Below are 72,089 nucleotides of genomic sequence, written 5' to 3'. Positions count from 1 at the left end.
AAGCACTCTATATGCTAGAATATACCACTGTCAAGCTGCTGAACAATGATGAAGCCTTATTTAGAAATTCAAGAAATCAAGAAAAGGTATGTCGGGAAAATTAACATGATTGTCTTTCATTGTCGTTTTAATTGTTTGCTGAACGTCCAGTGACAAAGTGACGATACTTCGTTATATTATTGTTGTGTATATTCTTACTAATTTGATTCGTTTAAAAAGATTCACATGTTCAAATCTGTTTTCAAAGGTAGACTGAAAACAGCAGTTAGCAGATAGAAATGTTTTTTTAAGAATATTTGACAATCGAAACAACCAATCAAATGAATTGGTGCTCTACTTCTTACTTTTTGAAAATAATAATAGAACAATTAATTGTAGCCTTTGTATCCTTTCTTCCTTCGATATACATTTTTGTAATTCTTCCAAGTCGATATATGCTCGTAAAACAACTACACAAAGCCTGTAATTGTATAATATACCCCATTCAATCCTTTAATATTTTCAGGGTTATTGGAATTTCGTGTCAAGGAGAAACTGACGATCATTAAGGATTATCTATGTCACAGATGACAACGGATAAGTTTAATATGTTTTATTTGTCGTCTAAAATCCACAATTCCGTTCTCCTTACCTTCTTCGTGTCTTAGACACAATCGTGATTTACTGAATATTCATTTATCGTGAGCGATACGAAGAATGGCATTGTATTAGCAAAGAAGACCAAAGAACAGTAATGATAATACACATTTAATTTTGATCAACAAAAGTATGACGAAAAAAAACCCGGTTATCTCTCTTAGAACAGAAAGTGACGCAAGTTTTGTTCTTGCTGCTGTAAAATACTATATAAAGTTTGAACAATCATAAAGCTGATTTCAAGAGAAAACAAAATCCATATACTCCAGGCCCAATACTGTGTAAGTATAACAGTGTATGTTTTTAACCTTAAAAATTGTTAATTTAAAAAACTACAAAACACAGAATATACAGTTGTTGAAGACAGTACAGTGCAACATCGTTGTAGAGAATTTTGTCCTTTGGTTTCTTGTCAAGTGGATAGTTGTCTCATTCACAAGTATATCACCTTTAAAAAAATCTCAACCAAAATAATATGGAAACTACCGTGTTTTTGACGAATTACAAAGAGCAATCTAACCATTTTATCATCGAATTGATTAGTCGTATGAAATAACGATATCAACCAAGACACAATTAGACGCATAGTTCTTCTTTCTTTGGTTTCAATACGTCCACTTTATTACTTTCGGTATGTCTTGGACATAGGTCCAACAAAACTATTCCTAGAAAAATAACAATAAGTATAACAGCTCCAAGTTGTCCTATTGATTTAGCAGATTTTCTGTCGTCCAATGTTGATATTTTCGTCCTCCGATACGAAGATAGTTTCGTTTTATCGACTGTCATAACTTGCTCCATTCGCCGAATGTTTTCCATCATCATACTTTTTGTGAGGTTGACAAAATGTGGAGTATTGTCTGAACATGGGCACGAACATTTATCTGAAATTATAAAAAAATATATAGAAGTTTGACCTAACAAGTCTTCCTTTGTCGAGTACATTAAATGCCTGATGAGGGTAATAGCAAGTTTGTTGTCCCTGAAATACCAACTATTGCTCGAGGCGAATCAAAGGGACACCAAACTTGCTATTACCCTCATAACCAGTCATTAAGTGTTTTATTATATATACCGAACAAATCAACTTTCTTAAAAGTCTACGTAAACCATCTGAAAGAAAAGAATAATGTTACATAAACATGCACATGATGAAATATATTTTTTTTTATAGTTTTGGTTGTATTTATAAATATTTCATTTACTGTAATCAAGAGTCAAGACTAGGAAAAATTCCCGTGAATAAAATAAATTCTACTAGATTAGCTTAAGTACTGTACAAAAGTCATAGACCCATATAGTACATTTTTTTTTATATTTTAGATCTTTTAAAAATGCGTCGCGAAGATTTTCTTATTCTTTTTTATTTGCTTCTGGTAAGTGATATGTTAATTTAAAACTAGGACAGACATAAACAGATTAAAACAATTACGATATCAAAGTTTGTCGTTGCCAACAAGCGCAAAAATTCAATCAGAAAAGTTTATGACGTCATTATTGTCCAATGAAAAATAAATATGAAAAAGTACGGGAAATATGTTGATGGAACTATTAACCGGGGTTATAGTCTTTGAAACTATTGACTGGCAAATAGTATGTAGAATGAAATAGCACAACTATTTCATTACTTTTTGTTTAAAAAAAAAAACATACTGAGGTATAATAAATATATAGCAGTTATTGCTGTATTAGCTTTATCGGTCTTTTGAAATTTGTCTAACAAACATGTCTTTCTTTTTGAAACAAAAACTAGATTATAATATTTACGGGTACTCTGAGATATGTAATATGTGTCTTTTGTGATTTTGTACTTTTATCGATCTGAGTAATTTTGATAGTTTGTTCTTATGTAATACTGTTAAACATCTGTGTCTGTGGAAGGGATTGGCACCTGCAAAAATGTTTCAAACCGCCGCATTCTGTATTTGTCTACCCCAAGTACGGAGCCTGTAGTTCAATGGTTATGTCATTTGGACTCAAGTGAAGAGTTATCTTATTAAGAATCATAACACATCTTTTTATCTTTTATATAAAATGTTTATCGACAAAGTGAGCCAAAATCCGTCTTAATCCCATTTAAAACACTTAGTTAATTGCGATGCAAATCATACTACATCTCCAATATGAAGAACAACAAAGATTTATACTTTGTTGGGTTCTGGCTATTCATCTGCTGGAGCGTAAAGAACATGTTTCAGAATATTTACATCTACACAACTATTTGAGGGCTTAAAAGTTTTAACTCCCTCAGGCAAAATTGACCTCAGATGGATTAAGCTATTACTTGTATGTCCCTTTAGGTCATGCCTCTCTCCATATTTCTGCTCTTGTACATCCTTGGCTTTCAAATATTTGGTTTTGAGCATTCATGATTAAGGTAAATCCAGAAAGCGGTTCGGACGCATACAATATTTCAAGGGTTATTTCCTTTTTTTTTTTACAAATTCAAGCCAAAATCTTTGCATCAGACATAGATAAAAAGATATTAATCTTGCTAGATCAATCATGAAATATAACTACACATGAAATATAGATCTACATATAATTCAAAATTTCTTTCCTGGGCTTCTTGTCTTTAGCTTCCAATGATTTACCGGAATAAAAAAATATTCGCTGCAAACATTACATGCATACATCTTTATATTTTCATCATAAATCAAACAAGAAGAGTCACGTTCTGACTTTTGAAATTCAGGCTTAACTAGTGTTGTAAAATAAGAAAATTGATGCAATATAATTCTTTTTTTGGGATGGAAAAAAACCGGAAAACTTTGGTATCTTTCTATTTCCTTTTACTGATATAACCTCAGTTCCAGTTTATTTTGTGAAGATTTTGATATGTTATTTAAAAGCACTAACAGTAAGCCAATTGTACATTATAATTTCATAAGGTTCTACATACCACTGCATACACCGCAAGATTTCTGACATTTTTGGCTAAAGTTGGTACTACTACTACACATGGTCATATCGAGTGACATCGTTTTGTGACACCCGGGCCAACTATCTTTACAAATCTCAATAGTGTAAGAGCCTGTACATATTCAAAAAATATATTGTTGTCGTCATAATAAAACGCTAATGCATAAAAGTATGAAACTGTTGAAAACTAATGGCCCCTACCCCAAATCACAGACCCACAATAAATATCTCGTATATCAGATATCCTTCATCAAAATGATGATAAATAGAATATTATTGATATATAAGCAGGTTTTCATAACGAATCGTGAACGACATTTAATACGCCATGATAATATATTGCTCAGTCAGACTTCAGTTTTAATGGTTTGTTAGTTTTTTTCGTCGTCCTTCATGTTTTGCAATAGCAATGACAGTTTTTGTTCGACTTGAAAAGAGTTGTGTATGCCCTCCGCTCATATCTTCTGACTTCGATTTTTTTTACAAAAGATCGGCAAATGATAATTTCAATTACCAAAAAAAAAAAAAAAAAAAAAGAAACAAGGACAATATGTAAAAAAAAACCCCAAAAAACAAGCAAGAATTGTTTTCTACATATATTTTGAATTTGAGGTAACACTCACAATTATTATATATAAATTTAAGTACTTGTATTACAAAAATGTATTGTGAGAACATTAACTAATAAATAAATTTGGTGTATTTACTGTCTTCTGATTGGTTAAAATTATTAGTTTTATTTTCAATGTTGTCAATTTTGATGGCGACACGCCCACTCTGACGTTGTGTATTCATACGCCAACATGTGTGTACGTTGCTATTGTTAATATATATAATATAAAAAGTTCTTTGAGCCTTATTTTTGATAGAAATTAATTTATAATGAATGGCAATAATTTATTTTGATTTTATTGAACCATAAAACTAATTTTTGACTCTTCACATTTTACATAATCCGCTTCGCGGATTATTCAATGTGAAGAGTCAAAAATTAGTTTTATGGTTAAATAAATTCAAAATAAATAATAGCCATTCATTAAATAAAATACGTACCCGTTATGAGAATTAGAGCCATGCTGAAATATAACGTGATGTCAATACGACGCATCATATTCTTAAACCATCACTGGTTTCACTTTGCATAAAAAATGCTTTCCCAACATGATCGGTAAAAAAGTACACGATAACGTATTATATAATATGTTTCTGGTCAATATTCGACCAATTTTAAACAAAGGTATTTTGTTGATTCAATGATAAAGTGGTTTCCGATTTAAAGCTGATCATCTACGGCTCGACATATGATTTACACGTATACTTTAACTACAAATGTATTTTAATTATTGAAAGCGAGTGTAGAGCAAACATATGAACGGAAAAGAAAGTCGGAATATTTTTTTTTATGAACATAAACCAAAATATACTGAGACGAGCTTTTAACTTGGTAATTGAAATATTTAAACTGAAATGCCATATTGCTACTTAAGAATACTCAGTAAATTTAAATACATTAAATTTTGGGTTCAAACTGGTAACACATGTCCAGATGGACCAACGGAAGAAAAGATTGTTAAACGTTAAAGTATTTATATAGATAATATTTGAAATTCTTTTACTATCAAACACGACTTTATACTAAAATCCTATTCTGTGTTTGCCCTGAGCTGCCTAATACGAGTTATGCATTGCATAATCTAGTGTTCTTGTTGCATATTAGTGACTCTGAGTTGGTGAACATGAATTTCTTACCTAACAAATACCTGATATATGCTTGTGACTTGGTACCTTTTTAAATGCATATTCAAATAAAAGACAGAATGGCTCCCAGTATATAGTCATGACATTAATTATAAAAGTAAGAAGATGTTAAATAACTGTTAATGGCAAAAATATTCATCTGTGTTTTTAACATGCGGAACTGTATTTTAGATCGGAAAGAAAAAATGTTATTTGAAACTAAGAAAATTCCAATTGAAAATCATGCAGATAGAATTCGACTTAACATCGCCAAAACTAATGATCAATTTTACATGGTCTTTTTTTTATATAAATTTGCTGGTATAGAAAACTTTGAATTTTTCGAAAAAATAAGGAACTTCCTATCCCAGACATAGATTACCTTAGCCGTATTTGGCATTACTTTTTGGAACTCTGGGTCCTCAATGCTCTCCAACTTTGTACTTATTTGGCTTTATAACAATTTTGACCTGAACGTCACTGATAATGTATCTACGAAACGCGCGTCTAGCGTATTAAATTGTAATCCTGATACCTTTGGTAACTAATTTCTTGAGAGTAAAGCGGGCGTCTTTTTTCGGTTGGGCTAAACATATTTTACCAAGAATCAATCCATATACAATAGAAACATCTACAACTTTCAAATAATAATATTGAATTTGGAAGGAAAGTTTATGTTGTTTTTTTTATAAAGAAAATCAGGCCCATGACCTCTTTTTTATTTTCTTTTGGAAGTATGGAAATAACTTCTTTCATTGAATTTTAACCAGTTCTATTGTTTAATAATTTAATTTTGGATGTAACACGTCTTCTGATTGGCTGACGTTATTTTGTTATCAGCCCATAGACATAATTTAGTCATGTGACCTTGACGTCATCAACGTTTTTCCATGGTTTTCTATACGGTTTCAAATAGAATTTAGAATTAAATTATAAGAAATGACTGTAATATTTGTTCTGTCTATTCGAAATAACATAAAAAAATGTGGTGCACACTGTTAAATAACCCGCTACGCGCGTTATTCAGTGTGCACCAATTTTTTAATGTTATTTCTTCATAGACAGAAAAAATATTACAGTCATTCCTTAAATGTTTTCTTAACCCTTTCCCTTTCATGCATTTTAGACCTTTACTTATCGAAAATACATTATCGAAGTTTAAATGAATACAGAATTCGTATCAATGGTCATACACATGCCATGTTGGGCTCAAATGAAAGATAATTTGTAAAATATTTCAAAAAATAAAGTTTGAAGTTAATTCGTCATTTTTTGGTCACGTAGTATATTTCCAAAAGTCACGTGACCGTTGGAGAAAAAGTGAAAAAATACGAAATCCTTGGGCAAAAAGTCGTGCAGAGACATATTGGTGGGCTAATAGGGTCAGGTTTTGATGGAAACACAATGCCTCGAGTCTGTTGAAGCCATATAAGTTATCATAGTGGTATAAATAGACGCATAACGTGCTATAGGCCTTGAAATATCGATGTCCGTAACATTCAAAATAATTGATTTTAGACGCTCTTTTTGTCCGATTTCAAACTTGGACCCTAGTCATTTGTCTAATTCGTTTTCAATCAATCAGCAACCTAAACTTTGATTTTACAAGGGAAAATTCATTGAATTACCAATACTAGCTTGATCTGGGACACCCTTGACCGAGCCCGATGGAGCAAAGGGGGTAAAAAAAAGGGGGGTGCAATTTTGCACACACACATTCTTTAAAAAAAAAATCGTAGGTTAAGTTACATTTAATATAGGAAATTATTTTTCCAACTCCGGCAGTGAGATATGAACTCTCAATCTTAGCGCCTTGGGATAGATCAGCGTACCCCTGCGCCACTGGCATTGTAGTCAATTTATCGAAATTTAAGTACTTAAGTCTACTACTACGGAAGAAATTCAAAAAAAATAATAATATAAAGATTCTCACCCAGTTTGTTTTCTTTTTGGAATTATGTGTTCAGATGATAATTTTTTGTTGCCAAATGCATGATTTTTACGCAAATCTAGGAGGAATCCACTCTTTTAACTGTCATTTTTTCATTGAAATATACATGTTCCTTTATTCAAACAAAAGTGTTTTCAACTTTAGTATACCGCAACACTTACGAAACCATGTTTTGTTACATCTATTTCAACTTTGCAAAAAAAAATTCAGAATATTTTAGCGGTTTTTGTCTCTTTTCTCATAATATCTTTAAGAAATGACTTCAGATTTTTAGCGTAATTCAAGTTTGTGATTGCGCTGCTACACTAAAAATTACATTTGCAACTAGTGTACAAGTTAGAACTATTAGTTTAATACTATTCTTCAAAAACTCACTGCACAGTTATTGAAAAAAGACATAAATCCTCTTAAAAGATCAGTTTTCTTTGCACTTCTTTTTGAGAATATCCCTCAAAATTCGAAGAAAAATAAATGTTTTTTACAGAAAAATTACACATCAGTAAGGGGCGACTTGTTTATTAACTAATAATGATAAAGGTTTGATGCACATTAAATCGCATTGCTGGTTATCTGAGGATTAATTTGAGCCCTCAACCACATCTGTACGCCAGAAAATGGCGATTAAACAAGTTTTATTACATTAAATACCTCACCTTCATAAATTTAGATATCAGTCCACTCGCTGCATTATTCAACCGGAAACCAGCCAGAAAAAGAAACCATGACCCCGTGACAACCTCTCCCACCTGACACCTGTGTGTCCTAAACCTTCATCATTTTTTCCGGTTCTACAACGCATGCTGCACGTTTTTTTGTGGAGGAGGAAAAAGTTTATTTTTTCACAAACAGTTTAACAAGTTGATAATTTATATATTTAGTAATTTATATTGATATTTTTGTTTATAATTATAGTATATTTGGATAATTTTATATTAATTTTATCTGAATATTATGGATAAAATTCCAGCTTCAGGTACCCAAGAGGTAAGTGACAGTCAAATTCACACATCCAATGGTAATTTGTTGTCCCCTTGGCGTTCGGCCACCCATTCAGATGAATTTTGGGATAGAAGTTTGGAGTTTATTCCAGGTGTTTCTGGTGTCGGTCTGGAACAGGACTCGGAACCTGTTCCTGTCAGGACTTTGCCTTTCACTCCTGGTGCTAGTCAGTTGAGGTTATCTAGGCCTAGCAGGGTATCACATACCGTAACTAGGCCTGCAGAGATACCAACGTCTCCTGTGGCTTGCACGACAAGCAGGCAGGAGACACTACCAGCTGGCATCAGGAGTGACCCCTTTTCTCGGACTAGGTGGCCCATGAATTTTGCATACCCTCCCATGCCTGTGATGGAATGCCCAACTTGCCGCCTTATCCCCAGCCTTTTGATCCTTATTCGGCTCAATCAGTTTGGTCTGGTCAGGGGTTTGGTGGTAGATCCTCTTCAGAGTCATCCTCCTTTAAGGATGAGATGAGGAGTCTTACCACCTCCATTCACAAGATACAAGCTACTGTTAATGCTAAGTTTTTGGAATTTGGTAACAGGCTTGATCTTATGGAGTCTAGGGGTCTGTCTCAGGATCCTGCACAGGATCCTCCCAGACCTCCTAGACAGTTGTTGGAAGACGACTCAGTTTCTTTGGCCCCTAGAAGTCAGGAAGGTAACTTTTTGGAGGACCAAGATGGTATTTCTGATGTTGATAGTGTAGTAAGCACAGAGGGAGATGCTTTCGCTCCTAAGGATCCTGCTTCAGGCAACCCAGAATGCCTTAGGAGTCTGGTCTATTCTATTCGTAGGAATATGTCGGATATGCCCATGTCGTCTCCACCTAGGGTTTCTTCTACTCCTTCAGATTTCATGGCTTGCTTAGGTATAGTCAAGCCAGAGTCTAAGGGGTATTATTCTTTTCCAGAGTCTGGGCACTTTACAACTGCTTTGTCTTTTGTAAACTCTTCTCTGGCTGAGAATCTTGCTAACACTAGCAAAACTGGTGGTAGTAAGTTCTCTGGTTTCGGACCTGCCTCTTACCCAGGGAGATGTAGATCTAAGGACTTTGAGATCCATGGATCTTCCTTGGGTATGTCGGCTCCTGCTTGTGACCGGGCTTTTTCTAGTTTGCTTGGTTCGAAACCTTTGGATGGCCTCAGACTTTCTCAAGCTTCTTATGTCAAGTCAGAGAATAATCTGAGGTGTTTGACTTTTGTTCTTGAGACAGCTGAGCACTTTTTGTCAGCTGCTGGGTCTCTGTTAAAGGACAAAGGGGAGGAATTTTCAGATTTGAGGTCTATGCTGCTTCAGGTAGACAAGAGTCTTGGAATGTCTCAATTCCTTCTTCTTGGTACTGTGGCCAACTTTACTCTTGCTAAGAGACAGGAGATTCTTGAAAAATCAACTGTCTCTGAAGCTCTTCAGCAGAGACTTGTCAGTTCTCCTTTGTCTAAGGACAAGTTGTTCTCTGTTTCCTTAGAGCAGTTACAGGAGGAGGTGAATAAGGCCCCTCCTGTAGTCAAGGTGGATGTGAAGGTCACTGATGGGAAAAGATTTGTCAAAACTACTCAGATGAATAATCCTTCTTCTTCTTCGTCTTCTCATCAACCCAAGGCTTCTACCTCTTCTTCTTCTTCACAGTCTACGAAGAGGCCAGCTTTTTCTCGTCCCAACTATTCAAGTGGGAAGAAAGCTAAAGTGGTTAAGGGAAAGAAGCAGGGTAAGTGATGTGTTGTCCCCTCCGTTGAATCGTTCCCCACTGGAAAAGGAAAATTATACTTCTCCTCTTCCTCATCTTCCAGTGGGGGGCAGGCTGTCCCACTTTCTAGATCAATGGGCTCTGATAACTTCAGACAAGTGGGTACTTTCGATTTTACGGAGGGGATTGGAACTTCAGTTTCTGGAACAGCCTCCTCTTTCTCCTGTTCCAATCAATCTGTCAGTGACAAAGGATTCTCACAAGAATCAGTTGTTACAAAACGAAGTGAACATTCTGATTCAGAAGGGTGTTTTGGAGGAGATAAATCCTCCTTTTCATCTAGGGTTTTATTCCCGGCTGTTCTTGGTACCCAAGAAGAACGGGAAAATGAGACCGGTTCTAGATCTTTCTGTTCTCAATCAGTATCTGGTGGTCCCACATTTCAAAATGGAGACCAACAGGTCTATCAGGTCGACAATTCATTTAGGAACTTGGACAACCTCTCTAGATTTGATGGACGCCTATTTTCACATCCCTATTTCTCACAAGTTTCGTCTTTTCCTGAGACTGGTGTGGGCAGACAAGGTTTACAGTTTCAAGGCTATGCCTTTTGGCCTGGCTATTGCACCCCTAGTTTTTACCAGGATTTTTCAGACGGTGGTGTCGTATCTTCATACTCGGGCAGTTCTCATTCATTCCTACCTAGACGATTCTCTCATCAAGAATCATTGCCGTTCTCTTTTGGAGGAACACACCAATTTGTCTATCCTTTTACTCCTGAGACTGGGTTTTTTGATTTCATGGGAAAAATCACAGATAATTCCCAGTCAGAGTTTCAATTTCCTGGGAGAACATTTTCGGACAGATTTGGGTCTAGTGCTTCCTCCAGAAGAGAAGGTAGTCAAGGTATGTCAGTTAGTCAATGCTCTGACTCAGTTTTCATCTGTCCCAGCTCGTCAATTGCTTCAGCTGGTGGGTTTCTTGATTTCGATCATGGACGTCATTCCACTAGGACGTCTACACATTCGTCCAATCCAGTGGTATCTGATGGAGTTTTGGCATCCAATTTCTCAGTTGTGGGAGGCACCTGTTCCCATCCTTCCTCGGTTGTTACCTCATCTTCAATGGTGGCTTCAGGAAAAACATCTTCGGAAGGGAGTTTTGTTGGATCCTCCAGACCCCAGCCTTACTTTGTTCACAGATGCGAGTCTCATGGGTTGGGGAGCTTATCTGGAGGGCAGGACAGCATCAGGCCTTTGGTCAGGTGCTCAGTTGGAGGAACACATCAATCTTCTAGAGATGAGAGCTGTGTTTCTTTCTCTCCGTCAGTTTCAGGCTGTGATTCAGGGTCAGTCACTACTGGTTGCCACGGACAACTCAACAGTAGTGGCTTATCTTCAGAATCAAGGAGGGACCCATTCCTTTTCTCTGTATCATCTGAGCAAGGAAATTCTTCTTCTGTGTCACAGTCTCAATATTTTTCTGTCAGTGAGACATGTTCCAGGCAGTCAAAATCTTCTGGTGGATGCTCTCTCCCGTTCCCGTGTTCCAGTGAACACAGAATGGGAAATTCATCCATCAGTGTTTCAGGAGATCATTCTTCGTTGGGATCGTCCTCATATAGATCTTTTTGCCACCAGTCTGAATCACAAATTGGAGACTTACGTTTCTCCCATTCCAGACGAGAAAGCTTGGGCAGTAGATGCTATGACCCTATCTTGGAAGGGAATGTTCAGTTACATGTTCCCTCCTTTTCGTCTTCTTCCAAAGATCTTGCACAAGATTCAGAGGGATCTTTGCAAGACCATTCTTATTGCTCCGGCTTGGTCAAGACAGTCTTGGTTCCCAGAACTACTACTTCTGTGTTGTGCGAAGCCCCTTTGTTTGCCTCTAAGAGAGGATCTACTGTCTCAATTCAAAGGAAGAAAACTGCATCAAGGTCTGGAGAATCTCCATCTGCACGCTTGGTTGTTGTCAGGGATTCCCTCAGAAAGGGAGGCTTTTCTGAGGGAGCAACCAAGCGTATCTCAGGATCAGTCAGACAATCTACAGGAGCAGTTTATGACTCCAAATGGTCTATCTTCTGTACTTGGTGTCTGTCGAAGCAGATTAATCCACTCTCTGTCACTGTACAACAGTTAGCGGATTTCTTCCTTCACCTTTTTGAGGAGAAAGGTTATTCTCCTTCTACTATAAAGGGATATAGATCTGCCATAGCCAGAACAATATCACTTTCAGGAGGCTCTGATTTTGGGGATAATGAGTTTTTGTCATTATTGATAAAAAACTTTTGCCTTAATAGACCACGTCAAAGGCGTTTGGTTCCTTCTTGGGACTTAGGTTTAGTTTTGAAGGTTCTTCAGTTTTCACCTTTTGAACCTTTACATTCAGCCTCCTTCAAATTTTTATCTTATAAATGTTGTTTTCTGATAGCTTTGGCTACTGGTCGCAGAAGGAGTGAGATTCATGCTCTGTCGATTTCTGAGTCTTGTCTCCGCTTTGCATCTGATAAGTCTTCAGTTACTCTTCTCACTGATCCATCTTTTTTAGCAAAGAACCAGTTACCTGATAAAGGTTCTGGTATTATTACTATTCCTGCTTTACCTCCCACATCGGATAATCAGGTTTTGTGTCCAGTGAGAGCCTTGCTTGTTTACCTAGCTTCTTCAGCGAAATTAAGATCTGCTGGTTCTTCTAGGTTGTTTATTCCTATTAAAAAAGGAATTTCTGACATTTCTGCCAAAACCATTTCTACTTGGATTTGCAATACTGTCATTTTGGCCTATAAATCTGCTTCTTCTGAAGTTTTAGTTAAACATCAAGTTAAAGCACATGAAGTAAGAGCCTTAGCCTCTTCTTGGAACATTTTTAATTCCTCCTCTATGTCGGAAATCATGTCAGCTGGTTTTTGGAGGTCTGATAGTGCCTTTTATAACCATTATTTACGGTCCATGCCTCTTCATTGTGACAACCTCTATTCTTTAGGGCCTTTGGTTGCTGCTCAACAGGTTGTTTTTCCTCCTCCTAGTGATGGGGATTCAGCCCTTCGTTAAATTCTGTTATCTAAATTTATGAAGGTGAGGTATTTAATGTAATAAAAATTAAATTTTTAGAATTAAAATTTAATTTTGTAAATTAAATACTCACCTTCATAAATCAGAGGTCCCTCCCTCCTCCCCTTCATCCCCCTTTTAGTGCCTAGCATTTTAAGGAATAAATGATGAAGGTTTAGGACACACAGGTGTCAGGTGGGAGAGGTTGTCACGGGGTCATGGTTTCTTTTTCTGGCTGGTTTCCGGTTGAATAATGCAGCGAGTGGACTGATATCTAAATTTATGAAGGTGAGTATTTAATTTACAAAACTAAATTTTAATTCTAAAAATTTAATTTTAAATGTCCCAAAAAAATCTTGAAATTGGTTTCACCGGTAAGCTGTACCGGTGTGAAAGGGAGAGGGTTAATAAGGAAAATAAGTTTTCCCAATAACCCATATGAAAAAATGTGATTTTGTTAAATTCAGTGAATTTCATTGCGAAAAAAAAAGGTCCGTGACCCCTAATTTTGATATTCAAATTTGAAAGACTTTAATCCAGAAATCTTTAAGAAAATTTTAAGTAGAATCTTTTGTTGGATATTTAGGCACCCTAGATTCCTTAAATTGCTTTTTTGAAAACAATGATTCGTTTTTGCTGTATCAACTATGATGATTCAAGTGTATGCGTCATATCTATTATAAATTTAAGATTTAAAAGCACACTATTGTGTTTTGTTTATTGTTTTTTCTTTAAATTTTAAAAGAGACCGGCATTTGTTGAAGCCGATATATATGGCTATTTGTTGATCCGAAATATTTGCCAATACAATTTATTGCATCACCTCGTAATGATCTGTACTTGGCAAAACCTTGCAGAAATTTGGGTCCGCAATGCTCCTCACTTTCGTTATTTATTTGGTTTTTTAAACTTTTTTCTCTCGAGTGATGATACACCGATAAGTATTTTATAGACGAAACGCGCGTTTTGCACGGTACACAATTTTAAGCCAAGTATCTATGATGAGTTTATTTACTATCTGATACAAGTACAAATCTTAATGCTTTCCCAAATCTAAATGCATTTATGGATTGGGAGATACTTAGCAGGTATCTTTATGAGAATGAGAAGGGACAAACAATAGCATTAAACACAAAGTATACCATATCGGTGCCTCTTTCGTACAATTAGCATGTTATTTTATTGAAACTATTCTAATGTAATAGTATAATTCTGCTTTTCTATCAATGTAGCATTATGATAAATGTTTGTCATTTCGGGTCACAGTTTTTGAGGTCTTCCTAAGCATATTCCTTTGGCAGTAGCAGTGTGACGTTTGATTGACATCAAATCCATTCCTAGAATAGCTGCAGCCATCAAACAAAGGCAGACAATACCTCCGATTCCCAATGACCGCGACGATTGCCTATCATCCGATGCAGACACATGTTTACTGACATACGACGATAACAGTTTTTTGTCAACTTTTAGTTCCTTTTCCAATTTCTTAAGCGATGACGAAAGAAGGACTTGCAATTCCTCTGCTGTGTAACTTGATCCATTCTTGACTTGAGAACATGGACACTGACAAAGACTGGTATCTAGAAAAGTATATCTAGATAAATAAATTACACTACAATTATGATTTAATCCACAATTTTTTAACCAAAGAAAACACATGTACCAAGTCAGGAATATGACTGTATTTTAAACATTTTTTCCCCGTTCCTGAGGGAGATATGAAGATTTGTTCACCCAAGAATATTCATATTTCACGAGGGCTCTGCCCGAGGGAAATGTGATTTTTCGAGGATGAACAAATCTTCATATCTCTCGAAGCTAAGGGAAATGAATGTTTTATTCCACTTACTATGCTTCGTTTACTTACTGAATATAAGATATTAATTTGTGTACGTTTGTTTTCTTATCTGCTTGTTTAAATAGCTAAACACGGCAAAAACAGTACGGATTAAAAGTAAATTAAAAACCAATTCTTCAGAGAACAATTGAAGGTCTTTCCACCTTGATAATAACAATGAAATTTAAAAAACGATGTTAGAAAATGTAACTCCGTGTTAATGTAATGTGGTAAATCAAACTGATATAAAAAAAAATAAGATTACTAGGTTTATGCAGACGACTTAATTGTTTTATAATGAATCAGAAAGAATTTTTAACAAAGGTCAAAATCTAGAACGTCAAATTGACCTTTCAATTTTGAGGTCATAAGTCAGTGATCTCAAATCAAAAGACCCCAGGTCAATCACTTGTATGGTTGTGGGAAATAATGATTTCAAATACATAATGGGAGAAAACTCCTTTAAGGGTTAACCAAAACACTTCGACTGAAATAGGTTGAAGTTGCGCCTTATTGTAAACAGTAATTTGGCAAACACATCATATCATTAACAGTTTCTTTTGAATAACAATAACAAGCAAAATTCAAAATTTAAATTTTTCAAACATGACCTTGACCTTTGAACTTGACCTCAATTTCCTTCAAATGGACCAAGGACTTCATATCAAAAGACTGTAGGCCTCTACAACTTATAACGTATGAGTTTATCCAATAAATCGCCTATCTTAAATTTTCAAAGGGAAATAACTCTATAAGATGTCTTCCTATCACTCAAGTCAAAATTAACCAAATCATTCTTAAGAGTAGATGAACAATTTGGTGAAAACAGTTTGCTAGAATCTTTTACGATTTTAGAGATATAGCGATAACAAGAAAAAGGGGACGCGGGGAGATAACTCCTAAAAGAATAAGTGTTCGGTCACACAGGGTGAGTTTTGAAACCCCCATCACTGTACAACATCATTGGCCAACAATCCATTCGATATGTTGTAAGACAAAAAAGCATCTCAGACGGCAGAAGAAGGAAAAAAAAAAATAATCAGAAGAAAAACAAAAGGTCTTAAAGTGGAAAGACCTAATTAATAGTCTTTTTATTTAAACGCTTGAATAAATTTAAACACGGTAATGACGTAGTTAACACTAATTTAATTAAACGACTTTTAAACGGTATGCACATTACATGTAACCGCGCGTAACGTCATACTACGAGGTCCCGACCTACAGAGGGGAATATGATGTTCAGAGGGGAATATGATACTCTGAGGGGAATATGAAGTTTTATTATACTTCAAGAGTTTTTTTCCTATATAAAATAAATGAAATAGTTGTGCTATTTCATTCTAAAGACAATTTGCCAGTTAATAGTTTCAAAGACTATTGCCCCGGTTAATAGTTTCATAATCATCTTTCCCGTACTTTTCCATGCTTATTTTTCATTGGACGATAATGATGTCATTGACTACTCTGCTTGGTTACGTATGCTTTGCAACGTCAAACTCACTCTTATATTGTAAACGGTGGAATCTGTTTGTTTTGATTGTAATTTCACTTACAAGAAGCAATTATAAAAGAGAAAGAAAATCTTCATGGAAATTTTTTAAAAGATCTAAAATATAGTACCTTATTCATAATATGGGTTCGCTCTCCGTATATTAAAAGTGAATTTGCGTTTGGTGTACTTTAACTAGGATTTATAATAAGCACGGAAAGTTTAACACAAGTATTTGTAGTCTTGATTGAAATTAATGAAATATTTATAAATACAAAACGAATTATAAAAAAAGTAAAGTTCATCATGTGCATGTAAAGTTATGTCACATTTTTTCTTTCTTTCAGATAAGGTATATACACTTTTAGAAAATTAGTTATTTGGTATATAAAAACACTTAATGGCTGTGTTGTTCAGTATAATAAAACACCTAATGACTGGTTGTGCGGGTAATAGCAAGTTTGTTGTCCCTTCGCATACCAACTATTGCTCTCGGCTTTGCCTCGAGCAATAGTTGGTACCTCAGGGACAACAAACTTGCTATTACCCTCACACCCAGTCAATAGGTGTATATTGTTCGACGTCACGTGTGATAGTTTCAACCAATCAAATGTTGATTTCACCATCAAAATCAACATGCAGTGGAATTAATCCATTTGTTTTACGTGTTTTAGCTTTTGATTTTGCCATGTGATTAGGGACTGTCTGTTTTATATATTTCTTAGAGTTCGGTATTTTTTGTTATTTTACTTTTTATTAGGAAGTCTGTTAATAAAGACATTCACTGAATTCTACTCGATAAAGTTGGAAATTTGAATCATATAAAAAAGGAAGATAACTTGTGGTATGATTGAAACCATGAGACAACTCTCAACCAGGAAACACAATGACAGAAGCTAACAACTATAGGTCACTGTATGACTTTCGACTGTGAGAAAAAACCCATACGGCATAGTCAGCAATTTAAGACTCAGAAATGACAAATATAAAACGACCAAAACGAGAAAACTGTACAATACAGTGGACAGCCTATTTCAAAGTTATTCAATATAGTTTTCGGTTTCAAATTTCATCCTAAATAGATTTTGGTATTATTTTAACTGAGTCCAATCTGGTCATATAACCTTTCTACTGTTTCGGTTTTATAAATCATTGACATTCAAATAATCCTCTTTAATCGTTCCGGATGAATGATGATCCAGAAAAGTACTACAGACGCATGCACATTATAAAGTGTTGTTTTCAGCTTTACAGAACTGGGTCGATACTGCTACTGGTAGACTATCAGTACGCGAGGGTATTATCATCCTTTCAGTCAGAACATCGGTATTGAAATAATTTATAATAAACTTTTCTGAAATGTTATACCGATGATTTGGCAATTGTTTAACCGAATTCATATTTATCTATACATTCTGCCATTTAGCATTGTTTAACTTGGACATCAAACACACACTTCGCCCTCTAGTTTAAGAGAGATTCTTTTTAAAATCTTACATAGGAGTTTTAATTTGCATAATTGAACTAGAAACAACAGCAGATGGGATGCACCCGATTCTTTCAGTTTTCGTTTTTACTTTGATTTTCTGTTTCATCCAAGGATTTAGTCTCCATTAATTACGAGTTTCATTTTTCTTTAGAAATATTGAAATGAAAGATACGATTAATGAATAGAATATGGCTAACTGATCAATCAACATAATTATGAAAGACCGATTAAGAGGTGCGTGGAGACAATATTCAAGATTGATGGACACAAGATTGAAATGTATAAATGCTTTTGTACTTTGAAGTTTTTGGTGTTTATTGCATATTTTATGTTTTGTATATATCTTTTATTGAGAGGAATGTTAACGAAATGTCTTGTACGTGTTTTTTAATGATAGGTTGCTATCTCAAAAACCTGTACCTAAACGTTTAAGAAAAAAATAAAAAAATATTCAATACCCGTTAACATATTTATCTGAATACCACTTCCCTCTGCCCATCCATATCGGTTTTTCATAGAACAGGTGTAGTTCCCCTGGTCAGACAATTCTGCAGCATGGATAGTTAATGAAGGTACTTGGGTTGATGAACCACTGTATTTTGTATGATCTATGTCATTGGTTATAATTACACGGACGCCATTTTCAGAAGAATCGAAGTTCCAGCGCACATCGAGTACTGGATAATATGAAAGGTATGAACAAACGAGAGTAACATTGTCACGGCTGGTAAACAATACTGATGTCTGTGGAGTTTGTATGATTGGAGGGACCTTTCCTAAAAATAAATGAAAACTAATGTATCAATTTCATATGGAAGTTGTTTTTTTTTTAGGTAAATTACAGAATAATTTTAAGAACAAACAGGTATTCCAACGAACAAGAATATGTTTTCTTTACTGATATCAATTGAGATTGCATTAAAACTCATCTGTAGATCTTACCTGGACATTCATTTAAATGTTGGTTAACACTTGAAATATTACAGCTATCTACAATAGATGGAACATTTGTAGAAATAAATAATTAAGTGTCAGTGTGTGCTTGCAAATAAAATTGAACAAGTAGAGTTATGAAGAAAAAAACTACACAAGTTGAACAGCATACGTCTGATCTGTTTGATGAACTGGTCGTATTCTAATCTTCATATTTTGATTTATATTGCATGCACACTGCGGTATATGCATGTAAAGCATCAGAAGCTTCCCACTTTAGTACAAAACTGAAGAAATATAGGCCATTGTTATCATATCTTTATATATTATGTTTTTTTCTGATCATGTTTTTGTTTGTTTGCATACTAGTATACTTTTAATCGTAGCATAGACGTGTTTGGTTCAGTATATTGTTCTTGTTTTCGTTTCATCTTTTAAATAATTTCCTTCCGGATCTTGAATTTGTAAAATATAAAAGCCTCTATGTTCAGGTTGATAATACGTTTTCGGTAAACGCATCTGATGGATTTAAGTCGATGGATACAGTGGGTACAGCTGAGTCAGTGTTAAGAACCGATGCAATATTTTTTTGAATTTTTTTGTTAATCTGTGGAATACACACCTGACATCCAAAAGTAGACTTCTAAATATTTCGCAAAAGTTACAGTTGAAACGTTTATTGGATTATTGCTACCTGAAACAGACAATTTTAAAATGTTCATTATTTTCAGTTCCAAATTATTTTATGTCTACGTATTTGCATATCTCATAGTAACTATGTAACCGGTTACATTACAATTTCTACAAACATTGAGTTATAGTTAAAGAAATCGTTCTACAAAATCCAATCATTCAGGTTTCATCTATGTTTCCAATGAATTTGTACTTTCTGAAAAGATTTTTTGTAAGAGTTACATATACATCTTTAAAGTTTTGTAAAAGCTTATACCGTGTTCATCACATGCAGTCAACAACCGATTTGTAGTGGGATTCGTGTGACTTATTGTTTATTTGATTTATTTCGTTTCCGTGTGTGTTATATTTTAACGTTGTGTTTCCGTTGTGTCGTTTGTTTTCTTTTATTTTTGAGTGTGAATTCACATTACTATAAGACGTGTCACGGTACTTATCTATCCCAAAGGGCGCACTACGTTTGCGCGCATTTGGGGATTAAAATGTTTTACGTTTGCGCGCAGCTTTTGATTACATTTGCGCGCATTCATTTTGCAGGTAATCTCAGGTAAAAATATAAATCAAAATAATTATTATATTTAAATTCTAAATGAATATTTTTTGTTGGTATTTTTATAATAGATAATTATGACTATCAATTATTAATTTTGAGAATAGTTTGTTAATTTAAATTAAATATTGTTCATATTGAATTCTTAAACCAATTTTAAACCCCGTTAGCTTAAGGCCAAATGATAATAAATGAGTTATGTCACACACAGATTTCTTAAAATTTTGCCTTGTTGAATTGTATCTGAAAATCGAAAAAAATATGCGGCTTTATCTTCTTTTTCCCTGCCTTGGGAGACTTAGACTAACAGAGGTTACTCAGTCTGATACTTGTAAATAATTGAACAAATTAATTAATAAATAAGTATTATTACCTTATTTCTACTGAGTTTACATGTCAAACAAGTTGCTTTCTTTGAAAAAAAAAGAAAGAAAAGCAATACATGAATCTAAGACCGCTGACTGCCGGGTCACCAAAAGATTGTTGCTGAATTTGTGTTTGCTTTTGAATTGAAATAATTGACTGTGAATAGAAGAAGCCAGATGAAAGTATATATTTACAGCTTCTATTTGAATAGTTATTTTAAAGCTCGACTATTTTATTTATTAAGTGGGAATGTACATAATTTTTCCGATTATAACCATTTGGCAAATCATAATTTCTACTAACCGGATGACTTATGCAAATTGCACAAACCTATCGCAATATAAATTTTACACTCAGTTTGCTTTGTAATCTGGAATTCTGGATGCATTTATTTTTATCTATCATATCTTTATATTTTGTTTCCTACATGAATGCCTTTATATTCTCAACTCGTATTTGAAGCTGTCTTTACTCATGGTAGATGTTGTATGCGGTGAAACCTGTGGCATGCAATTGATTGGGACCCATAAAACATCTCAAATTTTAAGGATTTCCTGATTTTACTTAAATCCATTCAAACATTCTACAGGAAAACTTAGTTTTGCCGAAGAATTTCTTAATTCAGAAGTTTATGAATACCTGTACACACTTTCAAAATAACCAATTTATATAAATAGGTATGTAGATGTAAAAAGATACTAGAATTAAAATGATGTACGCCAGACAAGAGTTAAGTCTACAAAAAAAGCTTCAGTGACGCTCGAATGAAAAAAGTTAAAAGGCTAAATACATTACAAAGTTAAGGAATCTATTGGGTAGACAATCCTTAGCTTTTCGAAAAGGTCAAAGTTTATAATAGGACAGTGACTCAAAAAAGAAACAAAAGGACAGTGACTCAAAAAAGAAACAAAAGAGAAAGAACTCGAAGTCAGAATACCGTGAGTAATGATGACCGTGCTTGAAATTCACATGTAAAGCTCATTCTGCCGTGTCCTGAATTTGGATAACAACAACGAAAATAAGCTTTCATGAGTGTTATTGCATGCAAGTAGTATTTTAGCGCACAAAATAGTAAATAGAAAGCATCTCACTGATACTCAGGAAAAGAATACGCATTTGCGTCATCACATATCTTGATCTAATAGTTGTCAAACGGCCTGCATTAAATATTTTGACTCCGGATTCATTGACATTTTATCCGGAATTTTTGAGAACGCAAACCGATAGTGTGCTTTTGAAATGTGATCTATAATGTGAATGAATCAAGACGTGTAAGATAGTTGGTCAACACAATGAATACCATTTTCAAAACCGTACCATTGTACAAATATGTAGATGCTATAAGGTTAAACTATTAAAACAAACAAACAAAAAATGAATTAAAACTTTATAATAAACTAACGTTCCTGTTAGTAATTTTTTCAAATTCTTTTGAATATTTATAATATCAATAAAGACAATAACAATCAAAACCAAGGAGTAAACAAAGACTCACAAAACCAAAGGACATTTACATCAACAGTTATAAATAATAATTAAGAAACAACACGAACTCCACTAGAAACCGGGAGTGAAATCAGGTGTTCCGGAAGGGTAAGCATTTCCTGCACCGTATACGGATAACAATTGCAACCTGTTAAGACCTGTATAAATGACAGAAAACTTTCGAGAGGTTCCGAGAATTTTATTCTGACTTCCGGCCGAGATATATCGAGTGGCCCATAGACACATCCAAAACTCGCCAATATATGGTTCATGCAAAAAAAGGCGCGCAAATGTAATCAAAAGCTGCGCGCAAACGTAATGCTTTTTGCGCGCAAAAGTAATGGTAATGCGCGCAAACGTAATGCACCGTTCCTAAATTCATGTATTTGGTTTTGATGTTATATTTGTTATTCTCATAGGATTTTGTCTAATGCTTAGTCCGTTTCTGTGTGTGTTACATTTTAATGTTGTGTCGTTGTTCTCCTCATATATTTAATGCGTTTCCCTCAGTTTTAGTTTGTTGCCCCGATTTAGTTTTTTTGGTCCATGGACTTATGAGTCTTGAACAGCGGTATACTACTGTTGCCTTTGTTAAGCAACAGTAAAGAACATTTTAAAATATCAAAGAAAAGTTTAACAAGGCGACATACTCCTTGACTTATTTCTGAAGTATTTGATAAGAAAATGTCAGGAATATGACATTTGTTATCCATTCGTTTGTGTTTTTGTTATTCTACTTTTTACATCTACTAGTATTCGATTTTACGGACAACGTCATGCTTTGTTTGATCGGAACAGCATATATGTGTCACCGATGACCGTCACCATTGATATAATCATTTCAAGTTTACCGTAGCTGTATTTGGAAAACCTTTTAGGAATTTTGGTCCTCAATTTGGTCAATTCAAATGTAACATTTCCGAATTCTTTTTATCTATGATTGTTTACTACTACTGACCATGAGCAACGCGACAGATGCTGCTAGTCGTACAGGAACTGACTTTAAACGATCATATGAGTTCATCACATTAATTAATCAATTTTGATTGGAAACGATCATTTTTATATGAAGAACCCTTTATCAAGTGGACATTTAATGAATATGTCTTTTACAGCCTTTCGGTAAATTTTCATAGATTTTTATGTAGTAAATTCAGAACTATTAAATCATACACTTAACTCGCAGTCAATTAAGACTTGTTCTGTCTATATTCAGACTGTTCAGTATTTTTTTACCTGTAAACATCAACATCTTAATAAATTTTCTGGAAGGCTACTGAACAGTACTGAAGTGTCTAATAAGCAACTGAACGGCACTGAATAGAATACAATCTATTGTTTAGTGTTATAATAGACTGTTGTTTGTCTGCACTTTTGCATATAGTGCTGTCTGGTTTTTTTTTTAAACTATTGCTTAATATAACCACTAGGTATAGTTTCAAACATTTTAACACAGGAAGCTTCTTACACTTGTAAAACTTGAAAAAAATAGAAGTATGTCAAAGCCATGGTAAATTAAAATTCTTCAGAATGATAAAAATAGCAATACAAGATAAAGCGCCTCCCTCCTCACAAAAAAGAAAGGTTTAAACAATAGTGAGAAAACAAATCCTTCTCCATATCAAACACTAGGTATTATCAATCGATGAAAAAAACATTGTTTTTCTACAAGTTTATTGAATGCATACATATACGTTATGGAGGTAATACTTATATAAATATTTAAGGAATGACTGTAATATTTTTTTCTGTCTATGAAAAAATAACATAAAAAAAATGTGGTGCACACTGAATAACCCGCGTAGCTCGTGTTATTTAAAGGTGTGCACCACATTATTTATGTTATTTCGAATAGACAGACACAAATATTAAAGTCATTCTTTTTAATTTAATTCTAAAAAGGAGTTAATAATGATAAAAAGTTTCATGATGTCGTGGTCACATGCCAAAATTGTGTCTATGAGCAGATAGACCAAACACTTTCAGCCAATCAGAAGACGTGTTTCATCCAAAATAAATTATTTACCTGTAAAATTTACTCCGCCTATTGAGTAAACAAACTGTGGATAATTGTCGTTGTCTTCTGTATAGTACATACCAGCATAAAGTGTGTCATTTCTTTCATTCATCCAAATAAACTCGTAGTCATAAAAAGTACTGGAAATAAATGATTGTGTATGATGCATCATATAATAAATATCATGGCTGTTAAATATTCGGCTTTGAGTAAATCTAGAAAAGCTGCTCGTACGAATAACATTTATAAAGTTGTTTTCACTGTTTATAGATCAACCAAATTCATTCAGAGCAAAATCTATGATCTTTATTTAAATAAAAAATTATACAATTATAGTACAAATCGGTTAAATACATGACACAGTATCCGTAGTACTACGAAGAACAATGAGTGTCGATCTAGACAAGATTCTCAAAAAAACTTTAACTACGTAAGTTATTTCTTACAGAGACTTTGTTGTTATAACAAAGTTAATTCCCCGCCATATCATGTAATAATGTGCCTGTCCCAAGTCAGGAGCCTGTAATTCAGTGGTTGTCGTTTGTTTATATGCTACCTTTTTGTTTTTCGTTCTTTTTTGTACATAAATACTGCCGTTAGTTTTCTCGTTTGAATTGATTTACATTGTCATTTCGGGGCCTTTTATAGCTGACTATGCGGTATGGGCTTTGCTCATTGTTGAAGGACGTACGGTGACCTATAGTTGTTAATTTGTGTGTTATTTTGGTCTCTTGTGCAGAATTGTCTCATTTGCAATCATACCACATCTTCTTTTTTATATTAATTCAGAGTGGAGTGCTGGGAAAACAGTTTATCTAGTTTATCTAGTTTTTAATGATCACAGACAGCCATGTCAATGGAATTTTTATTTTTTGTATGAACTGTGTTAAGTATACTTGATGATGAAATTATCCGTTGATTGTGGTATATCATTCCAGGTATATTCAGCAGCCCGTGACATCCATTCCTCAATTTTCAATGTGGTAGGGTTGGTATACTTTAGACTGCGCGCCGTATCGCCATAAAATACATATATCTGTAAATAAAGCAGAAATAGAGTGATACAAAATTTAATTATCTTTACTCAATACTAAAACAGAATTTTAACAGGTTGGCTTATTAATTTATGATTCAACTACTGAATTACATATAATTTGAAAATTCGAGAAAACATGACACTTTTAAAGATTTTTCGCAAAAAGGCTTTATAAATAAAAAAGGGATAGAAAAATCACTAGGTAGTTTGGTCTTACAAATGAGATACAGCTAACGTCTGCGTAATCTATATAATCATGTCGGTAAAGTCCACTTGTACTGTGAGTACCGCAATGAACTTGTTCCATATTCCAGAAGTCCATTACACGTATACCACTTCCGTTGTCCATTTTAAGAACTGGAAACATGTAATTACCTACAGATGTAAAAATATTAATTGTTAAACATAGAATGTTTCTGAACTTGAATATTTTCAATTAAGGTCAATGTATTCACCAACAGGAACCCTTATTGTTTTCCTTGATTGAGTATAACATTTTTGTTTCCACCAATAACAAAGATTGCCACCATAGCTTAAAATGGAACATAAATTGTCTATTTTGCAATCATACCAAATCGTATACTTTATATATGAGGGTTACATTCATAAATTGTCTTGTATCTCGAAACGATACCAGATAAATAAATCCGACTGGGGCAAAAATTATCAGAATCTCAAGATCTGCTGACTTGTTTTCTCTAATTTTCGAGAGTTTGCCAGTTATCTTAAGGATGTTCGCTCGTCATGTTTTGGAATTTTTGTCTGATTTTCGGAATCCTCTGGTTTTATCCATTTGAATGCCTTCAAAAAAATTGCCCACTGACCACCATCTTTCCTTTTTTTAATTTTTTACAAGTATCAGTATAAGCTATATGTAAAAGTCTTATACAACTGTTGTTATTTTTTAATAGTTTTTGAGAACTCGTCAATGATAAAGCTAAGAAAAATCAAGAGAGAACATTTTCCCGCCAAAATCTCATGGGCTAATATCTCGAATACGAGCACACGGACCTATATATATATATTTGGCACATTTATTTCTTTTTAATTATCAACCCCCTATCAAAATATACTAGTGTTATGAAAAGCTTGTTATTTTGAAACTGAGTAGCGAACTTAAGTTAAGCTTGTTCTTATACTATACACATTAAAAGGTAAGGTTAGGCTTGAGCGCTCACAACCATATACATTTCTTATGTGCATATCCAAGCCAAAGGCCCGTAGCTGTGAAGTTGTTGTTGGTTCATGTGTGTCATGTTAGTTTTCCGTGAATAGGCTATTTGCCAATTCCCGTAATTGACCCTGTAATTTGAGATCCCTAATTTGGTTTTCTCCCTTATGACGGACATTAGTTTTTATTTACAATGGAGAGCTAGAAGACAGAGCTTTACCTGTGCGTAATGTGAGTAATCTATAAGTTTTTTTAATATTTTAATTACACTAATTTGTTGTTTAGCTAAATACTTTTGACATCAGAAATTATTTTTCATGAAAAATTAGTTAAACCGCCGATACATCACTTTCAATTCATCATGCTTTGCATTGGCAAAAGGGAATCTTGTCCAGTCTACGATTGACAAAGGGTAGTAATTTGTTTAAAAAGTGTGTAATAATAGAATCAAATCGGTAATTGGCAACCGGACTATTGTTTTGTTTGTTTTCTCGATTGAATTGCTACACATGTTTCATGTAAGGTCATCTTTTAACTGACTATACGGTTTGTGTTTTCCCCATTACGGGGACCTAAAATTGCTCATTGACAATTATACCACAGCTCCGTATTTTTATTATATTATTTTGATATGTTTGAATTGAGAAGGGTTTTAGCCATCAACGTACCTAATAACAAACTATTTAAAGATCACGACAGTAGATACTTGATACGGGAATGGTTTTCTATTTGTTCTTTGATTAAATAGTCTCTTAATGTGTTTTTCTTCGTCGTTCCAATTATGTTTGTTGCTACGATAAGAATCTCATTACATAATCATCAAATATGAATCCATTACTGAAAAATGGAATTTTAGAAGTTAACAACTCCAAAATCGATTTTTGAAATCTTATTTTAATTAAACTGAACAACAACCTGTTGTAGTGTTTCTGAAATAGTCAATATGTTATAGAAACTCTATTTTCGAACTTAACATTATTTTTCAGATATAGATTGAATTGCATGTTTATAAAAATATATTTTATTCAGTCGTCATTGCGTAATGTTGTGAATGAAATATTAATCTTAATGCATTCCACAGATCCGTTAAGTGCAAATCGTGTTGATTTCTTAAGATGTCAATTATTTCACCCGACCAATATATAGAAGACGTAGATGCCAAACAAATTCATTTAAGATATTGGAGAATAATTTTTATGGCGAGGCAGTCTGGAACATTGAATATAACATGCTGGAGCCAGATTAAAAACGGTCATTACGTTGATACCTAAAATTCTTTTAACAGGAACGGAATATTTTTTAATATAATTTTATACTTTTGTATTAAGCCCCTGTCCCACTAGACCACGATCGCACCACGTTCAATGTGATCTAAAATTTATCCAGATCATGGTGAGGTCGCGGTATGAGCGGGATGAACATATTAATTTTCGTTATGTTCACGATGATACTACGTTCTCTTTACGCTTCTACAACGATCCCGTTACGATTATACCACGTTCTAACCAAGCCTTTTCTACGATTATCATGATCTTACTACGCTCATCACGTTCTCCCTACGACTATACCACGAGTTATACAATTGCAACACGATCTTACCATCCTTCATCAGCGATTATAGCACGTTCTTACCACGATTATACTACGTTTATATCGCGATCTTACCACGAAATCAGCAATAACGTCAACATCGTGTTCCATTGCTGTTTCATTCTTTCTATTTCTGATTAATACGTAGATTTCTGCATGGGAATATAAAGTCATAATTCCAAAATCTACTAGAACACGTGGGCTTGGTGGTAGGGGTAGAAAAAGAGGCAGAGGGGCCCTGATAGTAACGAATCCTGATTCAGCAGGGATGTCGGACCGACCAATCCAACCTAAATTACAACCTTTTGCTTGTCCATCAAGCTCAAATGATGATATTTTAGTGAATGAGAGCAGAGATGACACAGATGTGTCAAGCATGGTTGAGCCGTAAGAGAAAATGGACAAGAAATCCTAATTAATAAAGACAAACTAAACCTGAAGAGATTTAATATATTTTATGTGAAAATGAAAATGAGAATGAACGTAGTCGGGTTGTAAGAAGAGCGCGATCAGGACAACAAGGGCGTGCTAGATCGTAATATGGTCTTAGCGAAGTTGGATCGCGGTGAGAACGTGATGGTCGTAGTGAGGTCATAATAATGTCGCTGTGAGATCGTATCGCAGTCTCTCCGAATAGAATCACGATTTCGCTACGCTCTCGCTACGATGGTACAGCGACCTTTGCGATCTATCCACGACCTTAGTGCGCTCTCACTACGCTTCTTCTACGACCTGATTTCGCCACGACCGCACCACGATTGTTTTGAACATGTTCAAAGTTGGCCACGCTCATCAAGATCTTGAAGACCTCACCACGACCGTGATACCGCGATCTTCCTTTGTCCAATCCTAATCATAACACCGATTTATTTGCTGATGATAGCACCATATCAGTCATTGGACAAAACAAAAGTTGCATCAGTCAAAAACTTAATACGGTTTTACAAGATATTTTTCGCTGGTATGATGACAATAAAATGGCTGTAAATGTATCTAAAACGAAAGCTATATGCATTGGATCTAAACAAAAGCTTTCCGTTACATCAAATAAAAACATTAAACTTGCTTTAAATGAACAACAAATTATAGAAAGTACATGTGAAAAAGTTCTAGGTGTTTTTATTGATGCATCTCTATCTTGGTCTTCTCATATCGATTATACAATCAAAAAAGTTAACTCTTCTTTAGCTTTACTAAAAAGGATAAAGAAATATTTAAATCACAAAGCTAGACAAATGTACTATAACGCTTACGTTTTACCTCATTTAGATTATTGTTGTTCAATATGGGGACACTGTAATAACTTTCTATTAGATAGTTTACTAAAACTGCAAAAAAGGGCAGCAAGAATAATTTTAGACGAACATGATTACACCAAACCTTCAAGAGAATTATTTCAAGAATGTAACATTGTGCCAATTACACAAAGAATACTTTATCACAAATCATTACTAATGTAAAAGGCAAAACATGGCTTAGCTCCAGAATATATGTCCAGTCTTATTGTATCAGCTTCTGCAAACCAAAAATATAATACGAGATTTTCATCCTCAGATAATTTTATTATTCCAAAACCAAATACAGAGTTGTATAAGTCTAGTTTCTCGTACAATGGACCAAAAGTGTGGAATGCTCTTCCTAATTCAATAAAAAAAATCAAATACAGTATCCGAATTTAAACATAAATACAAATCTATGTATTTTTAACATTACCATCATATTTTTACTGTAATGCCATATCATAATTGTTTATTGTATTTTAAATTGTACATAATCTTTATTTATCATTATTATTGATGCATTGTTTATTTGTAATGTAATTATTATTGTATTAAGAGAGCCTTATTGAAAATTGGTGTAATCCAAATGAGTTACTCTCTCTAAATAAAGATATTATTATCATTATTATTATTATTATACGACCTTACTGCAATCTACAAGATCGCATTACGATCGTCAACATTTGCATTTTTTTCATAGATCGTAGTGCGATTGTGGCCTCATACCGCAGTTCCACTAGGCCACGATCGCACTACGATCTGTGAAAAAAATGCAAATTTTAATGATCGTAGTACGATCGTGTAGATCGCAGTAAGGTCGTATCACGGTCGTGGTGAGGTCTTCAAGATCGTGATGAACGTGGCCAACTTTGAACATGTTCAAAACAATCGTGATGCGTTCGTGGCGAAATCAGGTCACAGTAGAAGCGTAGTGAGAGCGCACTAAGATCGCAAAGGTCGCTGTATCATCGTAGCGAGAGCGTGATTCTATTCGGAGAGACTGCGCTACGATCTCGCAGCGACGTCATTACGACCTCATTACGACAATCACGTTCTCACCGCGACCAAACTACGCTTCCACTACGACTATACCACGCTGTTCACGACCATAGTAAGATTATAGCACGCCCTTGCCGTCCTCATCACGCTTTTCTTACGACCTGACTACGTTCACACTACGACCATCATTCTCATTGTCATTTTCACATAAATTATATAAAAATGCTCCCTACATTTTGTTTGTCTGTATGTAATTATTCATTTGCTCTAACGGCTCAACCATGCTTCTCGTTCTCATTGTCATTTTCACATAAATTATATAAAAATGCTCCCTACATTTTGTTTGTCTGTATGTAATTATTCATTTGCTCTAACGGCTCAACCATGCTTCTCGTTTTTATATAGATTAGACCATTGGTTTTCCCGTTTAAATGGTTTTACCCTAGTAGTTTTGTGGGCCCTTTATAGCTTGCTGTTCGGTGTGAGCCTAGGCTCCGTGTTGAAGGCCGTATCTTTGCCTATAATGGTTTACTTTTATAAATTGTTACTTGGATGGAGAGTTGTCACATTGGCACTCATACCACATCTTTCTATATCTATTGACACATCTGTGTCATCTCTACTATCGTTCACTAAAATATCGTCATTTGAGCTTTATGGACCAGCAATAGGTTGTTATTTAGGTTGGATTGGTCGGTTCGACATCTCCGCTTGATCAGGATTCGTTACTTAGTTCCCTTTGCCTCTACATCAACCCCTACCACCACGCCCACGTCTTCTAATAGATTTTAATGGCATGCCTGTGTTGTTTCCGAGAAATCTACATATTAATCAGAAATAGAAGGAATGGAACTGTATTGATATGGAACACGATGTTGACGTTATTGCTGAGAACGTAGTAAGATTGCGGTATGAACGTAGTATAATCGTGGTAAGAACGTGCTATAATCGCAGTAGAAGCTTGGCAAGATCGTGTTGCAATCGGATAACTCGTGGAATGGTCGTAGTGAGAACGTGAAGAGCGTAGAAAGATCTTCATAAGCTTAGTGAGGTCGCAGAATAAGCGCGGTGAGAAAGTGGTATAATCGTAGCGGGGTCGTTGTAGAAGCGTAATGAGGACGTAGCAGCATCGTGAAAGCAACGAAAATTTACATTTTCATGCCGCTCATTCTGCGACCTCACCACGATCTGAATTTATTTTAGATCGCGGTGAGCGTGGTGCGATCGTGGTCTAGTGGGACTGGGGCTTTAGTGGGACTGCGGTACTATTATAGGTATTTTTTTGTCGAAACAATTAATTTGCTCTTTGACAAAAAAGTCAATACATCAAATAAATAACAAGATTAACAGAAATTACTAGTACAAACAAATATTGCCAGCATAACAGACTTCGCAACCACGATACTGTGTTTTAATAAAAGTCAGGTTAACTGGCGTAACAATTTCCCTTTGCATATGCTTTAAAATAACGTGAACAAAAAAATAATAAAAGAGCACATAATTTGGAAAACATAGTAAAATGTGTTCACTACCGCGGGAAATCTGCCAGTCACTGCTACTTTAATTGAAATCATATATATATTTCTATTACGACACATCAACCCACACTAACTTTAAACACCGAACTTTTCCCTAAAAATATCCATAAGGATAAAGTGAATTTTTTGTGATTTGGTGTTATTCGTAAAAAACAGAGTCATTAATGCGATCTTGAAATAAACAAAACGAAAGTTAAAGAAATAGACAAAAGGAAATACCTGTGTGATTAAATGTGAATTTTGTTGAAACATATAATTTTATCACGTAAGAAAAACATGCAATCGTTCAATGTATTATAAATTAGCTTTCAATGGCTACAGTAAATTATCCATTTAAGTCGTGTTATCAATCAATTTATAAAAAATCCCACACAATGACTTATTCATGAATAAAAAGTTAACACTCTAAAGCTACATAAGAAAAATTAACGTACAATCTGAGCAGAAACGTGTGTATCTGCAGAATGTAAAATTATGGATAAGCCGTTCGAAGTCCACAGTTTTAAATGATTGGTAGATATTTAGGATATTTTCGTTAATTGCGATATTTGCACATTAAATTAATAGTAAGTGCCACTACTGATGGAGTTTTTATTCTTCGTGAGTATCACCAGCCCAGTAGTAAGCACTCCTGTGCTGACATGAATTATCATTGATATGGTCATATTTATAAATTAATTGTTTACAACTAACAGAAAACCCTGGCCGTTTTTGGCACAACTTTTTTTTATCATTTGGTCCTCGATGCTGTTCGACTTTGTGCTTGTTTCGGCTTTCAAACTTTTGTATCTGGGCGTCACTAGTAGATCTTGTGTGGACAAAATGCACTTCTGGCGTATTAACATTTTGAACTTGTTGCCTTTTGTTGGCTGTTGTTCGTGTGTTTCTTTGTCAATTGTGTTCTTTAATTTATTTATATTGTAGTCCTGTGGTGTTGAGTTGTCATTTTAATGTTATATTTCACATGGCTATAAAAGAGGGAGGTTTGGCATGCCACATAACCAGGTTCAACCCACCATTTTTACCTTTAAAAATGTCCTGTACCAAGTCAGGAATATGGCCATTGTTATATTATAGTTCGTTTCTGTGTGTGTTACATTTTAACGTTGCGTCGTTTGTTTTCTCTTATTTTTGAGTGTAAATTAACATTGCGATAAGACGTGTCACGGTACTTGTTTATCCCAAATTCATGTATTTGGTTTTGATGTCATATTTGTTATTCTCGTGGGATTTTGTCTGATGCTTGGTCCGTTTCTGTGTGTGTTACATTTTAGTGTTGTGTCGTTGTTCTCCTCTTATATTTAATGCGTTTCCCTCAGTTTTAGTTTGTTACCCCGATTTTGTTTTTTGTCCATGGATTTATGAGTTTGAACAGCGGTATACTACTGTTGCCTTTATTTACAAAACTTTTGATTTTTTGAAATACTAAGGCTTTTCTGCCTCAGGAATACTGGTAGATTACCTTAGCTGTATTTAACTAAACTTTAAGAAATTTTGGTCCTCAATGCTCTTCAACTTCGTACTTTATTTGACTTTTTTACCCTTTTTAGATTCGAGCGTCACTGATGAGTCTTTTGTAGACGAAACGCATGTCTGGCGTAAATACAAATATTAATCCTGGCATCTATGATGAGTTTATTTATACGCACTGTATGCAAAATGTTATTTATAGGCAGAATATACATGTACAACCTCTTATAGTTTACCTCGGTTTTGTTTGAAACTCAGATTTTTTTCTCTCAATCGATTGATGACTTTTAAACAGCGGTGTTCTACTGTTGCTTTTATTACATAAACATAGGTTAAATAGTTTGATACTTTGTAGAATATGATTTTAAGACAAAGGTTGCTTGGATATATAATACATATTTTTTATCAATACTAAGGTGTTGTTGTTTATCTTTGTTTTTATGACAAAAAGGGAGTCCGGGCTTTCAGCAGTTATCAGCCCTACTGAGTCGTTTATTTGTATAAGATGTATATTTTTTTTCAATTTTATAAGTTTTCTTTATATCATTTGTTTTTGTTTCTATCAATTTATGACTTTCGAACAGCGGTATACTATTGTTGCCTTTATTTAAAGTGCTATCACATTGATTTGTTCAAATGATGATTTGCTTCTATAATATTTGTATCTGTCACTTTTTATCTATAATTCGATGTGATAATTTTTGATTGAATGACAAATCACAGTAGACATGTTTCAGTGAATTAGTTCAAATCATCCGTTCACTGTTCTTTAAACACTCCTAATATGCGAACTTATATTTATGATTTATAATGTTAATAATTGTTCTGGCGTGTTTTGTTTTCGGTATTTTATCCCAATTTACTTCAAGTCGGTAATTTAGTGGTTGTCATTGTTTGTTGAATGGAATATTTGTTGTTCGTCGATTGTTTTGTCAATTTTCTTTTCAACTTGCCATTTCGCGGAACGAGTAATACATTATCGTCTATAGGCGCGGGATTTTCTCGCTGCGTTGAAAACCCTTTGGTTGACCTGGGCTGTCTTTTGTTCTTTAATTTGTTTCCAATCTCGATTATATTTAACATTTTATCATGTAGCGGCATTTATAGCCGACTGTATATTATAGTTATACTTAATGTTGGTCGCGGCATTATAGATGACTATATATTATGGTTGTTCTTAATGTTGGTTGCAGCATTACAGCCGAATATACATTATGGTTATACTTAATGTTGAAGACCGTATGGTGAAATATAGTTGATAATATCAACTTTGCTTGTTGTCTCGCTGACAATTAGACCATATATCGTATCTTTTATTCATTTACATTCGAAAATGCCTGTACCAAGTCAGGAATATGACAGTTGTCAATTCGTTTGATGTGTTTTGTCATTTGATTTTGCCATGTGATTAGGGACTTTCCGATTGAATTTTCCTCGGAGTTCAGTATTTGTGATTTTACTTTTTATTCATTTACCACGTGAAACAATAGTTGTCCGAATTAAATTTGATAAGAAGTAAAATATTTAATGATAGCGAAAAAAATGATTTTTGTGTGTTTTTGAAAAGAGTAGCATTGCAGTTGTTATCAAATAGTTCGTTTCTGTGTACGTTGGCATTTGTTTTTGTTGCACTTCAGTGTTCCTGTTGTTAATTTTGTCCCTTTTTTAATTGATGTGTTTTACCTCGATTTTTGTTTACGGTATACTACAGTTGCCTTTATTCATGGTATATATTATTTCTCATCTTATATGCAAGAATTTGTTTTATTTCGCCATTTCGTACATTCACTTGTATGCAAAAGCTGTTTTAACGAAAGAATTTTTGTAACAAAGGAGTAGATCCGGTAAGGACCGATTTTGGCCTCAAATTTCAGGTTCATCTGACGAAAGATTTTGACCACTTTTTAAACACTTAAGGGTCTATTTTATTTGAATTAATTAGTTTATGTGAAAGATTTTAACAGATTTAGTCATTAAAAACTATCCGATTCAAGCTCAAATATGAAAAATCTACCTATTATGCCGAAAAATGTAATTTTTCAGATGGTTTTTGGTAAAAATGAAAGTGGCCGCATCCGTGTTCATCCTCAAACTTTATATATGTTATGTATTATCATAAAATACAACTTACATTTCAATATAAAGGATGAACACGAATGCGGCCACTTTCGTTTTACACGAAAACCGTCTAAAATTTAACTAAAATGCTAGAATTATGAGGATTTCAGTAATTAAGCATGACTTAATGGTGCTAGTACCGGATATATGTGCATTGTATTGTCAAAAACAGCCCATATTTATGTAGCAGAAGCATTCTACTGTCCAATAAATAACTAAAGGTTTACATTTTAACAATTTTGTAAAACTGCTATATTTTGGGGCCAAAAAGGGGTCTTACTGAACCTACTCCTTTCATGTTACTTTCATACATTCCGCCCTCACTCTTACACTCTAATAATTTATATTTCGGTACTTATACATCATCGGATTTCAAATGCTTGGCTTTGAGCGTTCCTGATGAAGGTAAATCAAGAAAAGCGCTTCGGACGCATAAAATTATTAAACGTTTTGTTTTCAATTTATTTTACAAAACTCCTTCCAAGATTAATATTCAATGTATTACATGTAATCATTTAGACTCTTTCAATATGTTATGATTAAAACAATACTATACGATTTATTTAAATTGTATGAATACTGATTTTAATCATACTTACCAAACGTCAATGAAAATGTTGAGAGTATATATATTAACCCGTCTACGTACATCCTTCTAGTCCTCTCACAGCCAAAAAATTATCTCTTTACACAGAAAAATTATCATTCAAAAATCAAATTGATGTTTTCAAAATGAATTTAGTTCTGGTATTGAAATCACGACAGAAAGTGATTAGTAGTCCAGCGCCAATAATTATTATTCTATGTTTCTAAAATTTAACATTTTGTATTTGATTAATATACTTGATACTGAACTAACGACGGCATGCAACATTGCACTTTTAATTACAGGTAAACTCTGGTGAATTTTATATTAAGTACGTTAAACATGCATCATATTTTTTATTATGTATTTTGAATAGATGAAAGAACACAAGTTCCAAATCTTTCGAAACACATTCAGGCTTAATCCAACATACATTTGAGGGACATACAATATACAATAAAAGTAGACTGAAAATCAAAAATGATTATCGAAAAAATAAATGAAACAAATTGGAATGAGAAGTACAGAATATTTGCATGGGATGCAGATGCGTAGCAAATGTAGTCACGAGTAGTATCATTGATTTGCGAAAAAATATGACTGGTTTGTTTGTGTCCCCCCCTAACAAATATCCTGGGCTTTTGCAAGTTTGCATTAAAGTTGCACAGCAATTGACCCATTTTAGTCAGCTACTGTAATGCAAAAACCATCAGAAGAGCTATTTTTCAACCGTATCCACGGACACATCTTTAACAACAAAATTTATAAAATAGGCAAATTTTAATTCAAAACGACATCGGTACTAATTGGTTTATTATATTAACAATATTTAAAAGTTAATCAGGTCAACTGACCTTAACTGATATTTGTAAATTATTGTATGTATTCAATGGTATGTTGATCTCTATATGTTTAGAGGTTCTCTATGTCAATTGTAAACTGACCTTAACTGATATTTTTAAATTATTGTATGTATCCAATGGTATGCTGATCTCTATATGTTTAGAGGTTCTCTATGTCAATTCTAAATAATTTATCTATTTTATGCACTATTTTTATTTATTAAGAAAGCAAGTTTTAACTGTTTAAACTCAATTTTGATGCACTGTATGACTTGAGTACAACATTTTCTAGAATCTTCCAATCATTGGAAATATGTTTAAAATTTTAGTTTTACTTTAATTTGATGTGATCATGGTGTTTATTTAGATGTTGTCTTCCAAAATTAAAGATTGAACCATTAGACAAGGTCGTGCAAAACCACGACTTTAGACTAATAAAATTGCACGAAGAAAACAACAAAATATGACATATATATGCAAAATCTTGTTAGTTGAAATTACGTGGAGAATAAGGTGGTTTAACTGTAGATCTTACATTGCTTGTCTTATATCTATGTGCACAGCTTGCATAGTTTTGAAGGATTTAGAAACATCTATATCGTTGAAAGCTGCCCTCTGGATTTATTTTAAATTAGAATTTTTTGATTGGTCTTGGTAACATTTAAAAATAATTGTCTCCCGCTCAGCCATGGGATAGAGTATATTGTCTACCTTGAATAAGCAAATCGAAATCTGGCATTTAAACATGAAGATTAATAAAACATTGATACCGAATTCCAAGGAGAAAAAAAATCGGAAGGACCCGAATCAAATTTGAAAATCAAAATCTCAAACACATGAAACTAATGAATAACAACAGTCATATTACTGACTTACTACATGTAGTCCTTTATATAGAAAATGCCAGGTAAAACCTGGTTTTATAGCTAGCAAAACCTCTCAATCGTATGACAGTGGCATTAAATTGTATTATATTGACAACAATGTGTGATCAAGATAAACAGACATAAAAGGTGAAAATTTCCAAAAAAAGGATTGAAGCTGTCAACATTTCTGTCAAAATTTCGTTTTAAACATAATCGCTATAAAACCAAACAAGTGTGTCAACAAAGAAAAACAAAATAGATACACCAAAGCACATAAGCAAAAATGAAGGGCAAGAACACAAAAAAAAAAATAAAAAAAAATTGACAGCAGCACAACAAAACATTGGCGGGATGCATAATATATAACCAGCCACGCCAAAATGATACCAACAACAATTAGCTTAAAAGTAAAAGTTAGTAACTTACAAAGACAAATAAACATTACTATAACACTTAATCGTGACGATAAACAACGTCAGTACCTTTTAATTTTCTTCAATACCATCATCTGTTGTGAAGTTGGTACGGAATGTAAATCAACAAGGTCTTGGTATTTTGTTTTAGAAAAAGGACGAGACGTTCTATGTTATTACCTTGGTTCATAAACTTTTCAGACACTAGTGACGTTTTATAATAGCTTGGGTTACAGCGGTAAGCACTTGAATACCGAATGAGGTTGGAAATGTATATTCCATATCTAGGTGCAGTTGGCATATTGCTAATCAAGTGGGTAAAATTGATAATTTCAAAATTAAAATCCTTGCGTTCATCCTAGATGCTGGTTACTTAGATGACCGCTGATGTCAAATTTGAGGTATGAGTTTAAAAATGAGGCGGATGAAGTCATTTGTTGTTTCTTTCATTTATTGTCTGGAAGATAAATTATGGAACCCAATCATAATAGTTATCAAGGTACCAGGATTATAATTTAATACGCCAGACACGCGTTTCGTCTACATAAGACTCATCAGTGACGCTCAGATCAAAATAGTTTTAAAGCCAAACAAGTACAAAGTTGAAGAGCATTGAGGACCAAAAATCCCAAAAGGCTGTGCCAAATACGGCTAAGGTAATCTATTCCTGGGATTAGAAAATCCTTAGTTTTTCGAAAAATTCAGAGGTTTTGTAACAGGAAACTTATAAAAATGACGATATAATTGATATTCATGTCAAAACGGAAGGGCTGACTACTGGGCTGGTGATACCCTCGGGGACGAAACGTTCACCAGCAGTGGCATCGATTGATGTAAATAGTTGTCAAAGGTACCAGGATTATAATTGAATACGCCGAAAGCGCGTTTCGTCTACATGAGACTCATCAGTGACGCTCAGTTTATATTGCTGATGGAAATAGCATCACCAATATATCTGAATGTGAAATTAAATAATCTGATTTTTTTTTCGGCTGAAGGAACTCCGAGTCATATCAACTTCAATTGAATTCATTAGCTTGTCTAAGGGATGGGTTAAATGGTTAATCCTTATTTCGCTTTAAATTTTGATATTTTCTTTACTTTTCATGCGTAATTCATCTGCAGCGAAGGGGTGTAATTGAAAGGTCACATGAAATGGATTCAATGAGGTCGAATTACTCTCTTGCAAGTGCATAATTAATCAACGATGTTTCTTAGCACAATTTGACAAAATTAAACCAAACAGCTAAAAGCAAATTATTATTTCCCTCAACCATTACACTTTCATTAATGATTAAAAATATATAGATCGCGCAGCTAATGCCCTTTCAATATGAAATGTAAAATGTATTAAACCGAGAAGTGAATTGAACTAAGTTTAACAAATCGTTATCATCACACTTTGATGGACATTTGTAATGTCTATTTACAATTAATGAAAATAAAAATTGACTTTTCCGTATTGTGCTTTGCAATAGAAGATAAAATTGAGAGACAAAATAGACTGATTTTCAAACACCCAATCTATTTAAAAGTTATATCATTTTTAAGTAAATATATTTGTTTTTAACCAAATGTGAAAATTGTGTATATGGGAATTTGTAATTTCAATAAAAGCTGTGAACTACAGAGAAAGTCAAGGTAAGCAATAAATGTACTTGCATAAAAAAAAAAAAAAAAAAAACAAACAAAAACATGACAGACGCACATATCATACGTGTAAGTATGAAAACATTATGACCTAACTTTAATATTTGTAGCGAGTTGCATGTTTATCAATCTTTGTTTTACATAAACACGAATTTAAAAAAAAGATCTATTTTTAAAACAATTACATACTGTACTTTATACTCCGGTTGCAGTTATAACTGTCTACATACAAGGACCAAATGATGAGTTTATATTGACGTGGGCATAGTTATACAACATGTTTTCATTAACTGTCAATCAAATTTACATATATTGATTATATTGATTTGTGATGAAATGTTGTTTTTTTATACGCAAACGTATAAAATATTGAGGTTATAACATAATGGAAGTGTTCGGTATAGTCAAACACAATAATTAATGTAAGATACTTTTTGGTCATTAAAAAAATGCGGATCTTTTAATCAAGTTAACCATAAGACAAACTAATGTATCAGATAAGACCGAATCGCTGCAAAACGGACCAATTTTAATGCGTATATTTTTTTTATGGTAAAGGAATAACCAGCAATGAAAACGCTGTAGAATGATTTGGAATTATGTTATTGATAATAAAATCTTGAATGATTTAAAAAGAGATGAGTATAGGCCAAAACTATTATCTCAAATCGCATTGAAATACTGATTCGTAGAGTTAAGTACCTCTTTGTAGTTCTGTTTTGTACCTTTTGGTATACAATTGATCGAGATTAAAGTAGGAATGTTTGAGTTCGCAAAAATCTTCAATAGTTACACAACATATTCATGTGCCAGTTCAAATCCAGGAACATCAAAAGTTGTCGTTTTCAGTAAAACATTAATATCTTTTGTCATTGAAAAACATATAATAGTCTTAGTCAGCAATTTATAAAGCAATGTTATGATTGATTAAAAGAAAAAGGCGAAAGATGCCAATAAGGCCATTGTTTTCCTTTCAAGATATTGAATTGATGACTGTTGGAACTTTCTGCGACCACAAATGAGGATATCAGCTAGTAACATCAAATGCAAATTATTCTAAATATTGAGCATGACTCTCGTTACATAAATAATCATTATATATCTTCTATCAATATATTAATAAGGTTTCACGAGCCCAGTGTTCACCAATTCTATATTGACATGAATTTTTATTGATATGGGTTAATAAAGATCAACTGTTTTGCATAACCTTGAGTTGTTCAAAGTACTAATGATTTTCTGCCACCGATAATTAGAAAACTTATATAAGCAGTATTTGGCAAAACCTAAATTTTGTGTCTTCAATGCTCTTCAACTTCATACTAATTTGACTTCTAATTTTTTTTTTCAATGCGTATTGATGAATCTTTTTTAGGCAAAATCATATGCCTTGTATCATTGATTAGATGTTTAATATACCATCACTTAAAGAAAATTATTTCCCTTTAATGCTAGAAGATCAATAATTCTTATTGAAAATACTATCCAAATAACATTTGCACAATATCTTCCTATTAGACACTGTTTTGAACTATTTAAAAAATATATATCCATCTGTATATGATAGATTTTTTTTTATGTCAAAGTTAGACGTTCTAAATCAGTGACTCATATTATAGTAAGCCAATATTTTGTTTGCAAATCACGATAAGGACATCAACTAACTGGAGCTGGATGGTAAGCATTACTTTTTATTTCAAATCACTCACTTCATACTAACAATCTTTCACTTGAGCAATCTGTTGAAATATTTTACCAGTTGATCAGTTGGTTGGAGAATAATTCAAACTTAAATTTGGTAAACTGTTTTAGACATTGCTATTGTGACACCCCAAGGGTTACTGGATAAGCACAGTGAATCGAAATAATTGTGTCATTTTGGTTTTGGTCTCTTGTGGAGAGTTGTCTCATTGGCAATCATACCACATCTTCATTTTTATACGAAATATATCAACAGCAATATCAACAGCAATAACTGAATTCCTTCTGAATCTTATTAGAAAAATATGTTCATAACAAAATATGTACTGCAAAGATAAATAAAGATACTGTTATTTTTTTTTATTGAAAGTGGATAATGAATGAAAAAAACAAATTTTTTATCAAATAATGAATTATTTTAAAATGAATTACAGTAATAGTATATTAAACAGATTTTTTTAATATAAAAGATGAATGGATGTATCAATATATACATAATACAATTGAGTCAATATTTTTTGTGACGGACATATTTTATGACTGGATCTAAATAAGAAACAATTTTAATTGCTATAATATAGGGATTTTTTTTAACTAAAGATTATGGGGACCCGTGTCTTTTGCCTATACAATGTATGAATATTAATAATCTTGAAGTAAAAAAGGTGATAAATATTGATAGTTTCATCTTCTACCTTAATAAAATATATGCTTTACTGTGTTGAATTGTAGTAGAACAAGTGCAATGACTTATTTGCTTCCTACTTTGTTATCAGTTTATATCTATTACTTAAGCTTATTTTCTATACTACCTTATTTGAAAACAGTTTAAAAAAAAAAATAAAAAATAAATATGGTATTATTTTTATCATAGGTTTATGCATTCAATCTCCTCTAATGCGCTTCAAACTTTTCCGTTATGGTCAAATCTTAAGTGACACGATTACCACGTATGCCAACTTTCTTAAGTGCATCACGATGTCTTTTGAATGATGTGATATCAACAAAAATAACTCCACCAACGATGAAACTTAAGAAAACAATCCCCAACATTCCAAATGTCTGCGACGATGGTCTTGAATCTTTGGCGCTGATCCTTTTATTGATTGTAGATGATAAATTACTTGTATCAAGTTTGAGTTCTTTTTCAAGTTTCTGAATAACTGGGGCTAAAATCACTTGCCATTCCTCCAAAGTGTGGTTGGTTTGATTCTGAGCTGCCCAAAAAATGAGCTTATCTTTATACTCACAACTACATGGGCACATCGGTTCAACATCTGAAAATTAAAGATGTTTTTGTTATTATAACTTTCAGTAAAAGCCTGATTAATGCATACGTTTTTATAGACTTAATAAAAATAAATAAGAAGACGGGAGATGTTCTTGTTACCTTAATTGTATTGTACATGTTTGCATTTCTGCAACCAATCCCATTAGTTATTCTGCTTTATAGTTTCAAGCCAATATTACTAGAACCTTTTTTTGCTTTTAAATTTCATATTCCTGACAAAATCTATTTTAATTCACAATTATGCAAACATAAATTTACTTACGGTTTTATCGCCTACTTGCAATCGTTTCCAATTAAAAAAGTAAAGGATTCATTTCCCCCCTTTTTAAAAAGTAAACAATAATTCAGTGCAAATTTTGTAAAGAGACTTTAATGAACAATGTTTGGTTTCATCACATAGTTACCAGAAATCACAAACCAGAAATCACAAGGGTTGTGCCCTGGTATTTTATGTAATATGTCATTTTTGTCATTACTTTATGAGAATAAGGGTTCAATCTTTCTAAAGATATTCTGATAGAACATATTTATAATATCTAAAGTGTCAGAAAACGCCATATGAGGTGACAAACGTAGACCATATGATAGTCCTGTCCTGTGACAATCATTAGTCGTGTCTGGATTACGTTCGACCAGATGGTGGTCCAGCTTAAAAAACGATTCATACAACTGATATTTCCCACATTTTTGACGTTTTTTACATTTTTAAAAGCAGGTTTGATTCATAATTTTTAATATAACGTAATGCCTGTACCAAGACAGGAATGTGACAGTTGTTTTAACTCGTTTAACGTGTTTGATCTATTGATTTTGGCATTTTATAAAGGACTTCCCGTTTTGTATTTACCTTGCATATTTTTTTTTTTTTAATGTTTTTCTTTTTTTCAATGTGCGCGCAAACAGATGTTGTTGTTCTATTGATATTTATAACAATTGTTCGCGAAATATCAATATTTTCATTTTATATTTCTTATAAATTCAGTTTTAATATTAAACTATAGCTTCGTTCTTATGCATGCATCCAGTCGTTTTGTTATTGTACTATGATTAAATTTTGTATTCTCGTCTTCAGTTGTTTGTGCTTTGTCTATATGCCTTTTTGTTTTTCTTTGTTGACATATTTGTTTGTTTTTAGACCTTTTTAACGTGATTAAGATTATAACACAATGTTGACTTCTGTACCCATATATTTGACATTTTATCATATTATATGTGTCAATTTAATGGAATTTTACGCGACTGTCATACAGGTGAGTGCTTTAGCTTGCTATAAAACAAGGTGCAATCCTCAATGACTAATGTTATCCATTCGCTATTGAGTTTAATTAAGATTTAGCATATTTTATTCACTCATAGAAAAATGGAAAGGACACAAGTAAACCATACTTACGAAGCCCACTCTGAATAACAATAAATTACAATATGACACTGGTATTAAATGAGCATGCAATAACTTAGAATAAACACTTTACGAGTCTATATTTAAGAATTAATGGTTTAAAAAAGGATGATTTGTTAAAACAAACCCTGGCCACAAGTATTGACACTCTCAAATGTAATAAGTTATCTTTGGTATTCTAATATGGTCTATATTTTAACATATATTGATGTTGTTATGGAAAGTTTTAACGTTGAAAAGGTTAAAAATATTTCGATAAGTAATCATAGGATTTTCTGAAAAAATACTATAGACGATAATGCAATTGTTAAAAAGGAAAATTGAGTACTTATCTTAGATTTGAAAATATCTTCAAAAGGGAAGTATATTTATGTCAAGCTAATAAAAATTAGTATCGAAAAAGCTTTACTCAATTAAGAAGCAGTGCTCTTCAGTTAGCCTTTGAGAAAGGTAGATATTAGAAAATCGATGATGATAAAAACATTTGTGGGCAGTGTAAACATATGCAGAATGGAGACGAGTTTCACTTTTTGATAGAATACACTGCATATGAAAAGGAACGGAATTTTATTCTTATTGATACAAGCATTCAATGTAAAAACTTTTGTATTGTTTATAGACAGCTGAACAAATTACAGGTAAAATATATTTCACAGTAAAGTCAAATGGGATTTTACAGACAACGGTAAAGGATAAGATGTAAAATACAACCTTTAAAAGTAATAATAAATCACTATATGACAAGTCTGTAATATAAAATGAAATCTTACTAGGTGCTAAGCTTGCATTGATTACACTGCTCATTCCAGATCCCTTGTAATTCTCCACAATACATCTGTACAGACCTTCATCAGACTGTGAAAAGCTTTTCACTGTAAGAGATGGTGTGCTATAAGTAGAGCCACTGTATTTAGAAGGATTCGTTGTTTCGTTGATTTGTTTGTGTGCATTATTTCTGTCCGTAAATGTCCATTTTACTCCTGTTACAACGACTACCGAGTGATATGAACAATGAAGATTAAGATTGGCTCCTGCTTGTGTGGTCACATATGTCATAGAGGTGTTAACAATTGGAATGGTTGGACCTAAAACAAAAAGATAATCATATCATCAGATCAATACTTAAGGGGGATAGTTAGAACAGAGATGAGAGCCTTGAAATCAGATCTATAACATACCCAGTAAGTTCAGTATGTTATGGAGTTGTTTGTGAGATAAATCAGTGCTTAAACACCAGCCTCTAATATTACATTGAGAATGGAAACTGGGAATATGTCGAAGAGATGTTTACTAATATTTTGGCATTGCAAAAGGTCATGCATTTCTCAGGCTTTTTATGTCATCTTAACTCTAAATCCGTTGGATATGTATTGATTCGTTCGTCTAGGATAACATGATGTTTTATTAGAGGTAATTGCCTTTGATCTTGCTTTTTAGAAACTGAGAGTTCTATCATATCGATGATTTTTGTCTATTGTTTTCATGTTTTGTGCTTAGTACAGATTTAACAGTAAAGGCAGTAGAATACAACTGGTTTCAGTTGATATAAAGATTTTTTTATCCTTAAAAATTCTTATTTCCCTTAAGCGATGCCCTCTGGAAATGCCCGGGGGAAATTTGATTGTTTTTGGTGAGCAAATCTTCATATTGCCATCAGGCAATGAAAATAAATGTATAATATTTCACAGGTGTAATGTTATACGGAAGTCTGATTATAATGATATCATCCAATTTTTATGTATGAAAAAAAAAAAAAAAAAATAAAAAAAAAAAGGTCATTCCGATTTGACAAATTCAAGATTGTGAATGTTAACATTACCTGGACATGGTCCTGAATTTGGCACTTGGCTTGTTGAATCGCAGGAACCTACATTAAGAAATGAAAATTAAATGAAAAGAAAAAAACGAAATTCAATATAGAATCCTACACAATATTATAGTAGAAATATACATGACATCATACATGTAATACATTCGTAAATACAAACGATCTTGTAATTCCTTCTCGTTGTGTTAAATGTTTATCGATGATATTTGTTTCGAACTTTATATAAGCAATAATATTAGTTACACAGTGTGCAATTGTCCTAATACGAGAATTTATCTTACCTCCTATACATTTCTAGGAATGTGATTGGTTAAAAGCGCCCTCGTGGTGACCGTGTATATTTGATATTAGGTTAATAGGGAGGCGGGGCTTATCTCATACACGGTTAGTAGTGGAGTTACGTCCCTTTATATTTCTTATAAGGTAGTAGGGAGGTGGGGCTTATTTCATACACGGTTATTAGTGGTGTTACGTCCCTTTATAAAAACATAACGGTACTGAGAAAAAATCGTAAAGGTTACAACACACGAAGAAAGTGATGATTAAGATTGAAATAAATTCATAAAACACATTTAAACCTAACAAGTTGTTTTTGTTGGTATCTGTTTTTGTAGGATCAATGGAAGTAGTTTCTTAATGCTAGCAGTATTGAAGACTTCCTCATTTTGATATTTTACTAATCTAAATTGCATACTAAAGATAGTCGGTAAGATAAATTCGTTACATAGTGTGCTAGTGACCTAATACGGTATATATGGGGTCAGTAAATTCCATATGGGGTGCTTCGCTTCGCTCTCACCCCATATGGAATTTACTGACCCCATATATACCGTATTAGGTCACTAGCACACTATGTAACTAATATTATTGACCCGATAAATTCCGCATTAGGACAATAAAACATTGTGTAACGAATTTATTCTGATTTTATTATTCTACATATTATCATATTCAAATTCAATTTGAGGACAATATCAATCATTTATATTATAGAGATTTAATCTGAAACTGTAAATTTTTTTTAAAAATTAGCACTATAAAGCAACTCAAATTTTATTATTTTTATTATGTCAATGATATAAGGGAGGATAATTTGAATTGACGTAATAAATAAGGGAGATAATTCCAATTGACGTGATAAAAAATTGTACTGAAATTTATTAGGACAATATCAGCCAATCAAATTGCGAGAAATTACTCTGAATCAGTATATGATTGTTTCTGTCCATTTTTATGTCTATGTAATGACATGATAGTATTAAGTAATATTTGCTTATCAAAAAGCGGTATCGACAAGAAGTGAACTATGGCACAAGCGATAACATAAAAAAACATCTCTTACTTTTAAAATACGAATGAAATTTAGCCTATTATGGTTACTAGGCTAATCTTCTAAACACATGTTATAAAGATATAGATTTGAAGTAATGCAGCAATCTTGTTTTTGAATACAATTGAATGATTTATAGAAGAGGGACGAAAGATACCAAAGGGACAGTCAAACTCATAAATCTAAAACAAACTGACAACGCCATGGCTAAAAAGGAAAAAGACAAACAAACAACAGCACACATGACACAACATAGAAAACTAAAGAATAAACAACACGAACCCCACCAAAAAACTAGGGGTGATCTCAGGTGCTCCGGAAGGGTAAGCAGATCCTGCTCCACATGTGGCACCCGTCGTGTTGCTTATGTGATATCAAATCCAGTAAATAGTCTAATTCGGTAGGTCACATTCATGAAAGGGAAGGGGGATTGTAGTTACGACGTAAGGAACATATCCGATATCATTTGTGAAACGGTTAATCCATAACGGTCAACCAACTTGTGATGGCGTCCGTAAAATTTACAAAGGGATGATTTCAACTTCACCATTTGGAACTCTTGGTTTAATAGCTTCCTTGTGAGCAGCAACCCTCTATCAAGAAAATCATGATAGGAAACACAAGCACGGGATAGAAGTTATATCACTTACAAGACAATATAAATCGTCTTCATAAACTATCTGCAGCTGATATTCTTTATTAAAATTAAACATATTTTTGCTACTCATAATGATGTATTTGTAAAAATTGTTAAGTTTATTAAGCATTTGGCAGTTTTAAGGATTGAGTTAAATATGAACCATAGCTAAAAAGGGAAGTTATGTGTCCGCAATATAAGCGATAAATTGTGTATGCTTTCTGTGACAGTTTTTTATATTTATGTATTATTTGTTTTTTGTCTTTTCTACGATTTATGCTGTTGCGTTCCTTTTTTAAAAGCTCTCGGCTGACCACATTTGTTTTAGGGTTAAACTTCTACATGATTTAATTTTTGAGCCAAATTCGTGAAAGTTGAAAGATATATGCGGGGTATATATCTCCCAATTGATACGATATTCCCGTGCTTGCATTTCTTAGATAGAGGGTTTCTGACCAAAAGGAAGCTATTAAACCAAGAGTTCCAAATAGTGAAGTTAAAATCATCCCTTCGTAAATTTTACGGACGCCATCACGATTTGGTTGACCGTTATGGAATAACCGTTTCACAAATGATATTGGATATGTTCCTTACATCGTAACTACCTTCCCTTCCCTTCATGGATGTGACGTACCGAATTAGACTATTTATCAGATTTGTTATGACATAAGCAACACGACGGGTGCCACATGTGAAGCAGGATATGCTTACCCTTCCGGAGCACCTGAGAACCCCCCCCCCTTAGTGTTTGGTGGGGTTCGTGTTACTTATTCGTTAGTTTTCTACGTTGTGTCATGTGTACTATTGTTTGTCTGTTAGTCTTTTTTTGATTTTTAGCCATGGCGTTGTAAGTTTATTTTCAATTTATGAGTTTGACTGTCCCTCTGGTATCTTCCGTCCCTCTTTTGTCGGTCTACCTTGATTTCATGTTGTTTCGGTAATCACACATTTGATTTTTCAATAGAACGGAGGAGGCTTTCAAAGGAGTTGCAAAAGAAATATTCTTCTTCACATAATATACATTATCGTGATTGCCATTATATTCTTCAAGACTTTTAATGTGAAAACCGTAGATACTGCCTCCTGAACAATACTACACATTTGCTGCTCAAGTAATGAACATAAATTTACATGTCCACGCGTTATCTTACATTGTTTATATAAGGCATTCAGCCAATGATTGTACCTTAAACGAGTGCATTCATTGAGAAAAGTCATTACACATGCGTTTCCTTTCATTCTGTTTTCAACAGTGCAATATCCATATAACTAAAATTCAGTCTGCCAGAAAATGCCAAGAGACATAATCATAGTACTATCAGACTAATTCAATCTCGTTTAAGGTAGAACGATCATATCAGGTCTTCTGCCATCTTTGTTTGTAAAAAAGCAGAAATATCAACGTCAGGATTGTAATTCAGATTTTTTTTTCTAAACGATTAAAATAATGTGATTAGTCGAATTATTATGACTGTTTTTACGAATTCAGAATAAACAATGTAATTAGTCGTAATAGCCATATAAAGGGAGGTAGCTCTGATTAGGAATGAACAGTTCATTTTTAAAAATATTTTGTTTTGTAGGAAGAAAACGAGTACATATACATATACATTGATTCCAATCTTTATCTTTATTTTATGAAGGGTATTATAAAAGCTATAACATTCTATTTTAAATTATATCGTTTATTTTTATTTCTTTTCGCATCAAACTGTATTATGCTTTGTATAATCTTATGAAAAAAATGGTCGTAAAAGAGCTCTTTGACCAGAATTTTTCCGTAACAGATATGTTAGGACTGTAAAAGGTGTCAAACGCATCTTGGAAGTCAGCGTTGCGTTTCTGCACTCAAATATATAAGTTCTAAATGAAGTCAAAGCTTGAATGCAAATGTTCACCAATTTCGGTAGATGACATATTTATAGAAATGTTGCAAACTTATTATACAACATGCTGGCATATACTTGCATTTGATTGAGAATAAATTTTTACAGGGACAAAGAATATTCGATGCCACTGTCATATAAGTGAGAGGTTATGCTAGCTATAAAACCAGGTTAAATCCACCATTTTCTACATAACAAAATGCCTGTACCAAGTCAGGAATATGAAAGTTATTTTCCATTCGTTTGATGTGTTTGAGCTTTTCATTTTCCCCTTTGATTAGGAACTTTCCTTTTGAATTTTCCTCGGAGTTCAGTATATTTGTGATTTTACTTTTCATAACAAATATTATAAAAAAGATAAAACTGATTAAAAAAATACTAAAATATTTATTCAAAATCAATGATTGACCTATAATAAAATTTGCAATATTTATGATTATTATCGATACATACCAAACTTTCAGAAATATAGACCAGTGATATGTGTCTTTTTTATCTATCGCCTCATCGAACATAATACCTACTATCTATATTTAAATATACTCTGAATGAATCAGCTGTTTCAATGTTGCTGAACGTCAATGGGTCTGTATTCTCTATAAATACAAAAGTGAACACGGGTAATACACCATTTCTAGATTTTATCTTTAAGTAAACTATGAGAATACAAGTAATGGTGTACAACCAATTTTTGTCAAAAGCATTATGATAACGATCGGTTTCTCTTTTCAATCTTACCGATAAGATACGATCCGGGTAAACTTATCAATCTTTTACATATAACTATTCTAAAAGGTTACCAATTCAATACTGTGATTAGATCTTTAAATATTGTTTCTATTGGTATGAATAATGGTGTTGGCATCAGTAAATCAAAATCATAATGGATAGTTTTGTTATACACATATACACTTTAAAGTAACTACATATAATAAAGAGACCAAAATGACATAGACATTAACAACTATAGGTCACCGTACGGCCTTCAACAATGAGAAAGGCCCATACCGCATAGCCAGGTATAAAAGGCCCCGATATGACAATGTAAAATAATTCAAACGAGAAACTATGCGCCTTATTGATATAAAAAAATGAACGTAAAGCAAATATGTAACACTTAAGCAAACGACAACCACTGAATTACAGGTTCCTGACTTGGGACAGGCACATAAATAAATAATGTGGAGGGGTTAAACATGTTAGCGGGATCCCAACCCTCCCCCTAACCTAGGACCGTGGTATAACAGTACAACATAAGAACGAACTATAAAAATCAGTTGAAAAAGGCTTAACTAATCAGATGGACAAAAATGCAAGTGGACGTTGCCGGGTACTTGTACATCCCGACAACAAAAAGACACTAGGGACAGATCTGAGAGTACTCGCAGTTATCTGACAGCTAGTTGAAAGCCACTAATAACTAATAAAAAAATCATGCATATAAGACTAAACTATCATTCCGTACATATCCAACATCCAATGGATTTAGTGTAAAGACGTCATAAACAGTAAGAGAAAAACATGACCTTGTGCAATGCCAAGTTACAGGTATCGACAGATTGTAGATCCATGAATATGTATATGTATATAACATACTAGTAATATTTAGTTTGCTTTTAATTTACTGATAACCTTTTAAAATAAGTTTATTTAAAAGAGCAATAAGTTTACAAGGATCAATTACAGTCTATCGATACTTTTTTTTGAATTGGCATTTCCCAAGGTCTTGTTTTTCTCTGACTAACTACGTCTTTACACTAAATCCATTGGATGGCAGATGTGTACTGATTGCTAATTTTGCCTAAGATACACAATTTTTTATTAGTTGTTATTGGCTTTAAACTTTCTGTCAGTGATTCTTTGTAGTTAGGTATGAGGGTTGATATATACCCTGCCAAGTCCTGTTGTGTTCCTTTAAATGTTTTTCTTTGTTACGCTCTTAAGTTAAGCTTTTTTTAACTGAATTTTATAGTTAGTTCCTATGATGTGATGATACACCACTGTCCCAGGTTAAGTAGGGGAGGGTTGAGCGCACTTACATGTTTAATCCCGCCAAATTTTTAAGTGCCTGTTCAAAGTCAGGAGCAAGTAGTTCAATTGTTGTCGTAGGTTCACTGAAGAGACATGTATTGTCGAAATGCGCATCTGGTGCAAGAAAATTGGTACCGTTAATTTTATTACCAATGTTTTTCGTAAATTGTTTTGTTATATGTAATATTACAGTTGCTAATAATTGCCTACATTCACTTTATTTGCACTTTGGTGGATAGCTGTCAAATTTGCAGTCATACCACCTCTCCGTATTTTTGTACCACTAGCTATGCTAGACGGTGACAGTTAATCAGATCTGTAACGACTATTGCTATTATTGACCTCAACACTTCATCACTTCATGTTCAAAAGTTAGGATACAAAAAATTGAAAACACTGGCACCAAATAGGATCAACACAAAAAGAGTAAGCTAAAATCGAGCAGTACTAGATGTGTAACTTAGTTTAGGTTGTTCATTTGCATCGCCACAATACAGTTATAGTCCAGCTGGTCGTGTTATTACTGGCGACATTGGCGTCGTTACCAATGAGCAGCTAAGAAAACTTTTAGCCCAGAATCTAAATATAGAATTCTCAAGCCCATCATCTGGAAAAAGAACTTCAGGTTACTGATGGATGCAGTTGAGGACTATGTAAGCAAATGGAAAAATCGCGAACCAGATGAACCAGAACTTGACAATTTGTCTGAATGGATCAAAGCAACTCGATCATGCATTCAGAAGTGCATTCAGAAACTACGATGTACTATGTGCATAAGGGTTGCCAACTCTTCAAAGAATCAGGATGTTTTGGATGTTTTATTCTCTTTGCATGACATATATGTCGTTGTTCCAGCGGATAAAGTTCAAATAATATTGTCTTCATATGTGAAAGCCACTATTGGCAATTAATGCCTCACAACAGAGCTTGGTATAAATAGAACAACTGGTAATCCTACATATTCTTTGACCTTATTTACCAAGGATGAAATTTTACAAAATCACTAATCTGTCCTTCTTTCATTTTGGTATCAACATAAAAAAGAAGAAAATTTACCGTCATTATACTGGATACCAAAACGTCACAAAACTTCAGATCATAAAAATGTTCAACTAAACATCTTTCTAAAGTACTGGCTACTATTCTAGTTGAAGATGGCCTTCAAAATTATTGTGATGAGATTTTCTACCAGTGGCGTTAACCATATGTGGATTCTCAAAAATTCCAAAGCTCTACTGCTTAATCTTAGATCACATTCTCTGCAATTTTGCAGCAACATAGAGAAGTTTGATTTTTCTACGCTTTACACTACTATTCTCCATGATCAGTTTGAAGATCGACTTCACCATCTCATTAAACAGATTTTTTTTTAATATAAAATGGGAATCGTAGATACATATTTCTTGTTTTGGGTTATAATAATTCTTATTTTGTGAAGAACCACACTGAAACAATCAGAAAATATATTGAAGATGATATTATCAAAATACTGGACTTTTGATCGACGATATATTTGTTGAGTTTGGAGGATTGATATTTCAACAGACAGTCGATATTTCAATGGGTACAAGTTGTGCATCCTTACTGGTCGATTTTTTTTGTACTCGTATGAAGTAGAATTCATTCAGAACCTTTTAAAAGGCAAATAGAAAAATGAACCTTGCGAAAGTCTTTAATTATACTTTCAGATATATTTTAGCCAATACTTAGATCTCATTTCCTCAATATTGACACAGATGAACGACTTTACACTAAAATCTACCACAAACGGGACGATTTCAACTTCCCAATTATCAATTTCCCGTTTCTCAGCAGTAACATACCCTCTGCCCCTTCGTATGGTGTTTACATATCTCAGTTAATACGTTATGCCCGTGCATGTTCACACTATACGGACTTCATATACAGGAGTATGCTCCTCATGCAGAAACTACTCCAACAAAGTTATGAGGAGGAAAGATTAAAAATGACACTCCGTAAATTTTATGGACACCATCACAAATTGGTCGATCCATACGATGTGTCTTTTTCTAAACTTTATAAGGACATTTTACCACATCTTATATTGTGGTTGCCATGACGTCGTCTGGTCTTTTAAGTACCGAACATGATCTATTACCGTATGTGACTGCTTTGCTGAGTGTGAATTCACATTGCTATAAGATGTGTCATGGTAGTTGTTATCCAGCATTCATGTATTTCGTTATGATGTTGTATTTGTTATTTTGACCGGATATTGTTAAATGTCTTATCTTTTGTAGTTGTAATTCTATTTTCTTTTAAATTTTCTGTCCATATGTAAAAGTTCAGATAATTTATCCCCCAGTTCATTTATAATATATGATCGTATAGTTCGTTTCTGTGTGTGTTGCATTGTCGATTGGTTTTTTGTTGCAATTCATTGTTTACTGTTGCCTTTATTTGAAACATGTCATATTCTAACCAATTAAAGAATTAAAGTAAATTAAATAACATTGTATAAGACTAGTGTTCATGCTTTTCAAAATAATATAATATAATACATGCAAATTACCTGTGTATGGTGAACCTTGATCGCTATTATACACGAACTGTGGACTATTACCAGGATCAGCAGGGTCAAAATATATTCCAGCAAATAGTTTGCTATTACTTGGTCTTTTGTAAAGGTATTCATATTTACCATGACTGGAAAAAGGGAAAGAATAATACATTTTTATAAGTATCAAAATCAAAGAAAGAAAAAAAGACCCATCAAGAAGTTATCAAAGTCGACAATCTTTGAAGCTTGTGGACTTTTTATTTTAAACACGAGAGCTAAACATCCTTTATAAAAAGCTCTAGGAAAAAAAAAAACAAAAGTAATATTCATGGTTGTTTAATATAAAAATGATTGCAAAATTATGCCGAGATAAAACTTGATTGTCCACTCTAACCAAAAGACCATACCGGTATTTTCTATAAAACTTATATGCCGTTATTAAAACAATCATAAAATTTAGTATAATAGGATTGTATAAAATAAATAACAAGACTATTGCAACACGGATACTTGTTAGCAGTTTATATATATTCGCTGTTTTTTCAACAGAAAATGTTAACCGTTTCAAACAAAACAATGTTACCTTAATTTTGTATCTTGAAATAGGAATGATATAAGTACGACAAGTGCCAACATTTCCCCTTTTATCTGTACTACCGGAATGGGATTGATATCTCAAAATAGTAAGACAAATAAAAATAGTTTGTCATATCATTTAGCATTCGGTATTTTGTTACATATCTTTTCATTTTTTTTTATATAAAATAAGGCCATTAGTTTTCTCGTTCGAATTGTTTTACATTGTTTTGTCGGGGCCTTTTATAGCCGACTATGCGGTACTGGCTTTGCTCATTGTTGAAACCGTACGGTGACCTATAGTTGTTAATTTCTGTGTTATTTTGGTCTCTTGTGGAGAGTTGTCTCATTGGCAATCATACCACTTTTTCTTTTTTTTGTATTAGACTGACATTTTTGTCCTAAAGGATAAACACTGGTTATATTTGTGATTGATTTGTCTTGTTTCATAAATTTGTACTTGTTTGGCTTTATAACTATAATAATTTTGATCTGAGCGTCACTGAGGACAAAACGCGCGTCTGGAGTATTTAAGTTATAATCCTAGTTCCTTTGATAACTATCATAAAGTCTGATATATCGACTTCTAATTATTGATGAAAAGATATATAACAAAATACCTAATGTTAAATTATACGGAAATATATAATGTATAATATAAATGAGAGCAATATTGGTATACACAACTACACTTTTTTGTTAAGTTATATGGCGGTTGTTATTAAATAGTTCGTTTCTATATATGATGGCGTTTATTTTTGTTGCAATTCGGTGTTTCTGTTTCAAGCAGTAACTCAAATCAAACTTTGTACAACAGAAGAGCTGATTTGACATTAGTGACAATTTGTCACGCCTTTATGAATGCGCACGGTGTTTTATCAAAGGCGTTCAAAAAGTTTTCAATAAAAATTATTTCACACACAAGTTACTGTATTTTTTTTAACAAAACAAAAATAATAATTCAATTTATTTTTTTGCAACGTAACCTTCAAAAATAGTCCACTTACAATTCATAAAACGTAGAAAGTTTTAATAGACAAAAAGTATTCTACATTGTCAGAATTGGAGCAAATATGATACAAATACTGCTTAAAAATCAAACAGAAACTGAATGAAATTGATACTTCAACATTCACGACATACACATGTGGCACTTATTCATATGATTTGCACCACGTGGCTTTAGCCCTTTTGATTAAATTACTTCCCTTAGTTAAGATTATATCCAATTTGCAGATAATCCAGTACTTTTCCGTCACAGATCTTAAAGAAATGTGTCTTTGAAAACTTTAATATGCGTATATTTACAAAAATGATGTGTATATATAAGGGAAAATGCTTAAAATTTGACTTTTTACGAAATGGGAAGGTTGAAATCATCATGATTTTTAAAGAATTTGGCCGAAAACGTAAGAAAGCAGGTAAGTTAAAAGCAATTTATCTATATAAACCAGCCTACAAGGTGTTCCTTATATGCGGACAAATCATGAACAATATCTCCTTGTATCTTTATTTCTGTTTTGAATCTTACTTTTTGTTACGATTTTACGTTAGTTTGTATTGCAATGATACTACGCTTCCGATTTTCATACTAAAAAGGCCGAAAGTTTTCAAAATAGACAATGTTCATTTTTACACGGAGAGAACCATAAAAAACATGTACAATTCACCTATATGTGACAAATTGTTGATTTGACATAGGAATTGGCATACTGGCTTCTTTTTCATTCAAGGGGCATATACAATCTTTTGTAATGGATGCCGACATAAACAACTGTGTTTGAAAATATTGAAACTTTGGCTAGAAATATGTGCTATGAGATGCACATGCTGTGTACAAAAAGGATACAAACTTGATCACAAATGCAGTATGATACTAGAAAATTTAAAATAAAAATAAGTTCCTTATTTTTGTCATTTTACTATTTCATGATAATTGAAAACTTAAAAGTAGTACTTTTAAAGCATAATGACAATGTCTTCAAATAGGTAATTTTAAATTGTGAATGAAAACTTATGTATGCACGTTGATTTGTTCTAAACAGTAACCCATTTACACAATACCTGCTTTACTATAAATTCTGATGTAATAATAGCACTTTTAACTCAGCAAGTGATATATGAATGCATGTCAAACTGTCACTAGTACCAAAAGTCCCAGTGATCGTCTATTGCTACGGTTTAATCATGTAATGATGCTTGAAACAATATAATCTAAAAATGACATTGGCATAGTTGTATGACAACGGAAGCCCATTTAGGGCCTTTCTAAAATATGACTTGAATATGAAATCATGAACTTAAATCGTTCACACGAATTGTTTAATTCGTTATAGCAGATGAAATTTGTGATAACGAATCGTTAAAAATTGTGAAAACAAATTTTTAATTCATGATTACAAATCAAACTCGCTATCATTTTTTTTTGTAATTTGTAATAACGATTATTTTCGTGATAACGAATTTTTGGAATTCACTAGCACAGTTTTTTTTTTGTAAATTGTGATTTCGGATTAGAATTTATTATCACAGATTGTTAGCTCACCTAAACCACAAGGTAAAGTGAGCTTTTCTCCTCACGTTGCGCCGGTCACTGTTCATTAATAATAAAAAAAAAAGTAAAAAAATTCGCTAAATTGCGAAAAAAAAAAATAATTTAGATTTAACTCATTTTTTTGGGGCAAAATAAGCAAAAGGGATTCGACACAAACCGATTTAACATTTAAAACGTCCTCTAAATGTACAAATAAAAACACAAGAACATTTCACTTAGAAGTTTTTGTCGTGTAAACCGGGTGGTTAACTTACAAACTAATGTATTCGCCTGTGACCCCGTTTACACACTTTATAACACCCCGCTTGTAATATGTGTGATTGAATGTCATAATTATTGACATGTTCTTATCTTTTTAAGGTAATAACATATTTTTTTACATGTTGTCATCAGAATTTGTTCAAACGTGATATGTGTTTTGGGGTAGTAAGCATTGTACGTAAGTTTCATAAATTAGGTTGCGGCAATATATCTCTGTAAATTAATCTCAGTTACAGGTATAGAGATATGTGATCTTTTTCTGTGACCAGTGCTTTTGACCATCAACAAGAACTTGATGTCATCTGATGTTCAGTACTTCAGTATTTTGAATGTTTTCTTGGTATCGTGTATCAGTTTTCACAATCATTGCAAAATGCTTACTTTTTTAGCCTTTGTATCGTTCTTCTGATGAATAACTGATAATATGCATCAATGTTATAAGAATTAGATATTAGCTGACATAGATTTATATGAAAAGTGCTGTTAAACTTAGATAATCGTTATAATTATAACACATTAATATACTCACTTTGTAAGATACTGGTCGGATAGTTGATAAGTAGAAAAATCACTATAATCTGGAATTTCTTGAAGAACCTGTTGAAGATTACTGGACATTTTATGCCGATTAGATTCCGTGTATTTTATTTGCAAAAAAGTACCCGATTCCATCCAGAACATGTTATACCACTGAAAGAGATATTACAAAATACAAAAAATACCATATATTTTTTCTGCATAGGTTCTATATTTCATTCCCATTACCGACTGCCCGGTCAGTTTCAAGAACATCTCATGATAACGATGTCAAAATCAGTAAACTATTGGCGTCGGTTATCATACCGATTAAATAACTTTATATTTGACAATACAGCCTTAATCTTAATTTAATGCAGGGAATGTTATTCTTAATGTTTGAATTAAACATGCACATGAGTTTTTCAAAGTCATTATAAATGCTTATATGCACAAATAGTTTTGTACACTGATAGTTAAAGAATAACGCTAAGATGCATATTGATAAAACATTCTAACATTCTACAGTAATTTTGTTTCTTTTTTCATTTTTTTACTTGATATACAAGAACGTTTTTATGTGAATTAAAATAAAAATGAAATGAAGAGGTCGGCCATTTAAAGACTTATATATCGTATCGTATATGTTGACGCATCTGCACATTAACAAATACACATTAGGTCCAGGAACACAGTTATCATTCCTTGATTTACGTTGTCCGTCCCTAGTGTAGAAGGCGTCAGTGTGTTACTTGCCATTTTTTTTATACCCCTTCTAAATGTAATTTCATTTTTTATGCCTCAAATGGCAAGAAGGTGGATGAAATTACACTGTTAGTAGTAATTTGGTCCAGCTGAAAAACGTTTATTAAAAAAAATAGCACTTTGGAAGCTGTCAAAAGTTTTCAAGAACCCCTTAACATATATTGTCTATATTTTGAGTTAAAGCCGATGAAGTTTTCGATTATTTTCTATAATTTGTCTCATAAAAGTAATACAAGACAATGTAAAAAATATTATTGAGAAAGTGCAGGTGGTATTTTATTTTTATTTTCATTTATTGTCTAAAAGAAATGCACTACGAAATAACTGTGTTCTCGACATCATTATGTGATCCCGAGCTTTTATTGTATATACTTTCAATAATGCAGATGGGCAACTGATTAATTTCTTATGCTAGTATTTAATGGCGTAGCTGACTTAATTGTTGGAAAATGTCTTAACTGTGTTTGCTTCAACTTCATATGGTTTATATGTCGTTGTCTTCGACAATGCCAATGAGGTAGAAAAAGAAGCCCACAGCGGAGAGATAAGTGAAGTTTATAGAATCAGAAGAGAATTAACAGGAAACGGGGGGGGGGGGGGATGATTCTACGACAAACAGGCAAGGTACCAGTCCTTAAATATTTGTAATAACAAAATGGCCGCCAGTTAATGTAAAACAACATATGAAAAAAACTTGGAACTATTGGACAACTAACAAAATAAAAAATCCTATCTTAATACTATGTCAATGTTTCCTATGTTCCTCATTACTTCTAAAATTGTTTATGCCCGCGTCACACTGTCCCGATTTTTATATACGATGGACACCCGAATGCGAAAATTGTAAGTTCGTACGAAGTTGGTCCCGATCTCGTTAAAATACAAAAAAGTGACCGAAGCAAGTACGATGAATAACGAAGTCTATACGATGGTGCCGAAATTATATACGATAGCAAAAGATGGACATACGAAGGTTAACAGAAGACGGGTATTTAAGCTTCATATCTCAGCCGAAGCCTACACGATGGATCACGAAGGCTACACGATGGGTTACGAAGGCTACACGATGGATTACGATGTCTAAAAGACGTCGTGTACAGCTTACGATGCATTTAAATTATATGCCGAAGGCATCACGCGTTTTAAATTGTTTGATCAATATTGAATATATATTATATTGTACATTTAATTTCTGGTTTAATCATAAGACGGAAGATCGTGGGCTTGAAGGGTAAAACAGAATTTCGACAACATATCGTTTCTGTACAAGTCTGCCATGCATGGCGGGAAATCGATCTTTTTGTCTAATTCTTATAAAACTTAGTTTATTATCCCCTCGCCTACTACATGTAAGTTGCGTGTACATAAAATTGTTATGGACACTCTAGAACCAAAATGCTCAAAACTTGGTATGGTGCTACTCGTTAATAATGTTTTAAGCGCTATTGACTTTAAAGTTCAAAGGTCAAGGTCACAGTGGCAGTTGTAATACAAGGCAATATCACTCTTGTGGACACTCTAAAACCAATATGCTTCAAAAGATTTTAACCAAATTTGGTATATTGTTCCTCCTTGTAATGATCTGACCTTTTTTACGTTCAAGGCCAAAGGTCAAGGTCATGCAGATGGACTTGTTTTTTTCTCCTTGAAATAGCATAATACACAGGAAATTGGTTGCTCATTTGTTTACCTGCTTGTTCTAAAGACAATATTAAAGGTATTTCCAGTTACTGAATGTTTTTGTTGATTTCTAAAAAAATAGTTTATGTATCAAATATGCATATTCAATTTACCATTTTCTGCATGTGTCATATACAAATATAGTGTCCATATTTGTCCCCAATATGTTACATACGAGGGGATGCCACGCTCGGCATTGCCTTGTTTGAACTGTAAAATGTGTGCACTAGTCTGAATAATCACCCATAATTATGCCCATATTTACTGATCTATCTTAAAGGTAAGGTAATGGGTTCGTTGATCCCTTTTATTCAAAAAGAGCTCTTTCCAGGAGAATATCATAATAATATAGACAAAAGGAAGGATGTTGGAGAAAGCAACAAATGCGGCAAAATATGACATATAGAAAACAAAACGGTTATGGAGTAAACATTCGTGTGACGACAACTCAGACGATACATAAAAAATCAGAATAATGAAGAAAAAGTTGGTTTCCCTATATACGTGTACCTGTAGTGTTGGTGTACGAGGCGCGTTTATGATTTTCATTATGTTACTTGATATGAAAAATTGACAAAAAATAATATTTTACTTGTAAAAGTAAATCCTGAGCCTGTAATAGCTGCTCTTCTGGTTCCATTTGAATAAATAGAAACAACGCTGTCGCCTTTCTTGGTCTCATAGAATCATATGATATGAGCTCCATGTTTTATGAACGTCTTTCTTAACTGTCGTATTAGACTGACCAGTGCATATCGCGCATGGCACTTTAAATGTATTTTAGTGCGAAAATTAACTTACATTTAGCTGAATTCATTGCCGTCGTAGTTCCATCTTGTCGCCTTCGTACTTTTATTCGATGGCAACACGACGGGATTACGAGGTCTTTACGAAGTCGTGTTGCCATTGTAAGACCTTCGGGTAGCTTCGTGATTCATTCGTGTAGACATCGTAACGTCAAAACTGCCCGATGGAAACGATGGAAACACGAATGCAATACGATGTTCAAAGATGCATTCCCGGTGACATTACGATGGTGAGGATGGTGATACGAACTGAATACGAACCCTCAACATCGGACGCACCTTCGGGAATTTTTTAACATGTTAAAAAATTTAGAACCCTTCCCGAAGTTGTCCCCGAAGGCTAGAAAAAGTGGCCGATGGTTCTACGATGGTTAAAGATGGCACTACGAATAGCCCGATCTGGATACGATCAGTCCCGATTTTGAAAATTTCCATAATCGTGTTGCCATCGGCATAAAAATCGGGACAGTGTGACGCGGGCATTAGATTTATTCTAGAAAAAGTTTTGTCTTATCCTACTGTTGACATAATGCAAAATATTCGCAAAAAGTTATCCTCAAATTAAAATTCTATAGAAAGTATAGACAAAAAGAGACAAAATAAAAAAAAAGTTTCGATTTTCCTCACATGAAACTTACGTCACAGTAGAACCTTGAATATTCTATCATAGTACACTATGTTAATGATAAATGCACATATTATATTGCAGTTAAAGTTAAGCTGGTTTGAATTTGTGTTTTGCGGGTTATATGAGTTTAAATTGCATAAAAATGTTTTGTTTAATACACTTAAAAAAAAATTGTTGAGATGAACATACATGTATACATATGAATTATAACTAGCTGGTAAACTTTATATTACAATTAAACATGTGCACTTGATTTGGAATATCTCAAATGTTACATTGATCAACTTGTTCCTTATGCTCTTTATGAAATATTCTGCATTGCTTTTTCTTTACTTACAGAACTAATACAATTGATGTCTATTCTGTCAATGTAATCATGCCTGTAGAGGTCTGCCATACTGTCTCCACAGTGTAAATTTGTCATATTCCAAAAATCAAAAACTTTTATACCACTCTGCTTCTTAATCTTTAATACTAAGGTAAAAGAAGCTGTAAATGGAAAGATGGCAAGAAAAAATAAAACGAATGCATCGAAAAATAAGAATAAAAAAAAACGAATTAAGACATTTCTGGTTGAGCATGTTAAATATTATAATATAAGTTCAAATTGAATGACAATTATTATCAAAGTTCTGATGTCCGAAGGAAAGTAAAAAATCATTCGGACAGTAATAAGAATTAAAAATCATTTTTCTTCCTGAAAAAGAAAATAGATAAATCTTAATATAAGAAGGAATCATAAAAGGATTAGACATCACTGCAGCTAATACCATACAAAAAGTCGAAAACTGAAGGAATAACTACACAAATAAAGCCACCATTATATTTAGGAATCTGTTTTTCTCCACTAGATGCGCATTTAAATAACTAATTGCGTATTAAATTATTAAATCCAGTCTTAAAAAAACATCGAAGAGCTAATAAATGTAAATAAGAGCGAAATTGAAGTGAAAACCATACAATAAATCAGGTTAATTCATGAGGAAAAAATTCTTTTATTTAACAAAATATCATATTTCTTATAGCAAGATTTGATCAAACAATATATAAACTCCCTGCTGGTACAGAATTAGTGGCTTCTGGGCTGATAAACCCTCAGTCCTTAAGTTGGGGTATGGAACCAGGGTATTAAGTTTACTATACCAGATGCCACTATGCTTTTTAATCCTTAATATTTTTAAAAATAACGCTGTAATTGAAAGATGTAAAGGGAGAAAAAAATGCGAAGACATTGAAGTATTAGAGAATCATAAAATCGAATTTATAAAATATCTGGCAATACATGTGAAATATCATAATAGAGTTTATTAATGATCAATATGCACATTCGAAAATTAGCATTTCATCAATGATGTTTGAGACCAAAATATTTGAAAATCCTATTCTTATACAAACGTTGCAAAACTGATAAGAAATTAAATCAACCGAAAATGAGGCCAAGCCTGGTCGAAAAATCATAGCTATGGATAAGAATAAAAGCGCCAGCTACTGTATTTTTGATGTCATCAGGACGTTCAGTCCACCAACGAAGGTATCGATCAAAATATAATTATGGCAATTACGGTATCAATTTTTCTGCAGCTGGCAATTAATTTCTCTTTCTTAGTGCCCGAGACCAGCATATTTGAGAATCAAATTCTTATACAAACATTGAACAGCTGATAAACAAATACGGACTGAATGTTAAGCCGAACAAGGACAATAAATCAGTGATGGGAGATGCACAATAGAAGTTTACCGATCTTTAATTTTCTGAAATAGATTCATAATACAAATGGCGATAACAAACAAAAGAGACTGAGGGAATGGAATGAACTCTAAAAGGGTGTGAGAAGAGATTAGTCAAACGGTGCTTATCTCCTGCTATGCATGTTGCACCTGCCATGCGAATCAACACTCAGTCAAAATGTCAAAATTGAGAGTGTACATTTGTAAACAATAGATACATTGATTATTAGACAATTATGCTTGTATCTCAAGTCGATAAACTTGTAGATACATTTGAAGTAACTGAAAAAGTAAAATCACAAAATTACTGAACTTAGAGGAAAATTGTTTCGGAAATTCCACTTTTTTTATGGATACAGCTGCTGACAAGCCATAAAAGTGCAAGCCAGATGAATAAAAATATAAAAATGTCTAAAACCTATCAAGATTGAAATCAGACCAAATCAGTATACATGTCGTCGGTATGACCACATGGTTTTATTGGTGACGTTGCCAACAGGTGGGTTTTAATCAGGATGCGTGCACCAAATAGAAGATTGGGATAAAGTAGAAATATATTTAGAAAGTACAGTTTGCTAAGTTTGCATCAAGTTCGATAAAAATCAATATTTTAAAACATTTTTTTTTCTTTTTTTATACAAGTTTCAAGGTGTGTGCTCATATCATGTGAATCAATCTTAAACATTCAATTGTTATGCATCAACTGAATAAGCAATCTAAAAAGATTAGTAAAAAATGCCAAACTCAGTTTGTTGAACACATTATTCGTAATTTAAAGAATAATGCAATGTTTTGAATAATATATATTCATCTTTGATTGAAATATAAAATATACACTTTTGCTAACACTCTTGTTGTTAAGTTATTAAAAAAAATCGACTAACCGTAGGAGTTTGAAAAATAAAATTTTGTTGTTATTGGTTTTGGTAGGGGGCTTACGCATGTAGTAGTTGTAGTATTAATCTAGCGTCGTACTACAGTACAGGATATATAAGGCATGGAGATGTTATTGTTACAGATCAGCTCAATTATCTATAGTAAAGGATCCTACAAATTAATGCAAGATACAGTCACAAAACATAATTATATTTATAAGTACGTCTGAGTCAGTGACAATTCTACAACAGATTTATCCATCGGATCACCAGCAATGATGGTGATACATGGCTGTGTACAGTATGTATATACAACTCGTCTAAACATCAACCCAACAATGTTAGATCTGTAAATTTGCTTTCGCAAATTTTTGTTCGTCCCTCGCCGGGATTCGAACCCATGCTACTGAGATATCGTGACACCAAATCGCCTGCGCTGTAGCCGTCCCGCTAGACCACACGACCACCTGGGCTTCACAAAAATAAAGCTTTCGGTGGTCGTGTGTTACCTTTCCTCGTCAGTTTTAATCTAGCGTCGTCCTACAGTACATGATATATAAGGCATGGAGATGTTATTGTTACAGATCAGCTCAATTATCTATAGTAAAGGATCCTACAAATACATGCAAGATACAGTCACTGAAAATAATTATATTTATAAGTACGTCTGAGTCAGTGACAACTCTACAACAGATTTATCCATCGGATCACCAGCAATGATGGTGATACATGGCTGTGTACAGTATGTATATACAACTCGTCTAAACATCAACCCAACAATGTTAGATCTGTAAACTTGCTTTCGCAAATTTTTGTTCGTCCCTCGCCGGGATTCGAACCCATGCTACTGAGATATCGTGACACCAAATCGCCTGCACTGTAGCCGTCCAGCTAGACCACACGACCACCTGAGCTTCACAAAATTAAAGCTTTCGGTGGTCGTGTGTTACCTTTCCTCGTCAGTTTTAATCTAGCGTCGTACTGCAGTACATGATATATAAGGCATGGAGATGTTATTGTTACATATCAGCTCAATTATCTATAGTAAAGGATCCTACAAATTAATGCAAGATACAGTCACAAAACATAATTATATTTATAAGTACGTCTGAGTCAGTGACAACTCTACAACAGATTTATCCATCGGATCACCAGCAATGATGGTGATACATGGCTGTGTACAGTATGTATATACAACTCGTCTAAACATCAACCCAACAATGTTAGATCTGTAAATTTGCTTTCGCAAATTTTTGTTCGTCCCTCGCCGGGATTCGAACCCATGCTACTGAGATATCGTGACACCAAATCGCCTGCACTGTAGCCGTCCCGCTAGACCACACGACACCTGGGCTTCACAAAAATAAAGCTTTCGGTGGTCGTGTGTTAACTTTCCTCGTCAGTTTTAATCTAGCGTCGTACTACAGTACATGATATATAAGGCATGGAGATGTTATTGTTACAGATCAGCTCAATTATCTATAGTAAAGGATCTTACAAATTAATGCAAGATACAGTCACAGAAAATAATTATATTTATAAGTACGTCTGAGTCAGTGACAACTCTACAACAGATTTATCCATCGGATCACTACTTCATGTGTATTTCAAAAGACTTTAAAGTCTTTCAGGAATTAAGTAATTATAAAAAACTATTTATCTGGTTATTAACTGTATCGAAAGGTATCACACTAACATGAATGAACAATAACAAAACAATGATGACAATATTATAGAGGTTAATGGCATGTGTTGTAATAACAGAAACTCTTTTTTTTGTCTTCAAACTTTGTACAAGTTGAAACGGGTCACGGTACTTTTCTATCCCAAATTCATGTATTTCGTTTTGATGTTATATTTGTTATTCGTATCGGATTTTGTCTGATGCTTAGTTCGTTTCTGTGTGTGTTACATTTTAATGTTGTGTCGTCACTTTCTTGTATTTAATGCGTTTCCCTCGCTTTTTGTTTATGACCCGGATTTTTTTTTCTATCGATTTGTGAGTTTTGAACATTGGTATACTACTGTTGCCTTTATTAAGCAATATTTGTACATGTTATAACTTGTTTTTGTGTTTAGTACAAAGATTGTCAGCGAAACAATAGTGCAGGGATTTGCATAGATATTTACAATATTCTGTGTGTGTTTGTCTCACTGACATCCTCAAGTATTTTATTTTACATTTTATCAATTTATTGTCATAAAAAAAAAAGGATTTAGCACATTCTTCTATTTTAAAAATGTTTATGAGTTTATTGATTGTCTTTGTTTGTTTTTTTCTTATTTACTAATAATATGACTGTAATTTTCAGATTGTGAACATTTTGGAAGAGATATTGTATTTTCTTTAATTCTTACTATTCCTTTAGCTTTTAACATATACTTAAGAAATAATTGATGCCAGCTATACTTTATTGTAGTTTTAACATGGGTAGGCATTATATTCGTGATTATTTTTGCCAGAGCGATAGCGAGGGCTAAAATAAAATGAATATAATGCCTACCCATGTTAAAACTAAAATAAAGTATAGCTGGCATCAATTATTTCGATTCTGATTAGGACAGTTACGGTAATTTCTATGTTCGCTGTGTATTAGTGTAAAGTATTTGTGTAGGCTCTTCCATCAACCTCCCTGTCGATTTTTTTTCAACTAGTTTAAACCAGTTTAATTTCGCAAAGTTGTATTTCTAAAATTTAAAATTGAAACAGAAATTAACAAATTTATTAACTTAAACAATATTTGTGTCACAATATAACAGAACAGTTATAATTCACAGTGGCGGATCCAGAACTTTTCCTAAGGGGGGGGGGGGGGCGCCGCTGACTGACCTAAGAGGGGGCCCTCTCCAGTCATACTTCAATGATTCCCTATATAATCAACCAAATTTGTCCCACGAAAGGGGGGCCCGGGCCCCCCAGGGCCCCCTGGATCCGCCTATGATTCAACGTCTTTTTCTTTGAGGTCAATTTCTGACACGCACATTTTCAAGTAAATTGTCAATGGCGGTGGACGCACAAGGAGAATCGGATAGGTCGATCTTTATTTACTAAATTAATTGTTAATGTTCCGCCGGTTATTGTAGCATTGGTAAATATGTTCATATCTGATAGAGGATTCCTTGATAAAGGTGTGCTGACATTCGAGACTTGGCAGGAGGGGCCCTTTGACAGAGATTCATTTATATTTGCGGTAGTCCAAATAATTACGACGTCTGGCATAGCTTTTTTTTCTGGGACGCCTTCCTACAACGGCGTCCCAGACAGAAAAAAAATAGCCTTGCCAGACGCCATAATTATTTGGACTATACTTGCGGTAGCTACACCCTGTAAAGTTGATGAAAGGGCACGCCTTTGTGCATCTGACGATTTCAAATGTTGTATTACATGATGATTAAAATTAATACTGAGTGACAATCTTTTTGCATTTGTAAAATGGATTGGAAACCTTGGTGGTATATTGGTAATTACGTCTATTTTTTTTTATAGGAGAATGGGGTTCGATTCCCTGCTAGGGTCAATCCATTTTATCGTAAATATGAAACAATTTTGTCATTTCAGTACAACAGTTATAATTAACCAATACTTTATTTTATATTTTATCGTCAGATCATATGTTTCAATGAAATTATTATATACATGATGCCTTTTAACAGGATAGATAAAACGTGTTTTTTAGATGAAGGGGTTTTGAAGTTAGAACAGCCAACATGAACATTGCGGTATCTAGGTCAAATATGTCAATTTCGAATTGTAACTCATTGTTGTCATTGTAAAAGTATTAGTAACAAAATGTGTATCATATTTTAGTGTTTGAAAGTGTCCCAAGTTAATGAAATACATTAAATGCGTATTCCAATTTGATAAAATTCATTTTCCTGCCATAGTCAATATACGCATGTGTAAACTAATTTTATTGGATAATAAAGCATGGTTTCTTTACAAAGCTAAAGAAGCACGTCATATTAGAATGTTAAATAACTATGACAAATGTTAGTGTCACGTTCATTAAAAAGGCTGTAGAAATGGTGCCATTGTTATAAATATGAATATAGGGGTGTTTTTTTTTATAAGAAACTAACAAAAAAGTAATATTATCATCAGCATGTCTAGTCCTTTAGTAAAAAAAGTTCATTGGACGATACCTGGACTGGACCTGGAAAAATATTCCGTATTACCTTAAAACATAATGCATGATGGTCTTGAAGTTTAGAATCTAGGTACTGACGTCGTTTATTATCTTAATTACGTGTCCAGTGTTCATTTAAAAACAAAAAACAAACGTATATTTGTTTAGTCCATTTTTTTGGTGATATCCGTTTGGTGTGGCTCGTTATGCAAACATCTTAAATATGATTGAAGACAAAAAAAAACTGTAAATAGCAAAAAAGTTGATTTGACCCTTAAGGAGTTATTTCCCTTTAATTACAATTTACACAATGTGTTCGTTATATATACTAGCATATACAAATCTTCTCTTCTTAAACTACTGGGCTTGATACTTTTTAACTTAATGTTTCTTAAGGTAACTGGTTTGTAAAATCATATCCGCAATTTTGATCCATTAACAATAAGACCGCAAGGTAGAAAAAGCGTAAATGACAAATTGTTAAGCAAAGTAAGAACTACAGATACGTCAAATACCTGCAACTGGAATGAGAGATGAGCGATATCAGGCTGTCATAAGCCTCTTGTTCGTGTTCTTGTCGTTTATCTTTGCTTATACGCTTTGTCTGTAGATTGTTTATTTGCTACCATATTATTTTTCTTTGTTGCCATAAATGTTTGTTTTTCAAAAGATTAAGATTATATCACATTGTTGACTGCTGTCCCCCTATTTTTGACATTTTAATTTATTACGTCTGTTTATTTTGCTCACAAATTGTTGTCAATATAATCGAACTCTATGAAACTGTCATACAACTGAGAGGTTAAGTTACATATACAATCAGGTTTGAGACACCTTCTGTCACATCAAGAAATGCCTGTCCCAAGTCAGGAATATGACAGTTGTTTTCAATTCGTTTGATGGGTTTGATCGTTTTGATTTTATCATTTGATAAAGGACTTTCCATTCTAAATTTTCCTTGAATCTTGGTATTGTTGTAATTTTACTTTTTAAACACCATTTTGTCTATTATAGACATTTGCAACACATTAACATCACTTAAACTGATTGTTATATCATATATATAATCTTAAAAAAGCTTCTAATTAGTGACAACATCAGTGACAAGACATTTTTATTTGCTTAGCTTTACAATAGAATGGTTGTATCATGGTGATGGTGAATATAATCTCACATATGGTATATGCTACACTAACAACCTCAGTAAAAAAATCAGTTCAGGACAATATTCACCAAAATCACGTAATAAACCTTTTGTTACAATGCACCGTACTATTAAGTGTACAAACGTTAAATATTTCAAACGAAGTATGAATTGATGTTGGTAACGAATTCTGTTATAACCTTTTATATATTGTCAGCTAATGCATTTTACGTGTATAACCTTTCTATTTTAACATTCGCATTTTCTAAATTCAATTATATTTGAGACAGAATTAACGATAAGCAGTTACATTTGATTGTTTGTCATAAAATTATGCAATTGATTTTCACTGTAACAAAAAAAAAAAAAAAAAAAAAAAACAATCATCAGTAGTATTTGCTCAGTATAACTTATGTATCTAATCAATTTAAGCTTTTTGATTATAAAGTAAATAAAAACAAATGGATTGCGTTGCTTTTATCTCCCTAAAACCATGAATGACTTTAAGTAATAATTCCATGGTGAAAAGTATTTTTTTTACCTACTAAATCACCGTATAAAAAGACAGGGTGGAAATACTAAAGCCATAATAATAAAATCATAAGTCGATGATTTTTGTTTATTGCCATTACCAAAATTAATAATGACAAAAAAGACAAACTACAGTATACAATACACAACATGAACTATCCTACAGCCAATTCAATGCAAACCTATATATACCCGAAAAACGGATTTATACAATGTGAATTGGGCCTTGTTCACACCAAACGTCATGTACAGTAAACATTTTTACAATTAGTTTAATGTAATGTACAATGGTTTCACATTACATTTGTTCACAGTTATACACATGGTTTAATTACATGTAAATCTATACTGCCATATTTTCCCCACTCGATTATGTCTGCCTTTACTTTTATAAGTTAGTCCTGACTTTTTTTTACAGAAATTGTAATCCTGATTTTTTAGGCAAAGTTGCTCATCATGCCTTTTTACTCAAAAGTCCTGTTTTTTTTTAATTCATCCTTTCCCTAACCTCAACCCTCTAAAAAATAAATGGTAGCTCCCTAGAGATTACGCAATAAAAAAAAAACTAAGGCTGTAGCAGCGTGCTAACAAACGAAGAAGAATGATTGAGATGTTAAGGTTATTGCAGCAACGACGGATTGCTACATTTCTATCTTTTCTGTTTGTTTCAAAAGGCATTTCTTCTCCAAGGAGTATTTGGCAAACATAAAAGAATGAAAACTGGTGGGAACATGTTGTGAATGGGTCCTGGAATGAGTATGATTTTCGAGAAAACTTTAATTTTCAAAGACACATTCAATATCTTGTGTAAAGAAATAGAATTCCATATAGAGAAAAGAAACACGAACTTAGTTGGGACTACACGCGAAGTAAACATACACAATGCTACTTTGTTTTCAGCATCAGTCAACAGTTAATAGGACAAAAGTTTGTCTCAATTTTGTTTGTATATTTTCTTATAGCATTGCTTTTTTGTTATAAAAAGTATTTTTCAGGAACAGTGAACTGCACTCTATGTATAGAATAGATGATTAAAAGATTCTTACAAAATTCTTATTTAATATATCAAAGTCAAACAAAACTTATTCCAATATTATATAGATAAAGACCAGTTATCGCATTTATGAAAGAAACAATTAAAAATTGTGTGCAACATCGCATTGATAATAATAATGAATGAATTAAAAAAAAGAATCGTTCAAAAATAATTTGTTCATTGGTGTTTAATAATCATTTTGACATTTGACATTTCTTTTATTCGATTTATGTCAGGTCGTACTATTTTTCTCTATATTGATCTTTTTAACGACGTTTGTCAAGGTGAGTTTGAGCTGACCTGTATTAAACCAGGTTATGGCGGAATAGTATTAATGAACTGAACGAAGTTATATACTTTTCTATATGCCATAACTATTTAGATATTTGACAAAAAGTATAAGATAGACAAATTACGAAAAGTTAAGAAATATATATAACATTAAAAAAACATTAATATATTTTAAACATAAATTGTTATGTATTAGAATGTTAAATATTTCTTACCACTTAATTTGCAAATAGATAAAAAGATGAAGAGGACTTTCATCTGTTGGTACATTTTTGCTCTGTCAAAGACAAGACAAAATATCTGATGTATATTAGTTAATGTCCACACTTCAATAAACTTATCAATGAATAGTTAATAAACACACCATCTCATTTGACTTTTAATTGAAAGATCGCTCGACTATAGATTAATCAGTGAGTGTGTGATTAAACACATTAATTTTATATGACTTATAGTTAGCAATCTAATGAAAAGTATTTTTCTCGTATATGTTGTGATGGTGTGATGCTGGACCACTAACGGGAAGGATTGTGCCTGGTATTCGT

General features: G+C 33.1%; 3 protein-coding genes and 1 long non-coding RNA gene across 4 annotated transcripts; 1 reads left to right on the top strand and 3 right to left on the bottom strand.

Moving 5' to 3' along the window:
- Positions 1-734: 734 nt before the first annotated feature.
- On the bottom strand, positions 735-3,658 carry LOC139510639 (uncharacterized). The gene is made up of 2 exons (XR_011661940.1): positions 3,539-3,658; positions 735-1,520 (listed from the first exon to the last, which is right to left on the bottom strand). It is a non-coding gene; the product is annotated as an uncharacterized lncRNA (long non-coding RNA).
- Positions 3,659-10,065: 6,407 nt separating this feature from the next.
- Positions 10,066-12,984, top strand: LOC139510961 (serine-rich adhesin for platelets-like). The gene has a single exon (XM_071297519.1). It carries the CDS (start codon positions 10,066-10,068, stop codon positions 12,982-12,984), a length of 2,919 nt encoding a protein of 972 aa, XP_071153620.1.
- A 993-nt stretch (positions 12,985-13,977) lies between these two features.
- LOC139510960 (uncharacterized) lies at positions 13,978-35,856 on the bottom strand. The gene is made up of 8 exons (XM_071297518.1): positions 35,645-35,856; positions 25,097-25,254; positions 24,740-24,879; positions 23,853-23,983; positions 19,355-19,426; positions 18,742-18,789; positions 18,258-18,575; positions 13,978-14,564 (listed from the first exon to the last, which is right to left on the bottom strand). The coding sequence occupies exons 1-8, from the start codon at positions 35,694-35,696 to the stop codon at positions 14,245-14,247; spliced, it is 1,239 nt and encodes a 412-aa protein (XP_071153619.1). The 5' UTR covers positions 35,697-35,856; the 3' UTR covers positions 13,978-14,244.
- Positions 35,857-41,448: 5,592 nt separating this feature from the next.
- Positions 41,449-71,868, bottom strand: LOC139512665 (uncharacterized). The gene is made up of 8 exons (XM_071300449.1): positions 71,760-71,868; positions 62,150-62,301; positions 57,947-58,107; positions 54,039-54,172; positions 49,999-50,070; positions 45,613-45,660; positions 44,564-44,878; positions 41,449-42,380 (listed from the first exon to the last, which is right to left on the bottom strand). The coding sequence occupies exons 1-8, from the start codon at positions 71,812-71,814 to the stop codon at positions 42,034-42,036; spliced, it is 1,284 nt and encodes a 427-aa protein (XP_071156550.1). The 5' UTR covers positions 71,815-71,868; the 3' UTR covers positions 41,449-42,033.
- Between the last annotated feature and the right edge of the window lie 221 nt (positions 71,869-72,089).

This window comes from Mytilus edulis, chromosome 2, assembly GCF_963676685.1.
Source record: "Mytilus edulis chromosome 2, xbMytEdul2.2, whole genome shotgun sequence".
Classification (NCBI taxonomy): domain Eukaryota; kingdom Metazoa; phylum Mollusca; class Bivalvia; order Mytilida; family Mytilidae; genus Mytilus; species Mytilus edulis.
Note: the sequence above shows the minus strand (reverse complement) of the source record. Positions and strands in the feature narration are given on the sequence as shown.

What these genes read in the sequence shown, in the direction of transcription:
- LOC139510961 (XM_071297519.1), top strand. Translation starts at nt 10,066, where the DNA reads ATGGGCTCTGATAACTTCAGACAAGTGGGTACTTTCGATTTTACGGAG.
- LOC139510960 (XM_071297518.1), bottom strand. Translation starts at nt 35,696, where the DNA reads ATGTACGTAGACGGGTTAATATATATACTCTCAACATTTTCATTGACG. An exon ending in ACGTTAGCTGTATCTCATTT is followed by an intron (nt 24,880 to 25,096) that starts GTAAGACCAAAC and finishes CTTTATTTACAG; the next exon opens with ATATATGTATTTTATGGCGA. An exon ending in ACGGATAATTTCATCATCAA is followed by an intron (nt 23,984 to 24,739) that starts GTATACTTAACA and finishes ATTTATTTCCAG; the next exon opens with TACTTTTTATGACTACGAGT.
- LOC139512665 (XM_071300449.1), bottom strand. Translation starts at nt 71,814, where the DNA reads ATGTACCAACAGATGAAAGTCCTCTTCATCTTTTTATCTATTTGCAAA. An exon ending in ACATCAATTGTATTAGTTCT is followed by an intron (nt 58,108 to 62,149) that starts GTAAGTAAAGAA and finishes TATCTCTTTCAG; the next exon opens with TGGTATAACATGTTCTGGAT. An exon ending in AAATTCAGGACCATGTCCAG is followed by an intron (nt 44,879 to 45,612) that starts GTAATGTTAACA and finishes TTTTTGTTTTAG; the next exon opens with GTCCAACCATTCCAATTGTT.